Source organism: Thunnus thynnus, chromosome 16 (assembly GCF_963924715.1).
Source record: "Thunnus thynnus chromosome 16, fThuThy2.1, whole genome shotgun sequence".
In the NCBI taxonomy this organism is placed as follows: domain Eukaryota; kingdom Metazoa; phylum Chordata; class Actinopteri; order Scombriformes; family Scombridae; genus Thunnus; species Thunnus thynnus.
Genome location: NC_089532.1, coordinates 10,260,212 through 10,328,285, shown reverse-complemented (window position 1 = coordinate 10,328,285; position 68,074 = coordinate 10,260,212). Strand labels below are relative to the sequence as shown.

The window sequence follows — 68,074 nt, the reverse complement described above, 5'->3', positions numbered from 1 at the left end:
TATTGGATCCAGACTTTGAAGTTAAATATGGAGTGAAAGAGCACTTCATCTCAGCCTCTGACAGGATTTGGATGACTGTTGGAGGACAGAAGGAGGTGTTTTGTCCTCCTTTCATGTGCTTGATCCCACCGAGTGAGGAGCAGTAGGTAAAGATTCTGTATCTGTGTGGTGTTTGTGTGTGCAGACACATGTGAATGTGTATCCCTCAGGTTTTTTTGTGTTTTTTTGGCCGTATCAGTGGTGTGGCTCTATAGTGATGGCAATGTTAGTTGGTTGGTCCACCACTTTGGTCCAGACTGAAATATGTTTTGTATGGATTGCCATGAAATTTATGAAATAACACTCATGGTGCCCAGAGGATAATGCCTACTGAGCCTACTGTGATCCCTTGATTTTTCCTCTAGCACCACCATGAGGTTGAAATTTGTGGTTTTTAGAGAAATATCTGCCCAGTTATTGGACAGATTCTTGTCAAATTTGGTACAGACATTCATGTCCCTCTTAATCTCTTCATTTGTTAACGTGGCTGTAGATTTTTAGTCTTGTATGAAATGATGTCGTAGCAACTATGGGCTACTGGAGACATCATCTCAATTTTCATTTTGGGACTTTATGACTACAGTCTCAACATTCTGGCTCGAGAAGCGGAGATCTTGTGCATGTCTGTCTCTGTTTGAATCTTTGTATGTGCACATTTGTATGAGACTGTGATTAAGACCAGAAGGACAGGGGAGTGTTCTGTCTTTAGAAATAGTTATGCCAACAGATGTGTTCATTTGAGAATGAGGCTCACAGCATGTACTTTCTATTTTAGCTGTCAACCTTCTGTTCACTCACACTGCTTAGAAGACCCGCCTATCTTTGATAAGTAAACTTTCCCTGGAAGAATGTGTGATTAAGCGAGCTGGAATACAATCTAGACTAGACTGGTTTTTGGTATTTTAGAGTTTGACAGAAAAAAAATCTGCTTCTACTTGTCCTCTTGAACAATAAAAAAAAAAAAAAATGTATATTGAACTCTAGAAGAACTGAACCCAGCTGGACAGCTGGTAGATATTGTAAAACTACACCTTTAGGGACACTGGGCTATTTTAGCAACAAATGTACATTATTATATTATCACTATACTATTATGATAACTGTACAGCCTTAAGAAATGTGACAAACACTATTACAATTGTAACGAAAATCAACATGCATCCAATAATTTCATGACATTAACGAGGCTGAATGAGTTATGAAAAACAATGTTACTTACATTCATTACCCTCAATTGCAGTAACGTTTTCTGGCCACTTGGGGGCAGAGGAAACAAGTTGTGAATACAACACTGATATAGTGTCACTTTTTAAATTTGTTTGTTAGCAAACAGTTATTTACACATCCAGCAGTTCAGGGCCGGCCTCGACTATATTGGTGCCCTAGGTGAGATTTTACATTGGAGCCACAATAAATTTAGATGGTAGTCCCCCCAAAAGTGCAACAATAGTACCTCCAGTCCTAGAACATGAAAATAAAGTACCACAATGGTACCTTAAGCCCAGACAAGGTTCTCCCAGTCGTCCTGACAAAAGGTAAATGGGTAAAGGTGCCATTCAATGATTGTTTGGTGGCATTGCCTGAGGTAGCTGACGTCAAGAAGGGAGAACAAGTGTATATTTCCAAAAGCTGTATACAAATATGTCGTTAAAGAAAAAAACCCAGAAAAATGTCCCACTCGCCTGGCGCCCCCTTCTGCATTTGGCGCCCTAAGCGACTGCCTATGTGGCTCATGCCACTGGCCGCCCCTGCAAGCAACATTATCATTCATTTTGAGATATTTTCTGGCCTAATGACTGTAAGTCCAATATTTATTCTCTTTTAGCTCTGTTTTAGTTCTTCAACTACTTCCGAGAGAAATATCTGGTTCTTTAGCTGCTGAATGCTCCACTTTATTCACCAGCTAGTCTCTAACTGTTTCTATTTGCAGTTTGGTGCTGAGCAGGTAGTGTACAGCAGTGGGTTTTTAGAACATATTTTTATGTTTTATTGATTGTTTTTTTTTTACTGTTTTATGGTCTTATTTTTTTTTTTAACAATTTTACTCTTGTGAAGCACTTAATGGCCTTATGGCTCTGTGAAAAGTGCTATACTAAATAAATTTTACTTACTTAGAGCAACAAAGTTGAACTGAAACTCGCTCTAGAACTGCTATAAACGAGCGACGCCTCTCATATTACACATTGTCTCATTTGATACATTGTTATTATGAAAAAATAGATTATTGCTGCTTTAACTGCTTAATAAAGTGGAATAATAAGAATGAAATGTAAATTAAAATAAATATGTATGGGCTTATTGAGCTAAATGCAACAATGTTAAATACACAAGCGACAGTTTACAGTAATAAAGATAAAATGCAAATATACCAGAGTACATTGATACTTTATGGTTATGGATCATCTGTCTATCTGGATGAATGGAGGTTGAGCACTTCAGGCTGTAGCCTCTAACAGACCTCTGGTCAAATACAGTGTGTTGTTTCTGGCCAACCGCTCCCCTCTGGCACAGCTTTGAACTTCCTTGGGTGTGTGTGTGTGTGTGCGTGGGTGCGTGCATGCATGTGTGTGTGACTCACAATGTATGTGTGTATATTTGTAAGAGCAGTTAGTAGACCAGTAGTTGGAATGTTGAAAGGTTGTGTCCAACATCTGGAGGTTGACTCCAGCTGGAGGTGGGGAGATGACCTAAAAGAAGAGCTGATGGGAGGTGGGTTTGGGCAGGTCATTATTCGAACCAGATGAGTGTAACTTCTCATAGTTGTGAAATATAAACACTGCATTCAGTTTACATAACTTTATTTTTACTCCCTTTTTTGTGTTATCAGAAAGCCATTACTCAGTATTCTGGGATCAGAAATGACTTAATCTTTCAATCATCTTCTGACTCAGAATTCTACAGTAACTTGCAGAGAGCCTCATGACTTTATAATCATCCTGTGCTGATTGAAATGACTCCAAAAAGAGAGAGTACAAATCAATCAAAACACAATTTTGGTATCAAAATGAAATTGAGACCAACCTGATCTCTTACTGAAATATTGTATACCTTGGAAGTGGGAAAGACTCGCAGATATGAATTCATGACACTGTCATAACTAAGTACTGTAGATATCATATTTTTTCTCGCAAATTGTGGGATGACCTTAGCTACACTTGGCTATGCCTGCTTGTGCCTGATGACTTTGGCAAGCTGTTGCTTGTTTTAGTCCAGGAATGAAGACACAACTTGAACACAACTATAATGCCACACTGTTCAACTTCACTGAACAACCTTTTTCATAGCAGCTGGATAACATAGTCCAGAAGGATATATATGTCTTACAAAGTGTTACTTTTTGTTCAACTTATCTTGAGAGGCACAACCTAGGGCTTGTTCCTGTTCCATCTTTCAAAAAAATGTGTTATGTTTAGAAATGAGCTTAGCTCATCTGCTTAACTTATGTGAGTCATAGAACAGTTGACACTGACTGAATGGGCCCACCCAGCTCCAATTTGTCAAAAATTGAAAATGTTTCCTTTAAAGACCCTGTTCTTATATTACCAACATCAGCTGGTTATATGGAAGATCCAAGATGGTACAAAACATACCCACCCCACGATTCCATTCCCTCGAGTTCAATTTTGTTTGAGTGAAATTTTTGTATTTTAGTCTCCTCACTCTGTTTTAATGCACTTTATAGTTGCTATTTATGTTGGTGTATATAGTACCATTAATCTTTCTTTGTTGATGCACAAATTTGACCTCATCCTATGTTATCTTAAGATTATCACTGTCAGCAATCATTGTCTGGATTCTTTATCTAAGTTTGTCTTATTACTCATGCTGATGTATTGAGGCAGATGAGGCTGAAAGGAGGTTATGGGAGTGGTGAAGGAATGCTGAGGCAATGCTATCATACTAATAAACAGGTGTCTGTCGGCTCTCCTCCCACTCTTTCCAGGACATAGCTGGACCCACAAGACTGCTGACCGCGGGACAAGTTATGTAAGAGGAAACCACTGGAAACAAATAATAGTTTGATTTGATATATTGTCCTGAGACCTTAGAGTCTCAGATTTGTTCCCCTCCCAAACAGCCAGTGTATGAAAATGTGCACGTGTTGGCGCTTGTTTACTGTATGTGGAATATGTTTGTTTGTGTTCGAGTCTATGCGTCGGAGGAAGATGGAAACCAAGAAGAGTAATGAATACAGAAAAATAATTAATACTGAAATTATATTGGCAGCTATGAGAAGGCAATAGCTCCTGCCCTGCAGAACTGATGTGGAGAAAGCTGTGTCATATTTGTTTGATCCAAAAATAAAATTGTTTCAATGCCCTGAAAATAGCCTCAATTCCAGCCTGTGTATGCATGTGTGAGAGTGTGATTTCTTATATAAATATCAACTGTTCACAGTGCCATGAAAAAAACCTCAAGGACAAAGTGGGAGAGCCACTTTGCCAGTGTGTTGCGTTGTTTTTATGAAGTTCCTGTTTTCTGTGAGCTGTTTGTGAAACAACTCACTCATGTTTTGTCTCATGTCTGAGGAGAATGTCATGAGAAAACAGGCGTACTACTGATGTAGGAAGCGAGAAAGTGACTAACGCTGCGTAGTCATCCACTTAAAATAATTATCTGCCTCAGCTTGTACTGCTGTTGAACTGAATTAAACTATGAGGAGCGATGATGAAGAGATTTAAAAGTAACTTCATGATACTTCATACACACAGACACACACAGACACATACTGATCTATTGCATAACGCACTGTTAGGTATTTTTGAACATTTGTCTGCTCAGACAGCTTTACTGCCTAGACTGAATATTGGTATGTACGGGTATCAGGTGGTTGGTTTGTGTGTGTGTGTGTGTGTGTGTCTATTTGCCTACTTGTATTACTGCAATTACAAGGACCAGTTTCAATTCTGGAGGTAACATGAGGAGCTTTAAAGGATGTGTATCAGATTCATTTTAAATTGAAGTTTTAAGTTACAATTTGGTGAGTTTGTGTGTTTGTGTGCCTTGTACATGGGTGAGTGAATGAGTGTGTAATGTGGTACATATGTTCTGTGGTTCTGTGTGTTTGTGGACTGAGGACTGGGAGCGGTTATGAAAACAGCGTTACCCAGAGCACAATTCTCCTGGATCACAGGTTACAGCCCCTGGGGGTTGTGGGATAGGCTAGGCCACTGTAGGGAGCGGATAAACCTGACAGTGACTCCCAGTGAGACAGTGTGTATGTGTATGTGTGTGTGTGTGTGCGTGCTTGCATGCATGCTATTGACCTCAAAGAGCGGGAAGAGGAGACTGACGTTAGTGACATCATGGTAAAGCAGAACAAGCTGTTTTCAACCTGATGCTTTGACGTTCCTATTGTATGCATGTGTGATTGTGTATGTGTGTACGTGCGTGTCCACAACCAAGACCATATGTGAAAGGAATCACAAATGCACCTCCTAGGCAACACTGTAGTTTAAAATGTTTTAACTGAAATTAGTTGCATTTTTTTTGTGTTAATTTTCAACTATTTTGTTACTGTAACCTTAACCTTAACCCACCACATTCAGGTATTTGAGACCACATTCAAATGAAGTGTGAAAAAAATTGTATCCTAACAAGAGATTGGAGAAGAGAGGCTCATCTTTTCTGAATTTCAGTATGTGAGTCCCAGCATAGAAGCTGACCTAACAGGTTATTTATAGAATAGTGTGCATGTATGCACTCTTTCTGTACAGCAGGTGGTGCCACAATGTCTAGGAAGTGGTCAAAGATCACTTCTTAGTCACCATGTGCAGCACACCAACAAACATGCGCCCATCTGTTATTATTTGAATAAACAGTAGGCAGAACTTCATGGTACTCTCTTTGTTGCAGACACAGTAGTAGCAGTAGTATAATATAGTGGTATAGTTTTCATTTTGGTTATATTTAAAACTTTAAATATAAGAATTTTCTTGATGAATCACAAATGCTCTTAGTTTCCTAATCTCTACTGCAATTAAAAGGTCATATAAGTCATGTAATGGTCATATATAAGAAATGCTGAAGTTTTAATCACTCATGCATATCACAAAACAAAACCAGCCAATGTACATTTTTATAGCAATCTTTGGAATTTACCTGCCCCTCTTCTAACCTATTTTGCCCCTATTCTGCCTCCGCTTTCAGTTTTCTCTTTCATCACTGTACACGATGCTAATAATCTTTTCCTTCTTCATGTCGTTATCTTGCTAAATCCCTCATACTCTGCCTCATTGTCTTTTCTAATGCTCTCAGTTTCTTTCATGTCCCCTTTTTTCCTTTCAAATCTTCCAGTAACACTACTGTACAACTCTTCACATCTGGGAAGCACCTGTCACGGTGAAAAGTTAGTTTTCCCATGAGATGCCAATCCCTGTGAAGTTAAAAACCCCACTACCCCTTTAATAAGTCTAAATATTTACCTGCGTGAGTAATAATGTACAGGTTCTGCAGTTATCCCTTAAGCTATGATTTCAGGTCAGTCTTACCTAAATTGGAAAATTGGGGTTGATAAAGTGTGCACACGTGATATACTATATAGAAGAAAAAAACATAGGGGAGAAAAGGAGAATAAATAGTGAACACATTAAGACAAAAAACAATTTGAAGATTTGAAGAAAATGATCAAGAGTGTGGGGGTATTAGGCAAAGACTCAGCAACATGGAAAGCCAACAAGTCCTCGTAAATTAAATGATAAAATACATAGTTTGTGACTGCTCTCATATATAAACATTTTCTGCTCTGATGCCACTGTTGGCAGAGCGACTCCCTTTGTCAGTGCCTGCCAAAAACATTAAAAATCACTGTTGGAAAAATAAATCAGTTTTATTATTTGACACTGTTATAAGACAACCTTGCCTGTGTATTAATTGGTGGGAAGCCAGTGAGGGAGCATGCTTGTTGCTGCATTAATGACTTTAAGTGGCAAACTGGGGTGAGGCTGGCACCTGCTTTTTTCCTGGAGGCTGGCAGTGACAGGAAATGTGGTACAAAGTGTGAAATGAGCCACAGTGGGCAAGTACTAAAACGGAGACACTGAAAATTTGGAAATTCAGAGTTTTCACTTGACAGAACTGAGATGAGAACTTCAGTCTGTTTGGTCAGCTTTTAGTTGGCTGAACCTGTAACCTAAGAAATGTTTGTCTTCACCCATTTATCATGGACAATGGTTGCTGTAGATTTCAACATAAACATCTGCATTACAATTCCCTGCAGGTGTTGCACTGTCACCGGCCTCCTATCTGATGTGGTACATCCACTTATTGTTTTTTGCAAGTACAGTGTTGTGTATGCGTTTCAGTGCGTGTGTATGGGAGTTGGCTGATGTCCGTGTGATAGGCTGGATCATTCTTAGAGCTGTACTGAATCATTGTTTCCAAAGCCCGTTGCCGTGGCAGCGAGAGGACTAAGGGCTCTGACCAAAATACAACCACATAAATCTACACTTAAAAGGGAACTGCCCCATCCCTCATATTTGTGTGTGTGTGTGTGTGTGTGTGTCTGTGTGTGTGTGTGTGTGTGTGTGTGTGTGTGTGTTTGCACTCCACAAATAAAGCTAAATATATGATGTCTATCCTTTATGACTTTGAATTTGATTACTGATGCATTATTGATGAAGTGGAGGCAGTGTGAGCATTTATGGTCAGCATAATGAGTGTTGTTTGAGGAAATGTTGTCAAAGGAAATGTTTGTTTATTGATCAGTATGGAAAATCAATGCAAACAATATCCATGTCCTCTCCTGTCCTGTCCTCTTATTTTAAATATCTTACTCATGTTTTGCCAGATAACCTTATGAAAACAGAGAGAGAGACAGGAGGGAGGAGGTTGGTACAACTTGTTTCTATTAAACTAGGGACAGGGCATTGTTCTCTGAAAGGAAATATCCAACACAAGAAGCCTTATTGATGACCCAGACCTGCTTCTTTTTTTGCTCTTTGTGTATGTCTTTATGTGTGAGCTTGCACGCAATCACCAGCATGCTAATGTACAAAATGTCATAGCTCTGTGTTCGCAATGGGAAAGGTGGAAGTCACACATTGATTGGAAAGCTGCTCTCTGCCCTCTCTATTGTTGAGCTGCCAATCTGTCTGCATCCAACAATAAACATCGGTAGAGTGTGTGTCTCTTTCTGAACTGTAGGTCACCAAGCAGCTTCTCCTTCTATGTGTTCAATAATAAACATTAAGGAGGGTGTTATCATAATTTAAGACAAACACAGGTCACAGGTCACTCTCCTGATGAGGTTTATGTCACTTTGCCTTTTTCCCACAGAGCTGGAAAACTACAGATGTGGGAACAGGGTTGGAACAAGTGGCAACTACCACGGCTTGAAGCCAATGAAAGTACCTTAAAGTGCAATCTCACCGATGGCCACTAGATGCTGGCTCCAAAAAAATCCCTGGCTCCAATTCAAAAAGTGTCAACTTCACTCTAGAAATACTAAGTCAATGATTCAACCCGTCATTATAGTCTCTAAAGTCTTCACCTTCATCTTTATCTACAGTTAGGTGGAATCACTGCATAAATTTGATGTAACACACACAAACACACAAATATATGTTTGTTGTTGTTGAGTCTGGTAATTGAAATTAAGAATTAAAGATAGCTGCTGAGGAAAAAGTAAGAAAGAGAAAGAATGTGCAACAGATGGAAAGTTCTCTTTTCATGTGTTGAGATGAGCTCGGGTATGACTTAAGCTGCAATTCTCAAGTGAAATACAGAACAATACTTCATGAAGAACAAGGGTTCTTATTTAATCCCCCTATAGCTGCACTTAATTTAGTTATCTTCCACTCTGACAGTGTACTGAGCTTTCACATCGGGCAAACAAAGCACCCAGTGAATTAAATGGTGAGAGTGAGCGTGAGAAAAGATTGTGTAGCAGACAGTAGAAGGGATTTAGCAAGACCAAGACAGTATGAGTATGAGGATAAAAAAGAGAACTGAGATGTGAGAGCGGGATTGAGAAAGATAGGAGAATGTCATGCAGCTTGACTTCTGGTGTGTGAGAGACCTAATTGAGTTAACAGACATCAAACATGTCACAGTTGGGAAGTAAAAGGGAAGTTTGAAAATACATTTCTACAAGCTATTGCTGACTTCTCATCTCTCTGCATTTTAGGAACATACTGTGTAAGTGTTTTCATGGGAAAGTGGTTTGTATGTCAGAAAATCTTTACTAATCATTTCAGGTTGTATTAATGCAATGCTTTATGGTACAAAATGACTGCAAAAGATGCATGTTTGGAGGATGATAACAAACTGTGCTTTATTTGAAAAGGGATGCTCATTGTTTAGCGACGCTCCCATCTGCAGCATTCCAAAGCAACAAGTCATCAAAATTAAAAGAACAAATAGGTTGTTTGAACGATCCATAGGAGCGTTTTCTAATCCAGCATCTCTATCGGCAGTAATCAGCAGGACAACATAATTTGTCTGTGCTTTCCAAAGCATTACAAATCACTGTTAAAAAATAAAATGCTGTGGTTAAGGTGTGGTTAGATTTAGGCACAAAAACCACTTGGTTAAGGTTAGGGAAAGATCATTGTTTGGGTTAAAGTGAGCACCTAAAACTTCCTTAAAGGTAGGCAAGCTTCGTTGTCATGGCAACAGTAAACACCATGACAATTGTTGTTACAGTTTTTACTGTCCTGTCTCATGGTTGGAAATGTGACCCTCCACTGAGTCCACTTTTTTCAAGTTAGGATCTAACTTGCCACCCAACCCACCACCTCCTTATATAGACCTTATCTGAACTGCGCCACTCCTCCGGGTCATAATCACTACAGCCGCTACATGGCGTCTGTTACTCAGTGTAACCGTAGACCATTTTTGGCAACTGACATTATGACCTATAGTGTTGTTACTCAGAGTCTGAGTAGTACTATGAGCCATATAACCCCATCTGGATCCTCCAAAGGAAAACATGTAAGGGATGTGTTATTTGTGTGCAACAATACTACACTCTCATTCAGGCATCTGCCAAAGACTTAAAATCCCATGTTCCTTAGTAGCAGTTGTTTTCAAAGAAGAGGAAAGGGATAAGGTGTCTTTACCATATTCATCACTCTCTGTAAAAAATGCTTTTGTAGCTAGTGTTTGGTTTTTTTTTCCGCAAATAAGCATATACATTAGGTTAAATGGGTCTTGTACCTTTTTACATGTGTCATTCTGAAAAATGTCTAGTGGGACACAGTTCATTCATTCAACACATTTCTTCAGTACATTTCTTCATTCAATACATTTCTTCAGTAGCCACGGAAACAGCCGCCAGGGTGGACCACGTGTCAGTTTGTGAGAATTGAATCGTACTGAGTTTGAGCTTGGATGTTTGAAGTATATGCTGCGTGTGGTAATGCAAATGCAAAGCCAGCAGTGGAGAGTTCAAAGCTTTTACCTGATACTGGATGGTTTCAGTGAGTTGATTCACAATTTTAACATCTTGCATCAAACTGGTCACTGAAAAAAAATGTTTTAAAGTTGATGAAGTTTGGATAAAGTTCTCTTCATGAACATGGCGATAAGTTTAGCTAGAGATAGGATACAGCAGGATATTTATTATATGGTTGTAAAGAAAATTGCCTTTGTGATACTTGTGTAATACATCTTTAAATTGCTCTGAAAGACAGATGGAAAATAAAAAGTAGCAATATTACTGTGCTGTTATTTTTACTGTTTGTATTCTGCTTAAGATAGACAACAATCACTAATAAGGGTGAGTCTGAAGGGGAAGGAAAGATAAAAGTCAGTTAATGTGGCAGACATTATTTATAGGTGTCATTTTTTGGATTCAAACACTGAGTCAGAGAATGAAGAGTGCTTTATGTGAGGGAAATGTATCAACTATTTTTCTCTGTTCTTGCCCCAATCCCATTCTTTCCAATGGTGCCAGCGACTTACAAAATAAGTGATTTTTTTCCCAATTTTGTTTTCCCAAATACTGGCATTGACATTGTCAGCAGGACAGGGTGTTCTAATGATTAGAAAGTCCATCCTGTTACTGAAAAATCAAAAATCACACAGTGTTTGCTTTAACAGAGGCGTTCTTTTAAGATGGTTTGAGCAAACAATGAACCTCTCCTTTCACTTTCTGTTATTGTAAGCCATCATGCCATCCACATCTCGCAGGTTATGTGTGTGTATAATCCGACCAAAACTTGTACGTGGAGAAAACACAAAAGATACTCTTCAGAAAAGGATTGACACGAAAGTACACAACAGAAAGAAATCTGGTTGTAAACCATCACCGATATGAAAAACAGTCCTCGTTTGAAGAACACAATGTTGCACTGAGTCAGGATTTGGAGCCGAGAGATCATTCCAGAGCGACCGTTGAAGGGATTTTATTTGTGGAGCGGTGTGTGTGTGCTTATCTCAACACGCTCACTATGAACATAACACTCAAATCCAAAACATGTTTTTCACTACTGTGTACCCTGCACACACGAAAGAGAAAGAGAGAGAGAGTGGGACAGAGAGCCCCTGCCCCCCCCCCCCACACACACACCCAAACCCACACACACACACAGTGGTCGCCGGTTAGATCATAGAATCCACCAGTGGTCTTGCTTATTTTGGCCCCCGTCTCTCTTTCTTTGTTATCCCTCTCTCCATCCCTCTACTTTGTTATCCATCTCTCTGTCCATCCTCACTCCTTACCCAACGTCTGGCTGTCTTTTATACACGATCAAAGGCCTCCCTGTGAGCACTCATTTTCATATACAACAACAGAAGTGTGTGCAGTCTTTCACGCACACACATACGTAAGTATGCACAAACGATGCCCCTAGAAGTGTTCTTCAGGGTGATTTGTTGTGTTATTTGCTCATTCACACAACAAACTAATCAAATGGACATACAGGTAGATGCACACAAACACAAACACACCATTTGGATGCTGAGTGTGTTCTGAGGTGTGGTGAATGGGTTTGGTTCAGATCTATATCTTGTTTTTAATCAGTAGACAGAGTGATGACTCCCTAGAGACTTTGAAGATTGTCCACCATCATATTGTTTCTTTCTTTTCTTTCTTTCTTTCTTTCTTTCTTTCTTTCTTTCTTTCTTTCTTTCTTTCTTTTTACTTTCACTTTTCTTTCTTTCTCTTTTTATTTTCGCTTTTCTTTCCTTCCTTTCATTCCATTTGTTTCTTTCTTTTCTTTGGTTCTTTGTTTTCTTTTGTTCTTTCTTTCCTTTCGTTTCGCTTTTGTTCCTTTCTTTTTGTGTTTCTTTCTTTCTTTGTCTTTTTTATTCTTTCCTTTTCCTTGTTTTCTTTCTTTTCTTTCGTTCTTTCTTTCCTTTCTTTGTTTTCCTTCCTTTTTTCCTTTCACTCCTTTGTTTTGTTTCATTCTTTTCTTTCTTTCCTTTTGTTTCTTTCTTTCATTTCTGTCTTTCATTCTTTCTTTTCTGTCTTTTCTTTGTTTTCTTTTTTGTTTTTTTCTTTTCTGTCTTTTCTTTGTTTTCTTTTTGTTTTTTTTCTTTTCTGTCTTTTCTTTCATTTTTTCGGTTCTTTTCTTTCTTTCTTTCTTTCTTTCTTTCTTTCTTTCTTTCTTCCTTTCTTCCTCCCTTCTCTCAGTAGTAGTAGCAGCCCTGTGCTTAAACCAAGTTCTGGTTTGCTTTATGAAAACAAAACCTTTTGGCTAATCAAATCCTCACCATCTGTTCCACAGTCCTCCAAAACTTCCAAACTCTCCACCTTTTACAACCCCTGCTGTCCTCTATCAGTCACACTTTAACTATAATAGTACATTGATTTTAAAATGTGTATACTCCCCAAGCCCTTAGCAGCAGGACTCACTGTGCTGCGTGTTGCATAATATCTTGCAGTAGTGTTAATGCTGATGGATTACCTTGCTGCACTGCAGGCTAATATGAGCAAATATAATCTTGGTTTAATGGCTGACATTACCAGTGCAACAGCACAGATTATATTGACAAAAATGCCAGATCATGACTTATAAGAAAATAACAGCTAGCTTGAAAGCATAGAATTTGAGCGATTTTGTTCTCACACCTACATGTATCATGAAAAAATTTGTAAATGTGCAGTTTTCGCTGCATACAATATGTGTTCTTATTTCTATGAGGAACATTTTTTTGTATACTTGTCTTCTTTGCACACATATCTTGTCCTTTGCCGGTAAGGAATTCCCTACATTTAATATTTTGCCAATAAGCTGTAACTAATAATATCCATTATGACCAATTCCAATATTTTTTATTCCACTGTAATACTACCATAAGTCTAGTTTTGTCCAGCAAAAATTTTAAAATTTACTTCGGCGTCACCCACTGGTATATCAAGATTGGCAATGTAGGGCACAGCAATGCTCACTAATCCAACCCAGGGATACTGTGATGACTGGACCCAAAGCAATACAAAGACTGCACTATTTTTCCTGGGACTGAATCATTTTTCTCCAAACAAAAACTTAATTTGTTTATTTTTAAGATGTCATAAAAACTTGACACATACTGTAGTTGCGTTAAATATGAAAATTAGATTTCTGTGTCTTAATCTGAATGATAACTGGTGCCCTACAGTGATAAAATATGCAGTTTTAGCAGTTATTGACCAATACAGATATATACGGTACAGGACAGCACTGTAGATAGTATATATAGTATTAAAGCGATTCAATTTTGTGCACCTCTATTATATGTTTGTATATTTCCATGTGTGTATGGATAACCAGCACCTCTCTATGGTCCAGTATTCATAATGAGGGGTTTTGGGGGCTGTATAGTTGTATTTTCCTCTTGGTAAGATGAATACTACACTTCCTTCCCTAGTTTAAATAAACCAACCACTTTCTAATCAGACAGGACCATCACAGCTTTGAGGCAGGCAGGTATGTGCACACTCAGCACTGAGTCCGAGAACACACACACACACATGCATATTCTCACAGAAAATGTGTGTGTGCACCATTATTGCATACATTCAGATGTATGTATGTAATGTATTCAAATGTAGCACAGGCTGCGATGAACACAAACACACTTAAAAAACACAAACGGAAGTACAAAACAGTGTGATTACGTCAACCTGCAAAACACAAACTGTACACAAGACTACAGCTCCCTACTTCCACTAGCATAAACGCCATTAGTGTGTTTCATTCATGACATTTTCCTTTGAAGTTACTTTGAATTGTAACAGCATCACATACACTGTGCCTGATTCCCGTATGAGGTCTTACAACAGAAGGAATAATTGAGCCAACAAATTTAACTTAATACAGTGAATTATACCATGATCCTGATAAGCAGTCATGAGGCCTTTGCTGCCGTTTAATAATGCTCCTTTGTCTGAGGAGTGTGTGTGTGTGTGAGGAATCTAGCACTCAGCAGTGGTGATAGCATCTGCACTTGGCAGGTTTTGTTTTATGCCTGTGTGTGTTTCAGTGTGTCATCGCCATGCCGGTATGTTTTAATGATTTTTTTGGGGGCATTATATATGAGTGTATGTGTGTATTTTGAAAGAGAGTGTGCAAATATATTCTTTTTGAAGGCTCGTACGTATGGATGTTAGTATGCATTTTTTTTTCAGCGGTGTGTACTCTTACACGTGTATTTCTGTGTTGGTTTATGTGCACATGAAGTATGTGTGGTTATGTTGGCAGGGTGTGTGTTGTGCTAGTCTGGCCCCAGTGCTTTTACGATGTATATCAGGCAGCTATTTGGTCCAGCATGCAAAAGATCAGAAATAGAGCTGTTATTGTAGCAAAATGGTAACTGTGAGATACAGTTTCATGCATGTACAGACACACACACACACCAGTGTACTGTACGTACACAAGTGTGTACAGTCACGGAGGGGCACTCGCGCACGCTCACACACACACACACACACACACACACACACACACACACACCCAGTTGCTTCTGTTTCCAGCTCTCTCTCTCTCTCTCTCTCTCTCTCTCGATGCATTCCTCGGTCTGTGTTGACCTTTCAACTGAGAGGTCAGATAACATCTCAGGGGATGTACTCTACGGGCTTAGTTTTCCTTGAATTGTTGACTTAGCAACAGTAATTGGTTTGAATTGAACTTCATGGAGGCATTTCATGCAAAGGTATTCACCGCAGATTTTTCTGACTTGGAGGCTTGGGGGATTTCATTCCCCAATATTTTGGCTTTATTCCTGGCCTCAGGCTATCTAAAGGTGGAATGCACATGTATACTGTATATGAACACATGCACATGCATATTACTGCAGCCGATAACATGAAAAAAAAAACGTGCAACTGCAATTACTTTCCTAAAACTTGAGTGCTGTGTGAGTTATGACCAAAATCCTTGTTTGTTTTCAAAGATGGATGTCAATCATAAAATAACTTCTTTCTTTCATTCCTGAAAATGAAAAACAAAAACAATGAATTCTGTACTTTTTATCCAAAAACAGCAATATTTGTGTGCGCAGAGCCCAGATAGATACACATATGCATGGAGACATTCACACACTGAACTGCAAATCATGTCTCAATCAATGTAAGATGATCCTTGTCATCTGGTTTTGGTTTAGATAGAGCTCATTTCAAGACTGATTTGATCTAAGTTCACCCTGTGGTGTTTCTCTTCTTCCAAGGCCTATATGACTCACTCAGCCACTGCTTCTCTAGCTGTACATTACACACACACACACACACACACACACACACAATAACACACTCCAATGCTTGCACCGGTAGTGGGAGAAAAGGAGACATTTCCTGCACACTGCTGTCACTTGACCCCATGTCCCAATATGTTAATCATTTCCTGCTGTATAATCCAATGAAACGGTTGAATTCACTGGCTTATTAGATTAGTCAGACTGGTGTCCATGTTGAAGAAACCACGGCACAACTGGATCTGGACTCAATTCAGTGGAAGAGTGCCTCTGTTACAAAGGTTTACCCTTCTTTTTTTTTCACTTTTGCAAAACATATGTGAATCCTTTCCTTAAACTTAAAACCTACTGATGTATAGTACTGCTTTCAAATTCTTACAAAATTAAATGTTGCACTTGTTTCAAGCAAGCAGTAACTGATTTTTTGGCCACTTTGGGGCAGTGGAAACACACTGTGAACACAACACTGACATATTATCACCTTTTAAGTTGATACGACAAACTTGTTAGCAAACAGGTGCTTATTTACACATCCACCACATATGAAACAACATTCCTCTGAACCCAAGTTCCCCGATAGTCACTCTTCTTTTCAACTCTGAAGGAAATATCTGTCTCTTTTTGCTGCTAAATGCTCCACTATGTTCACTAGCTAGTCGCTGTCTTTATGGTTCTGGCAATTTTAATGCTTTTTGGTGGAAAACTGCCATCCTCTGCTGACAAAAACATTGATTGAGTGAAGAAAGTGAGCCAAAATGGTAAAGTCCAGTGCCAGAAAACCAATAAAATTAACTAAAAGACGCTGTAAAGCTAAGAAGAGCTGAGGATAACTGCAGAGTCAGGTGATAATTCTCTGTGGATTCATCGGTGCTCAGTGACCCTTTTAATCATGCCACTTCTAAGAGATACAATTGAATAACGTGCTTCTTTTACAATATGCAGTCCAATATACAAATCTTGATAAAATAGCCTACTGCAAACAAGTAAACATATAATTTAGAATAAGGTCATACAGTAAATCATGGTAACAAAACATATTAGAAAAGCGTGGTAGATGAATTTGCATTTATGGAAATGTATTACAGCAATGGTAGTGTGTAGCAGAACATAAGACAGGAAAAACTCTGGATATCTGTGATGACACGACTAAAATTAGGATAAGATAAGTGAAAAACATGAAAATATCAGTGCATATGCAGTACATTACAACAGGAGATGATATAGCCTAATGTGAAGATATGAGATAAACATGTGCAATATGTGTACTAATATGATTGCATTTAATAAAGGTTAATACTTAACAAAACTCAATAAAAGCTGACCACACTTTATAGTGATATATGGCCACTGTGACTGGACAGTTTATAAACTCCAAAGCTGATTTTTTGAACCATTAGGCATCCATAATCTCATATAAAACCAACCCTTTACAAATGTTTGATTAAACGTTGTCCAACTTTAACATTTTTCTTCTCAGGATGAGCAAAGAATTGTAAGACCTTTTTTTAAATTGCTTCACATTTATACTTTGACCTCCACATTGCATTCCCTTGAACTCAGGGATGGCCCAAATGTCTTCTTCCTGTGTAGCAGAACTAAACACTAATTGCTGCTCAGTTAGGATGACTCCCCCAAGGCTAAAGAAGATAAAACGGATGACACAGCTGTGGTGAGGAGCAGCTGCTGCACTACCCCACAGGAAGCCAAAACTTGGACACCTTGCTCAGTATGAATAGACAGAACATAATAGTAATGTTGACTGAGACAGAGAATGTACACAGCTCCTATTTTCTCTGCAGTAAATTCTCCGGTTTTACTCCCTTTCCCTTTTCTCTTTGAGTCATAGTGATTTGCTCCCCTTAAACGCCTCTTCATCTCCAAGTAAACGACTCCACAACATTATTTATTCATGAACAGTTTGCAGCACTGGAATCCGATTGGCCAGTTGTCCCTTTTTTGGGCCAGGTGGTTAAATAGAACTCAGCTTTGTCAGGTCTCCGAGGGCCTTAGCGCGCACGTGTTTTGTGTACATGTCTGTGCATTTTGAAACACACAGACATAAAATTTATGTGCATGTCTAAAACTGAATAATTCAGAGGTGTATAAAGTGAACATGAAACAGTAGATAACATGAAACCAGAGGAAGGAAATACAGAAAATTGGCAAAGTGATACTCAAGGGTGGGTGAGACAGAAATAAAGAAAATGGGTGTTCATTGTGTGCCTCTGTTCTTTGTAATGAGATCCTTACAGCTCTGTGTTTTGTCCTCCTGCACCTGGCTGGGGGGGGGGGGGGGGGTGTTGGCCTGAGAGGCAGATGTTGAGCCCCTCTCTTTGTGTCATTGTCTCTCTGTGCGCTTGAGCCTTGTTAAACCTATGTAGCATTTCAAAACCTGTGCAACCAAATTGTAATTTACAGGGTTAAAATAAAGCATGAGTGTGTGGCCATACAGATGTGTAAGTGTATTGGCTAACGTCGCAGACCTCTTATTAGCTCCCCATTGTGTGTCTGAATGACCTAATACCAGCAGCACAAACAGAGGAAAGACACATACAGCATGTTGAATCAATACTGCACTGTTGTTAGTCTAAGGAGAACAGATATCTTAAAATCAAACCTTTTTATTGCCTTTTATTATCTATTTTATCGTATTTTCAAGGTAATAAAACCAAATCTTTACTGAAATTGATATATTGGACAAGCACATAGAAGTTTCCACTGTAGCAATTGGAGGTTAAGTTGCCCTGCTCATAGGCAACTAATCACTGAGGGTATCCATTTTCACATTTTACCAAGTACAGAGCTTTTTGTCCCCTTAATAAAGGGACCACAGTGCTGCATCTCCAGAAGTTAATTAAAGCCAAAACTAGTGAGTGTGCACAAAACTAAATTTTAATGAATCTGCAAGATTTAAGAGCTGACAAGCTCAAATTCAAGTGCAGAATTAGTGTTACGTGTGAAATCCTGGTTTTGTGTGTCCCATCTGTTTTGTCAGACTCTGGGTGCTTGAGATCGAGATAAAAGATGCATTCTAACATGCCTCAGAAGGGAGCATCTGAAAGTGATTGTTAGGATTACACTGATTTCATGCTTATGTCTATCCTTAAATAACCGCAACCCTAACCCAACATGACATCACTGAGAGTGCGGTCTCCAACGAGATGACACATCACATCTAGAACAAATCTGTTTGATTTTGCTCCGCTGCTCTTAGTTTCAGTTTGCATATGAAGGATATAACTCACTAAAACTACTAGCTACTGATACAGCCAGTCTTTCAGGTGTTAGGAGTCTTTAAAGTGACAGGTAAATGATTCCTTTCTAACGGCTTTAATTGTTATTTCTTTTAAAAAAAAGAAACATTTACAAAGACCAGGAGCACTTTCACACACATAGTAACAGGGTATAATAAATAGAGTGTGTATGAGTAGTAGGAAAAGAGAAAAAGTTTGTACAGATTGATCTTCGTCATGTCAGTTAATCATTGAGCTGCCGCATCAGTTATGTTGAGATGATAGAAGTAAAGGGCAAAGAGAGAGCCTTGAAAAGACAAAGTGATAGTAAAGTAAGAAAGACAAGGAAAAATAGGGAAAGAAAAACTAAAGAGAAGACGTGAGGGGGAGAGCTATTTCTAAAGGCATATGCAACCATTTTATTCACATTTTACTAAATAGGGTAGTAAATCTCAGATGTGTGATGGAGACTGTGTCATATACTGCATACTGCATGTATGTGTGCCCTGTGCATGTTAACTATCTCAATCTTAATTGTTGTGGAATTACTCTATCTATGGCTATTGACAGACAGTACATGTATTTACATAAACAAGTATACACAGACACATATTATAAAGGCACATATTTTGTCAAACAGACCCTTCTCATGCAAGGCCAAGATGAAGATTAGTATATTTTTCCATACTGTAAGTATAGCTTTAGTGACCCACATGAAATGTAATAAAAGTTTTTTATCCAGAAAATTTGTGTTTCTACCCACATGAGAGTAAACCAAAAATTGGCGAACATGCCTAATATATCTGTCAATGAGCCAAAGTAAAGAAATGAGCAGTGAAAAAAGTTGAAATTGTTTTCTCAGGAGTTGGCGGGCCAAGGCAACAGAATTCCAGTGAATATAGGACCACAATAAGAGAACATTTAACAGATGGCCAAATGGGATATTCATGTTACTGTGTGTCTGCTAAATGTGCAAGCGTTGTAAGAACTTGACCGAGTTCTTGCTCTAACTTTGTTAAAAGATTATTCTTTCCCCTCGTGATCAAAAATCGCTGATTCAGATTTAAGGATGTATTGTTTTAACCCATACCCCTGAGTCAAAATCCATATTCGAACTGAGCACTTGCAGATGCTGTTACCTCAACACACTCTTTTTTAAAAAAAATTCTTTAACTTGACCTCACAAGAAAAGAATTACAAGGAAGTGTACACACATGTACTGTAGGCACATAAACAAATCCAGCAGCGGTAGTGTATCCTGTAGTATATTTCAATCCTGGTCCTGGGGGCAACCCCGCCCTGCATGTTTTAGACGTTTCCCTCTTCCAACACACCTGATTCGAATGATCAGCTCGTCATCAAGCTTTGTAGAAGCCTGATAACGACCCATTCATTTGAATCAGGTGTGTTGGAGCAGGGAAACATCTAAAACATGCAGGGCAGGGGTTGCCCCCAGGACCAGGATTGAAATACACTGCCCTACAGGATATGAGACACAGACACATAACCTGTGTGCGTGGATGCACACTGAAGCACACACAATCTGCAGCACTATTCCATACAGGATATGAAACAGGCTGATATAAAGTGACTAAGCAAATAAGCTGGTGCTGCCCTGCTGGTTGAGGCAAAGGATGAAAGCAGTGTGTATAATAAATATATCATGATTATTGCTTGTTGCACAGTGGAATTTTAATGCCTTATAGGCAAAAAAACCCAACTCCACCAAAAGTTAAAAGATGGACTTTCTTCTCTGGCGAGTTGCCAACATTGACGTTTGGTTCTGGATAGGTGGCATATGGTAAAAATATCTTTAAAAAATGTTTTTTAATAAGATTTCTTGCTGGAAATCGGGTTGTTTAGAGAACAATTTGCTGGCTATACAACCAAAACAGTGATCTAAAGAGACTAAAAAGCTAATAGGAGCTGCAGACTCTCTGTGGGTTTGTCACTACAAGAGATGCCTTTCATATTGCATGTAGTAATTTGATTTTGATTTTTGATTATTGTTAAAAAAATTTTAAAACATTGATTAGTAATCCTCCTGAAATCAATTCTTGGCAGTGGAAAAAGTCTGCAGCATTGTCTCATATGTGTGCAATATAGCACATGGGCATCTCAGACAAACATAAACAGAAGATCCCTTCAGAATTTATTATTTATGTTTGAGTGTAATGATGGAAGGATGACTATATATCTTACAGTTTACATTTGAGGCAGAAGGAATGAAAAAGTTCATTCAAAGTCGTCTCGCCATTCTTCTCTTCTGAGGTGTAAAGATGCCCACTTGGTTGCTGAAAAGAAATACAAACAAGTGCAGGGTTTTAACCTAAATTAGATATGTAAATTGACCCCTGACAAACTCATTACCTCCTCTAATTGCTATTGCAGAGAATTGTGTGTGTATATGGGTGCGTGCATCTGTTTGTGTGTGCACATGAGGGAAGTAGAGGACATTGTGTTATCACCCAGGGTAAACACTGAATGAGTCACGGCTGGCCTTGGGTGGATTTCATTAACGGGTGACCAGCTTCTATCTTTATCTTAACAATCTGAAAATGCAATGAAGAGACAGACACAGCGCAAGAGGGATGAGCGGAAAGAGACTTAACGATGATGTCAAATATGACAACGTGGCAACTGGAAGTTGTGCAGACAGTAATGAAGACACAGTATGAGGAAAAAAGTAGAAGAAAGGGCGCGGTAGAGAGAGAGAGATATGCAGACAAAAAGGTGGGGAGCCACCAGCAGTGCTTTTTTTTCTGAATTTTCATAAAGCAGAACACAGACCCTCCCTTTATCTTCCATCTCCATGGTGATCTGTATGTGTGTGTGAGGTGGAGGAGAGAGAGAGCAAAACTGAGGGAAAACATTAAGGGAAAGAAATAAAGAGTGCATGACAGCAGAATGGTTAATTTTCCTCGAGGTGGGGGGGGGGGTAAATTACAGTTTCCCCTCCCTGACAGAGTACTTAAACTTTAGCTTTTAACAATGTCTGCGGTGGACCCACATAATCACACAACATACACACACACACACACTCACAGGGATACATACTGAAGCACAGATCTATCATCCTCTGCAGTTTTATTTAATTACAGCAAGTTCTACAGAAACACTAAAACACTTCTCTCTCCCTTCTCTATTAAAAATTATTTTCCTCTCATTTCTCATTTCTCCTCTCCCTCTTTCTCCTCCTCTTTCTTTCTCGCATGGCTGCGTGAGCAAAATGTCAGTCTCATATCGATAATAAGTTGGCTTTAAATTAATTACACTGTCATGTAGAAGCTACAGTTGGGTCACAGTGGGATTAAATGCTCTGTCGTACATGGATAAAACATGCACTGTGAACATGGCACATGCATATGTATACAGACAGTGATACCCATGGTCATGCTTTCGTTAACTCTTACAAGTTGGATAGGTATTAATTCAATTATTGAATCTTAAAAATGTATCTTGACCTTGCATGGTGAGCAGCTTATGTTGGCTTATGCAATGAGCAAACCTTAAGTGACGCAGTGAAGCAGTGCAGTTAGCCATGTATTGGCATATTTTGCATTTATTTGAAACATACCATGCATTGACAAAGACAGTGGAGAAATGGATTATTCTTCAAGAGAAACAAGTCCTCGTACCTAAACCATAAAGTAGATGTATTCAATAAATGTTTGGTCAGCCACCTTTATGGTTAAGATATGGTCAGGTTTAGTCGACTAAAACCTAACAGTAGTTTATAGAAAGATCACCTTAATGCTTTAGAGAAAGCTGTAACTCCTGATAGGAGACTAAATGTGTAACCCATTTCAGATTTCTGCATTTTTCGGCAATGCTTTGTGATTCATTTCAGCTGTCAGCATTTGCACGCATTTTCTGCAGAAAATGCATTTTCTGGTTCGTTTTACAGTCCTAATTCCTAATTATTAACAACAGAGATACTGTATATGATTACCCTCATCTCTTTACCTGCATTTGTGTTTATGAGCGTGTTAATCTTTAAAAAAGATAAACTCTATTTAATACGGGTTAATAATTAACAATTATGTGGGAAATTGAAAAAGATGTTATGTGAATATTATGTAATTTGTGAAGGGAACCTTCCATGGACAAACAAGTAGTTGACTTACTGTACACATTTAGTATATACACCTGCACGACTGTCAATACACACACACACACACACAGTTACCATGGTTACCCCCTCAGAGTGCTCTGTAGATGTCTGTGGTATCACAGATCATCTACATTTCAGAATGTTGAAGGCAATTAGAATGAGCCTGACCTCACACAACCTCACGGGCGCAAGATAATACACACACATACACACGCGCACACACACATACACACGCGCACACACACACATACACACACACACACACACACAGATGAAGATATCTCAGATCTATTCTCATACATTGCGCAGTCAGAGGAAGTGTGTGTGTGTGTGTGTGCGTGTGTGGTGTGCGAGAGGTGGAGAATGATGAGGAGCAAAAGGGAAGTGAGAGGAATGTGAAACAGGGAAACTGCAATGAGGAAAATCTGTTAATCCAGAGCAGATACTGCAGTAGATAATGTAAAAAAAGAGAAAGAGAAAAAAGAGAAGTAGTAATGATTCTTATTCAACCATATACATCCATACAATAACAGGAAACAAAGATGATAAGAAATTTCAAGATGCTAACTCTGTTGCCTCTAAATACTACATACTAATAAATACTACACCTCAGTCATTCCTCTGCCTTTCTAACATTTAAAGGAATGAACAGGCTTGGCAGTTTCCTCTTGGCTGAGTTATGGCCATATGGGGAGACATTTGTCAGACTAAAATGCACTGTTGCAGCCAGCTCTCTTGCTCCTTAGGAGGACGTATAGTATACTGTTAATCACCTCTGAAACAAATGCACCCCATATAAACACACTGATACCACACAAAACGCATAGACACCAACCTATACACATTCACAGTTGCACACACACACACACACATGCAGTATTAGGCTGGTTTGGGTCCAGCTGTACAGAGTTGTTTGCCTGTTCCTGCTGTGCTACAGAAGCTATTTATTGGGTTTGTGTGTGTTGGTGTGCAGCTGATGAGCCGAAGCACCAGTGGAGGCCGTCGCTAATGACCCCATCCATGGAACAAACACCTGTGGGAATGGCCGACCTCAAAAGAGCTGCAGAGCATCATGGGACAGGACACGGCGTGCCTCAAAGAGACTCAAGAAATCATGGCATTAACTCACAGCGCTGCCAATTAGCAACATCAGCCTCTCCGGGTTTTGCCTTTCACAGACCAAGACTGTGTCAAATTTTATTCGCAGAGGCTGTGCAAGGTTTGTTTTAGCTTTATTAGCTGTCAGTTCAGTTGTCAGTTGAGAAGAGGTGGCCAGACAGCACAGCATACTGAGAAACACAATGTTTAGAGAACCAAGAAATGTGGTGTAGTTTTCATAAGTAGAAGTAATTCCATTTGATATTCATCCTAATCTAAAGCTCCCATGAGATGACAGATGACAGTTGTTTGTTAAAGGCTCTTTCAATGGCATCATACAGTAAATGTAGTTCTAGAAATTACATTGCACAGTATCAGTATCTGTAAACCAGCACAGGGACAATGCAGCAATATCTGAGGGATCAATGCAGTTTACTAGGAAAGTGTTACAGGAAATGATACATGGGACTGCTGCTTATATGCTAATTTAACAAATGACATCTGAAACACTTAGATTACTTTAATCTCGAATAATGTCTATCTAGCATCAGATCATTAAGATGAACTTTCTTCTGTTTTCCCTGGATGTCTTAGGCTACTGAAACAGCATTTAAATCAAGTCACATTATCTTTCAAGTCAAACAAAACAAGAATACCGAAAAGACTGTTTTGAACTCCTCTTGGCAGTCTTTTATGGGAAAAGCTACTTTATTCCACTATTGGATGAAAGATTGAATATATCTTTGGGCATTATATTTTAAACTGAGTCACACACTCACTTACAAGAAGGGCACATGGACATTAAGACAGGCGGGACTGGAGTGTCCTTGAAACCACTTCACAACCCAAAATCTTGCTCAATCTGTCCCTCTTTGACTCACTCTGTGACTGTCTCCTCACCTTTAAATCCCCTCCTCTATTCTCTCTGATTTTCTTGTCGCTGTTGTCCTCCCTCTGCCTTATCTTTCTTGAAAACCCTCCCCTTCTCAGCTCTCCTCCCTCCATCTTTGTCTGCTACTCCTACCATCAGTGTGTCAGGGGGAGTAGCAGAAAGGGAGGAAAGCTACTTTTGGAGATTGTGTTGAATAATACATGCCTGTTACAGCGGAGCCGAGGAGGCTGACATAGATGGAGGAGAGACTATTGAACTGGGTATAGAGTTTTGATAGCGTGTGAATACGACACATTTATTATAATGAGATATGAGCTGGCAGGTTAGATGCAGAGTGGAAATATGAGATTCAATAAATTTATTAGATTCACACATGGAAAAGGGAAATGTGTAGAAGCACTTCTTTTTTTTTTGATGCTCATGCATTCTTAAATGTGCACCCAGACACATCCATCCACGTTTACAGGCAGTGCATTGTGTTTGTGGTTAAACCACACCTCCATATACATATATGGTAGAGGTATTGATCCTATCCAATCCAAGTGTGTGTGTGTGTCCATTCCCACAGGTTAAGATCTGACAGATATGAAGGGTAACTCCTGCCCCATAGGCTAGTGACCTCATCAAACAGTGTTGAATTATGGGTAGTGACACTCAGGTCTCACAGCTGTCTCACTGCTGAGGGCGCAGTGATAGTGAGTCATCTCTCCCTCACACACACACACGCACTGAAACTCCAACACTCACATGGTAGCTGGACTGCAGGGTAGCTGACATTTAGCAGTGGAGGAAAAAGCAGTGAGTGTTAGCTAGATAAAAGCTAACACTAAAGAGCTGCAGCCATGATGGTATGAAGCACCTCAGTGTACAGCAGAGTGGAAGCGTAGCAATCGCAGATGTACATATGCTTACAAATGAATACATTTCACTTGACTAGTTAGCGGTGTGCCTTCACTTACTGCACCACATAAAAGTATGTTTTATGTGAATTTTCATCTAATTCCTTAATGTTTTTCTACCATAGACTGTATATAAATATGGGCATATTGAGGTGTTTATAAGTCTTCAAATCATATTAACAGAGCAATAATTTCACAGCTCACTTATAAGAGGGCCTGAATTTAGCGATTAAGACCATACTGGCTTACTGGAAAGAAAAAAAAAGACAGTTATTCTAGAGAGAAGTTGACGCTTTTTGAATGGGAGTGTGTGAGTCAGTTAGAGCATCTAGCGGTGGCATTGCACTTTACGGTACTTCTGCATTGTCTTCAGTCTCAAGCCATGGTAGTCGCTGATTGGTTTCTGCTTTCGTGTTTTATTTATGTAGATTACTTCATTTTTTATTCTCTTCATTTCTCATCCGCGACAAAGATGGCTGCCATAACACACAGCTAGGATAAACATATGAAAGCATTAGAGCGGGCTTTGATAAAATAGCTTTGGATGGTCTACCAGAGATTGCGCTTTTAGTTCAAACATTTCCGGAAAATGCTGGATGTAAAGGCACAGTCTGTCAGAGCGAATAAGTAAACACATGTAGCAATGTTGCTTCCAGAAATGTTTGTCGCTCTGATGGATAAGCCTCTGATGGAGCAGCGTTTGGGCATATGTTTCAATACAAAACCCCTCGCTGAAACAACACAGATGAAGCTCCTCTGGGTGTGTTGGATCACAAAGTATTCGCTGGTAATACTGATCACACACACAGTGGCAAATGCATACATACACAGTCTTTGTCTGTCTTTGTCTCTTTCTCACCCACCCACACATGCACACACACAAAGCACATGACATAAATAGGCTATCTATGGCAAATAACATGGCCTTCTGCTGAATATTTGATCAGAGACCAGCACAGGCTTAATAATTTAGCAACAGGCCTTTACGTGACTCTCACTGCCACTGCCTTTGGAAATGAATGGTTTGGACAGTAGTGATGCATTCTCCCCTCGTGATATTAAACACCAGTGCGGTGCTCCAAGAAACCCTCAAGTCATTGCATCTGTGGAAAATGCCACATGCTTATCTAATAGCTGTCTGAAACTGACATCACTCTGTTTGACAGACATGCCTGAAGTGACCTATACCATCCACTTTGCATAGGTGAGGATGATTCATTGCTGCAGCTCTGTGTGTCAGTTTTACAACCTATTGATCTCCTACATGACTGTAAAGCAATTACCAGGCAAATGGCAGGGTTAGGTGGGAGAATAACCTTTCAAGTGAAACATGTGAAAGAGAAAACTGTGGTCCATACATAACACCTTAACCACTATGGTGACTGAGGGCAGACCAAATGGAATTACATGTATGTGGCGTTTGTGTTGAAATGGTATTTTAAATGAATGAGATTTTGAGGTTTGTACCACACTGACTTGCAATCCCCCCCCCCCCCCAAATATCATTTCTTTTTGATATTTTCATGTTTTGCCAGCAAAAGATTAACAACAGTAGTAAATTATCATCCAATTTATATATGTTCATATTTATATATGTATTCAGACCAATAAATAAAATATTCTTGTATTTGCCCAAATCAATTCTTGATGAAAGCTGTGGCGTGTTCTTGGACTGCATTACATAAAAACAAAATATATATCCCCAAACGACCCATGATTCATGGACTACAACAGTCCAAGCAGGAAAATATAGGGCCGAAAAAAAACGTGTATAAAATAATTATAGCCTATCTGATAAGATTTAGAATAAATAAAAAAAAATAAGTAGCCTAAGCTATATAGACCTATATCCAAATAGATGTATACACAGTTACACAGCAGACAGACATAACTGTGATATTGCAGGCATGTTGAGGTGATAATTCCTGTGTCAGGGTTGGAGCAGTGTAAATCACGGCGTAGGTTAGAACAAGAACGTCCGGTCAGTTTGGTCTTTCCTGGTCTGTCGAGGGTGATCAGGAAACAAACCGGATGAAAAATACATCGTGTCGGCGGTCACATGTCGTGCAGCGGGTTCCTGAATGATTTAAAGCTTTTTACATCACCAGCCTCTGCCTCCCTCCCTCCCTGCCTCCCTCCCTCCCGCGCTGTCTCCCGCTGATGCACCGAGCAGCCCGGAGATGCTGCTGCTGATGCTGGTGATCGACTGCAGCATCAGACATGGGCATCCTTTAATCCGGCCGCGCACACAGTGAGTGCTTTTTCTCCACTTTTCTCTTTCTCTAATCCTCGTTATCTCTCAACTAGATCACCCCCTCTACCCATCTCCCTCAGTTACTCCTCAGTCACTCCTCCTCCTCCCCCTTTTGTTGTCTTCCTTTGTGCAGTTCTTTTTTTTTTTCATGAGCGATGGCGCATAACGCGTCGGAAATCGTGCGTCCTCTTAAAGATGGTGTTTGGTGACTCCGCGGAGTGAATGGAAATGTCGGGAAATTGTCCCTTCCTGTATGTACACTTCACCTTAACGGTGTGAGTCTGTGCGTGAGAAAGAGGGAAAGAGAGAGAGAGTTTAGGGCGGGTGTCGATTCTCCCACCGGACTGGGGCTGCAGCAGGAGGGTCGAGAGGAGAGTACAGGAAGAGACAGAGGGGCGGCTGGGACCCGACTGAAGCAGGGTGGGACGTTTAATGAAGTGTTTTTTGCAGGTGAGAGCATACGTGGTTATTGCTTGGACTGTGTTTAGGTGTGTCTAAGGGAGAAACTAATATGCCATGATGAGAATTATTGTCTTTATGCTCAGGACAGGAGAGAGAAAAGAGAGCTTATTCCATGCTAGTGTGAAGGTATAGAGTTTATTTGCAATTGTCAAACCTTATGCTACTCCAAATGAGCATATAGGCCACAATAAGCTTTTTGTTGTACAGGCTGAATCTGATCTGATGTGGTGATTTTTATCACAGCCTGTCCACCTCTTTGCTATGGCACACATTCTGCTCTGTGAAGAGAAAAAAGTGATTTATAATCTATCTATCTATCTATGTATCTATGTATCTATGTATCTATCTATCTATCTATCTATCTATCTCATGCATGCACAAAAACAGCAAGGCAACATGCTGTGCTGCTGGATGCATGTGTATGTGTCTATGTGAGGACAAGAGCACTCAGACACTGAAAGCCTCAAGCTGTGGAACTGGGCTAATCCCTAATGACATGGTCAGATCTCTCTCTCTCTCTCCCTCTATCTGCCATAAGGTCTTTTTCCCCTCCTTAATTCTTTTTTTTTTTTTTTTTTCTCATCCCTCATACTTGGTTGTGATGACGTGCTGTCCGTGGTGCTGAAAACAGTCATCAGCAGATCACTCGCTAATACATTGGAGCTTGATGGCCCTGTCAGCGCTCAACAGGTGCCTATTACTTACCACGAGAGACAGCTGCGCAGAAATAAAGAAAGTCGATTTCAGTTTTAATTCGCTCACTTGTAGATGGAGGTTGTGTTTACGTGATACAGCTGTGGGTGGCTGTCGGAAAAATGGCATATTCACCACACAGCATGTGATCAGTGTGATGAAATTGTCAATACAAGATTATTGATAGCATAAAATGAATAGAAGTGACACTTTTTTTAAAGCATAGTAGGCAATTCAGCTCCTTTTCTTGGCTGATCATATTGAAACACAACCAACCAGGAAAAACGTAGGGAAGGTTTCTGCATGACCCTTTAGAAACACTGTTATAGTATGGAGAAGACTTTCTAAGTTTTGAAAATACACAAGGGAAGCATTCACACAAGATTAAGTTTAGCCTCCTCCAAATAAAAATACCAAATAGCTTATAAGCGAGATATAATAAACAGAATATAGAGTTGAGTCAGAATCAGTTGTAGCTAAAACAAAAGATGCCAATATGTGAAGAGAAAGAAGAGGAACGTGATAATGAAGAGGAGGGTGAAAATAACAACAGTGAGAAGTAGAATCAGAGGATTACATAACTGGCAAATTTAGTAACTGCAGTTTGTCTGTCTGCATATCCCTCACACACACACACAAACACACACATACGCACACAAACACACACATACACACACACAAACACATACGTACACGCAGCCCCTCCAGGTCTCACATCAGAGGACGGAGTCACATGTAGGGCCACACCACTGGAGCAGCTTGAGGTGCACAGACTTGCTTGAGGGCACTTCACTAGTGACAGTGTGTACGACTTTCATGACTGCCTCTTCACCAGAGCGTCAAAGTTACTTTTTTTTTTTCTTACATCAGCTGAATATTTTCACTGCGAGGAGGTGATATTTTCAGTGATAGGCCTTTTTTTCACTGACATTTCGACTTGTCATTGCAGGAAACGCACAGGTGTGGCTAATAACATTAATGATGACTCCCCAATAATCAAGTGTCCCTGAAACTGGAGCAGCTAAATCAAATTCAACCATTATTAATGTTAATATTTACATCTGTGCTTTTCCTACTGTGACATGTCAAAGTGTCTTCCAAGTGTTCTGATAAAACTCCCGAATTAAAAGAAAAAATATATAATTTTAAATATTATGGGTTTTTAAACAGTTCCTAACACATGTACCATCTAAAAAGCTTCCTTTGAAGTTTAATAAACAGGTGAAAGTAACAGAGCTTGCAAAGAAATAACACCTCACAAATTATGATGTACTGTGGCAGCCATTATTAGGTTCTGTTTCATCATGTGATGTGAATAGTCGTGATAAACTCATACAGACCAATGTCGATTGTTCATATATGATGTAGTCTCAAATTTCAGTCAGTACATTACACCCCACCCCCTGCTGTGTAGCTGCAGGGCATATGAAACACTACTGGCTTCTCATTCATCTTTATTAGGAATAATGGATGCCGAGTGTGTATGCGTAATAGATACAAGACAGATGCCCGAGAGAATGGGTATTTCTCTGAGAGATGATGATCTTTATGTGCGTGTTTGGAAGATTTCTTTACGGTCAATAAATGTTTTACATACAGTATAGTGATGTCATTAGTATAGTCTTACTGTAAAATATAGGTGTGACTCATGCAGCAGAAACACACACACACACACACACACACACACACACACACACACACACACACACACACACACAAAAGAAACCCTCTATATTAATGGCTGACTGGCCCCCACCACCCTTTCTCCATCAGATGTTGCTCAGCACTGACGTCAGTGAACCTGCCTGCGCATAAAGGCTAATATAATCAGAACCTCACACACAGACACACGTTGCATCCTTTTCTTTGTCTCTGTTGGCCCCCCCACACACTCACACACACACACACACACACACACACACACACTTCAGGTTTAATACAGGCTGTAAAGAGAGAGAAAAGAGAGGAAGAGAAAGAGACTGGAGGGCCAGTGTGTGGGAGGTGGGTAGCCTTGATCATTATCATTACAATGTAATCTGATCTCTGTTATAAATTTGTGGCTTCGGTAGCTTCCCTTCAGGTATATTTGTAGTTTTGCGTACATGGTCTGTACTGCCTTTCACATTATTCTCTTTTAACTTAAGCACTCTCTAAAGGAGATGCAGCAATTTTCATGTCATCATATTGATAGTAAGAGACTGACAAAGCTGAAAGCTGTCACATTTTAAGCTGATACGCCACAGAGACGTCTCTAAAGAGCAGGAGATTTTTATGAATGGTAGGATAATACCAATTAGGTTGTTCTATTGCCTTCAATGAAAAGTCTGCACTCACTGATGTATTAACTACTGTTAGAACCAACCACTGTCTGCTCTACTGAAGGTTTGCTGTAGTTTTTGAAAGTCACAGGCTCGCATTGTTTTAAAAAAAAATCATTTAAATAGCAGACAGAGACAGACTTCTGTTGCATTGACGAGCACAGCCAAGCATTTTTCAAATGCACAAAAGTAGCTCCAATCTGTAAGACTGATTGTGAAGAAATCATTGCATGTCTCTAAGGCTTTGTCACATAATAGTCCTCCATCTCTTCATTTCAGTGATGCCCTCAGTTTAGAGTGGCCCTCAAAATGACAGCTACAAGAGGTAGTGGAAAACTAACCCAGTATTAGCCTCTTCATCTCCTCCAGAAAAATGTAGCAGTGCACAGTCATGGAAACAATAAGGTCCCATTGAATAGAATAATTATAAAGTAATATTACCACAAACCTACCAGACATGTACTTTTTACCATGACGTATTGCCTCAGTCAAGGCAGCAGTAAACACTGCATCTGCCAGCTGAAATGTGTGGCAACAAACCTCTAGAAAAACAGATATTTGTAACACATAAATGGTCATTAATACAACAAAAAAGATCAAACTATATTGTCATCATCCTTTTTTATCCTTTTTGATATTGTGGAATTGATTTTGAAAGTCGATCTTTAGCTTAAAGCTCATAGAACCTGCTGTTACTTTCACTGAAACAAAATGCTTTTGTCTAGAATTGCTCTGTGCTCCACTCCGGTGTTTTAAAAACCACCTATTTAAGAATTTTATTGGTTTCTTCAAAATTGTGACCATAAGCTTTAGAGAGACAGCTAGCAAAATAATGGCTTTCAATCCTGCAACTTTCAGACTCCCAGGACAGTAGTTGGTATGAGATTCACAAAACACGGCTGCCAGGATGACATTTTTATATCACTAATATAATAATATTAAGACCTGTTACCACACACAAGATGCACATTTTGATCCCTATCATTACAAATATGCTATATATATAATGTTTTCTAGACTTTCTCAAGTAAGTGAATGAAACATGATCTAAACTCAAATAAAACTGTCTTAATACTGTCTTTATAACAAGATATGGCTTCATTTGCATATGCCAGTCCAAATGTTATTGAATATCACAGTGCTATAATATGTCTGCTTCCATAAACTGCGTTTATCACACATGAATTCAAGAGGAGACTTTCGGAAATGATTCACCAAATCCTATCACACTCCAGGAGAAAAGGAAAAGAGCACAGTAAGCTTTTGGCTTTGTGACTTGTTGGACCAATAAACTTGTTGTTGGACACCAGAGTTCAGGGAGATTACCCATTTGGTTGCCATGGTGAAGCACTCCAAGGCCGAAATCCGAGAGGAGATGGAGAAAAAGCAAAACGGAAGCAAAGTCTGTCAGAGAGTGAAGGGGAGAAAACACACTTGAGAATGAAGAAAGGTTAAAAGGGTGGAGAAGTAATCGATGAAATAAAAAGGATCATCAATTTACAGCGGGCTGTCTGAACATGCATCCATTTGTTGGCAAGCAATATAAACTAACAGACAACTAGACTGGGATTAAAGAGAAAGCTGTGAGGTTAGAGGGTGTGGTGGCAAAGAGATAGGTACTGTTGATGATGGTCTGATGGTCTCTGACAAATGCATTTTCTTTGATCTGTCTATCATAAAAGGTCATTGAATATATGTTTTAGTGCAATGATACTATATAGAAAGCTTTCTCAGACACTACAGGAGGACAATGCTGCCCGCAGAAGGATTAGCAAATCGATCAATAGAGACAATACTGTGGGGAGAAAATGTTTTTTGGCAACCACTGGCAATATTTCCCTTTGCCATTATCTCTGAGTGTTACCAATATTTCATGGTGTTTAGTGTTCTTTGAATTAGTCAGCAGCATATGCCTGAAGTCTTGTGCTACCAGAATGAGTCCCAGGGCCACATTTAAGCCTTAAATGTCTTCAATTGAGGTTTACTGTCAGATATCAAGTTGGTCTACAACTGGTGTAAGTCTCCAAGTGTGTGCAATGACCCTGTTGTCTTTTAGCGCTTGAGGCTACACAGACAGAGATTTCATCGATATGGCTGGTTAGCTGGGGAGCCAGAGGGAGTGACACTGTTGTTTTTATTTATCTTGCAGTCTGGAGCCAGATCCAGTGCTCTTTAAGCTTGAGGCTCCCACTGTGCTGCATTAGAGCTAAGATAGATGGGGATGCGGCAGGCCAAATTGTGAATGAACCTGGCTGGCTGACAGGTCAGTCATGCAGAGCAATTTGTTTGTACCCTGGAAGCAGTGCCAACAGTTTCCACCTTGGAAACTTCTGACAGATTGGGATGACACAACTCAAATAGGCAGCATTACTTATTCTGTTTACTCATTTCTTATCCCTTTAATACAAATACTAGAGTACTGATCGACATGTTTAACCTTTACAGTCAAAACCATCAGATCCATCAGCCAAAATATGAGTCAGTGAGTAAATGAGCAAACCAGTCAGTCAGCCAACTAAGTGAAGTAGAGGGAGAATGCTGTCATTGTGGGTCTTTAGAGTTGTCTAGTACTGGTTTCAACAGTGTCTGAACCTGAGACATGACACTAAATAGATAAGAATAACAATAAACTGGATAATATACATTCAGTAAACCCAGGTCATCAACCTGTAATTTATCTGTAATTTATAGTTATACAAAGTAAGAATTTCCTCATTTCTTAGTTTAATGATATCACAGCCATTGCTTTACAGCTTCCTTCGTTTACTCTTTCCAGATGGCTGCATCTTTGTCATCATCATTCAACAAGGTGGAGTGAAATTTCTTGTATGCCTCCACCTATTTGAAGTTAACAGTGGATTAGTGTTCAAAGATAAAGCAGAGAATTAAATTAGCGCATACAGTATATGCTAGGTCATGCACATAGATAGTTTGACATTAGTAAATCAAACAAAGAATCTATCTCCAACTTATTGAACCAGTTGGGCAGCTTGTTCAGTGATACTGAAGGGAACATCACAGTTCTTGTTTAAACTGAACAGTTTAGATGGACAGGGGTAGTTGAAGTGTGACTGATGAGTCAGGCAGCAAAATCAACCTGGCAGGCGGCAATTTCTCTTTTGTGTCAAATGAGAAATCAGATTCATTAGGCTTGTCAGAGAGGGATACTGTGGCCAGTCAGCCAAGGCATCGAGTCAGCCAGACAGTCTACAAAGTCAGCCAAGCAGAGGAAAATGAAAGTAGGACTCCACGTCTCCACTTTACAACCCACCAATTACTGCTGATATCTGTAAGACTCCTCAACTGTATCAGGTCTTTTAATGGGTGCTGTCTGTATCTAATTTGACTTTGGAAAAAAGAGACATTTGAATATTTGTAGTCATAAATTTGATGAGCCATCTTGTTTATTAAAAGTTACACATAGTCATTGTGCTGTCAGGTGTGGACTTAAAAGAACACAATATTAAAAATCTGCTTTGTTTTACATAAGACTACATTTAAATAAGGCCTAAGGAAATGGAAGTAGCTGTGATTAATTGAGCAGGGATATACTATTAAGTCATACTGATTGAAAGGAATGCATAATTGTGTTGAAGATATTAGAGAGTAGACTGCGCTCTAAGCACCGCTCTGTAACTATCCATAGAGGCTGGCCTCATAAATCTTAACACTGAGAGGCACTGGAGTAGAGCCGTGCATACATACATGAATTATGCATATTCCTTTTTCTTCTTTGACACAAGCACACTTTTGCTCTTGTATTTCTATCTATGTATCTATGTATCTATCTATCTATGTATCTATCTATCTATCTATCTATCTATCTATCTATCTATCTATCTATCTATATATATATATATATATATATATGTATATATATATATATATATATACTTGGAAAAAATAATGGACATTTCATGGAAATCCATAAACTGTTGCTGAGATATTTCACTTCAAAACCACAAATGTGAACCTCGCAGTGGTCAGTAGGATTCACCCTCTGGGAACCATGAATGCCTGTACAAAATTTTGTGCCAATCCATCCAATAGTTGTTGAGATATTTCAGTCTGGACCAACAGACAGACTACTAGATGCACAGAAAGATTAGGGCAGAATGAGTGAGAGAGAGACAATGAGATTGATTGAAAGAGGGGAAAACAAAATACACAAAGTGAGAGAGTTTTCTCTGACTCAGGTATTCTGCTTAACGATGAGTTAGCTTCTTCCTGTTCTGTCTGTGGGCCATCAGAATGGGGCCAGGGCCGCTTGCCAGGTTTGGTTTTTGTAGGGGTCAGGGCCATGCAAGGCCGGCTCGTTGCCAGGTTGGTTTTGAGTGAATCAGAAGGGCTCTTAGCTTTATTAAACCAATGCAGCTCTTACTGTAAAGGCAATGAAAACTCAATCAGGTTATTCATCCGGTAATTTAGACGCAGGCAGGGGCGGACACGGAGACAGGCTTAGTCATGGATGATTAGACACGAGGATGGATGTTCTGACAGCTCGCTTATTTGGAGAGGAAACACACTGATGCTAAGATGCTAAAAGGTGGTGGTGATGATTATGATGACAAGGATTCAACTATTGATCTTTAAAAAGCAGCACTCTGGCAGAGCAGATAATGGGTATTTGTTTAGTCCTATATCAAAGAAAGCTCTTGCTTGAAATTCTATTAAACTGCTTGTCTGTGTGAAACAACGCTGCTGTAAACAAATCTTTCTCTTTGCCGCATGGATTATTTTTATGTCCATGCTGTTTTGTTCACATAAACGCTTATATTTCCAATGGCTCTTTCCTTTGTAAAGAAATGGCAAAAGCAATATGAGTAATTCTGTGGCTAGATGTTTAAATAAATATAAAATTTATTGGATACACCCACACTCCATTAAATAATTCAGTAGCTAACGTCGCCACAGGCACTTTAGTGTGTGCTCAGTATAAAGGTGCAGGAAAGCAGCACTGTTTCTGTCTCTGTCTTGTTCTCAGAGTCATTGGAGTGCATCATGCAGATGCCGTTAGAGAAGTGCCACCTGTCACTACATACATAGTGTATAATAAATGAATTATTGCCTGTGAAATAAGCTTGATTGTCTGGTTTTATTTGGAGCAATCTGTCAATCACCTGATTGTACTGATCATTGTGCATCAATTTCGTGCAGTGGAAGTACATTTTTGTCAGCTGCAGCAGGAGCAAATATTTAGTTAAAATAGTTAGACAGTTTGGGAAATATGCCAATTTTCTTTTTGCTGAGTGTTAGATAAGATCTGTGTGTGCGTGTGTGGAGCCAGGAGGTGATTATTGTAGCTTAGCATAAAGACTGGAAGAAGACAGAAACAGCTTGCCTGGCTCTCTCACCTGTAATGTCTAACACTTCTTATCAAATAAAAACACAGCCTTGAAATGTACAACAGAATTGTAAGATCAGCCAGTTATGATTTTAGGGGATTTTGCCAATAGAAAAAGGCCACTTTGCCATCATTTTTCTAGATGACACACACTTTTGAGTGACAAGACTATAGAATAGCTTTTCTTTTGCCAACATTGTTTCAATGAGCTGTCACTTTTATTAATACCTATTGGGTACCTAGCGCTTCCTGTTTTAGCCAGCGCTACATATTAGCCCAGAATGAGTAGCATAGTCTGCATATCCTGTCAAACAAACTGCAGTGACAAAATCCTAAAAATTTGTTTTGCTGTAACTATTTTTTTTTGGCAAACAGCTTAATCACAGCCAGTAACTGAACATTCCTTTTTGCACCAATGCGCCCATGGCCTAACTTTCCCACTAACTTTCATAGAAAAGTCTGCTAACAGCCTTTGGAGAAATCCTGCTAACAACAACAACAACAACAAATAGGAAATTGAGACTTGGCCATCAATGGGCCTTGACTTTGGAATAACCTCACAGTGTTTTATCCTCTTTTAAGCCACACATGCAATTACACTAGCTTGAATGATAAAATGATTGAATACTTAGTTTTCTGTTGAGATAATGGTTAATTATAGATCTTGTAGATTGTTTTAAATGTTTCAAATGTTCTATATAAATATTGTTATTATTATAGGGAAGATGATACCTGTAATATCATTACTAGTATTTTTCTTTCTTTTAACTTTTACTTGTAAATGACGCTTTGTCAATTGTGTCACATAAGCCTCTGTTTCTACAAAGGTTAAATGCTCTGCTTAGACTAATCTTTATCCTAGGTAGGACTTTTATTAAACTGAAGTCAGTTTTCCAGCACAGAGCAGATGGAACACCTGCTGCCACAGTGCTTTGTGCAGCTCTGTTTTGTTGATCTACGTCTGTTCAAATAGCATGCACTCAACTCTAGGCAGGTGGTGGCCACTGTCAATGAAACTAGCCAGAGAATATTAAAATGTAACAGATGTTTTTGAAAAACTAGTTGCCTAGATGATATGATTTGTGATATAGAATGATGAAAGGCTGCGTGTGAGAGAGTGTGTGTATGTACGTGTGTGTGTGTGTGTGTGGGTGTGTAATCACAGCTCATATCTCAAACAGAACCTCTTGGTCCCAAAATGCCACTTGGTAAAGTTTTGTTGAGCGTGACTGGATTCGTGCATAGGTATCAGTGTCTCTAATTAAAGTTGTTAAGCTGTCTGCTAATTACACACACACACACACTCACACACACACACAAACACACACACACACACACAAACACATTGTGAGAAAGCTGCACATAACCTTCTCTGCCATGACAAGCAGGAAGATCAAAGCTTGGTGCTCTAATGAAAAACAGATTAGCTATTTTTCAGTCTGCTCATCCTCCTCATCCATTTCTCCTAATCTGTTCATCTTCTCCTGTCCTCACACACACACACACACACACACACACACACACACACACACGCACACACACACGCACACACACACACACACTAACACACACACACGCTAACACACACACACTTGCTCTGGTCATAGGAGAAAGTGTTGATCAGTAATGCTGACTGTGTGTGTGTGTATTTCTGTCCTTGTGTTTTCAATTGTGCATGCTTGTGTGTATCCTTGTTTGTCACTAATGTGTTTTAACAATAGTGTGAAAAATTATTTATAGATATTCTATTTCTGGTTTAAGGTTGATATTATGGTTACTTATAGGAATGGTCCGAAGAGATGCATCATATTGGCATGCAGGATTTTTTGAATATCTCCTCATTGTACTGTAATCTAACAATCAAAGTAATAGTCAAACATGAAAGAACCTGTTATCATGATCATGAATGTCAAAATGAGATTCAATTCAAAAATCTGTTATTGATTGGTTAGTTGGTGTTGTAGGTCTTGAGTCATGTACTGGAGTCACACCATGGAAACCCATCATAATCCACAACGTTGTATGGGGGCAGGTCACTGAAACAGGCATTGGACCGGGGTATTTTCTTTGTGCGATCAGAGGTGGCTGGAAGCTTTGTGCAGGATGAGTGGTGCAGTGTGTGTCAATTGCTTGTGCTGGATTTCACTGGACATCGCTAACGTTACTCTCTGGGTGATGTCTCTGCGTATGATGTGAGCACTCACGTATGTAGTATTCCCAACGTACTTCATCTTGTAAAGCTTGCATATTTTGCAGGTCATGTCAAGTTCATTCTCCCTTGATCGGGAGATGGTGAAATCCAAAATATGCCTGAATGTTGCCTTCATTGAAGTCAAACTTTAGATGATTCTGTCAACATAGGAAGAAGAAACCCTAAAATTATGTATATACAGTATATACAGTAAAAATTATAGTAAGAATTAATTCAAAATTGTGTAAATTAATTAAAATCGTATTCTTAAATGAATCATTTTTTTCTCCCAGCACTACCTTTGAGTTTAATGAAGCTTAATATTCATACTGTGTGTGATTTTAGCCAATTTTATCAGCTGTGTTACATCCCTGCAGGTGAGTACACAACAAATACTTGCACTTGCCATTAACTTGTACCACTGTTCACATATCACATATCACATCTGTCACAGCTATTCTTCTACAACTATATTTGGTAATTTGATCTTATTACAGCATAATCAGGAAACCTGTGAGTCAGCCTTGTGTCAGAGTAAGGGCCCTTCCCTCACCCGACAGTTAACATCACACACAAATAAAATCATCTTTTGAGCATTTTCTAACACTGCACACGCTCGTACACCCACTAAGTGCAGTAACAATAGCAGCCCCGGCCTTCTCTGGTTAAACAGCTGGGTAATTGCAGTTATCATTTGAGTGGCTCATATTATAGAGGAAATGTGGGTGCGCTGTGTATGAATGTGTGTTTTTTCAGTAGAATGGTTAGTGTTAATTCAATGCTGTTCAGGGAGAGAGAAGGACTGTGCTTCAATTGATGACTATAATAGCTCTATTTTCAATAGCAACTTACTGTTCCTCATATGACGTCAGCAACACCACTGAAAGGCTGTAGAAAAGTATAATAAATCATCTGCAATATGGCAGAATACATAATTGTTTTAATTATTCTGCACAAAAAGATTGTAATTATTTTGGCTGACTGCTTAGATTTGTACAGCAGTTTTTTCTGTTCACCAATATGCTCAGCACGCATTTTTTTTAAAACACAGAGCTTGTACAATATGTTGATTTACTATAATTTCATGTTGATTGCATATTTTCTAAAGAAACATTTCAGTGGCTTTTTGCATTGCTGCTGCAGTATAATTCTACACAGTTGTGGAACAAGAATACAACAATGTAAAAACACTCCAGTAAAAATACAATACAACAATTGCAAAATGTTCTCAAAGTATCAAAAAGTATTAATTTATGCAGAAAAATGCCCCCACCTGTTCAATTTTACACCAATTAATTGTAAATTTGTTTTAGTAGTGGACAAATTACCAGATAATTATATTTTTTTAATTTCTGACTTTTTTCATGCAGATTGGTTGCAATTTTATTTTTGCACTGGACAAATTACTGGGTAATAATTGTGTAATTTCTGGCCTGTAATTTAATTTTTAACCAATCTTAATATTTCCTTCTAAAACATAATGGAGTAAAGGTATAAAGCAGCATAAAATAATATGTATTCAAGTAAACTACAACTATCTCAAATATGTACTCACAGTACTGTAAGTAGAGTGCCACGGTACAACTGATTTTACATGTATGCATCTGTAATTTGAGCAGGATATGTATTGTGACAATTAATCACATTATCAAGCTAACAAACACTGTTGTAGATTTGTCTCATGAACTTTGTAGCAGAGCCAGTCAAAGGTTATTTTTGGGTCATTTCTCCTCATCTTGGAAAATGTTAAATACATGCAGGAAGTGGCAGTGCACACATCAGCACAATGAAATCATGAGAGCCCTGTTCGAATCTCTGTGTGTTCAAAGAAATTTTGCACAAACAGTCTGGTAGAGGTTTAATTATATAAGCATGTACATATGATTACACGTATTGCTCTCTCTCCAACTACAAACAAAAGAAAATGATTGAGCGTCCATTGCCTTCACTAATGAGCTTGGCTACTATAGCAACAGGGCTCCTTGGAGAGGACTGCTAATTAGCTGCTTCCTCATTCAGGTATGCTTCATTTGTGGACGAACATGTAATACATTCACCACTGGGCTCCTGTGTCTTGGCGTTTGTGCTGAAAAATAAGCATTATGTCAAAAGAATAACAGAAGGCAATGTGCAGAGGAATGCTGCAAAAATAAATCATCCTATTGTTTTTCAGGTAACTTTCTCTCTCACCATGTGGGGAAAAACTCAGATGGAATTCCACTGAACCAGGACACGAAAGAGAGGTAGCAGAAAACGGAGGGACAGGCGACAAGACAAAATCAAATCTTCTTTTGAATCTTCCATCATTTGGATAAGGAATAACCTTCCTCCAGAGTGCTCTACACCATTGTTTGCACAAGAAAACAGTGAAAGTGTAGTAGGAACTTGCCACTCTTCCTTGTGAGTTTTCTTCCTTTTGACTCTAACCCTTGACCTTAAGCTGTCAGTATGAGTGGTCTAGTAGGGAAGCTGGACCCTCGCAGGATACAGTGGCGCTCAACATGGAACACCTTTGCGTCCCGTGTCCTGAGGACCAAACCTGTGGAGTCCATGTTGGATTCGGCCATGACGGGCACCGGCGCACATGGCACCAGACTGGCCCGTGTGCTGTCTACAGTAGACCTGGTGTCGCTGGGTGTGGGCAGCTGTGTCGGGACAGGGATGTACGTGGTCTCTGGGCTGGTTGCTAAGGAGATGGCTGGTCCGGGGGTCATTGTGTCCTTCATTATCGCCGCTGTGGCCTCCATACTGTCAGGTGAGAAAGGAGCAAAGGCACATACACGCACTCATGCAGATACTATTTTTCTCCTCTTAAACACCCTCTTACTATCTCTCATTCTTTCACACACACACACACACACACAAGGCTAAGTATAGCATACAATAGGCCATGGTATAATGCTTACTGTCATTCTTATCACTATTAAACTGATATGATTTATTATATGAAGAGCCTTTTAATACCATGCAATTATTACAAGGGCAAAGACATTATTGGGGCAAAGCTATAATATAGAAAGCACTCAGGGGATATATAAGTACTACCTTAATGCTCCTATCAATACCTTCAACTCAGCCTTTTACTTGGATATTAATGCAGTGAAATCACAGATATGTGTGTTGCATGTGTGTGTCCATATTGGTTGTCCCGCAGGAGTGTGTTATGCAGAGTTTGGCGTGCGTGTGCCTAAGACCACAGGTTCGGCCTACACATACAGCTACGTGACTGTGGGCGAGTGCGTGGCATTCTTCATCGGCTGGAATTTGATTCTGGAGTATCTGATTGGCACGGCGGCGGGGGCGTCGGCTCTCAGCAGCATGGCCGACTCGCTGGCTAATCACAGCATCAGCAACTTTATGATTACACATATCGGAACACTCAACGGTTTGGGTGAGTGAGAGAAGGATGTGGGTGTGCTTGTGAGAGCAACAGTAGCTTAACTTCAAGTAATCTGAAGTAATCTGAAGAAAATGAGGATATAACTGCTACTTAGTTTGAAAGACTGTTATTAGTATTGCATGCAGGATTTAGATTAAAATTAAAATTAGAGTTAAATAAAATTTGAGATTTGCATGTATTGCTGGATATCCCTGATACAGTGGGGGTGGTTTGGGGAACCCATGTTGTCAATAGAAACTTAAAGTTACTGGGTTTTTTTTTTTTGCTTTTCCTGCTTTTCATCTATCAGTAACACCATCTGTGTCTCAGCCTATTGTCAAGGATTGCTTTAAAACTGAACAGAAAATCAACAACCTTTCACTTAAATAATCTTATTTCCCTCCCCATCCTCAGCCCAGTTCAACATCAAATTCAGGAAATCTTTGCTGTAGTGACTTGAACCTGAGTTCTCCTAGGTTGAATGAAAGCTATGCTAATCAACCGACCCAAATAAGCACATTTAATAAACTGTTTCCTTGGCATCATTCATTATTATTGTAGTATGGTTATCTTGCATTGTCATCAGTGACATTCTCAACATATAACAGGGGCATAATATCATCTGTATCACAGAACATGTTCTGTCTGACATTCGCAAAATGGGCTATTATATTTGAATGACAGCACATCTGTCCAAAAAACCAAAACAAAACAAATTGAAAAGGAACACCATCTGGGAAATGGTCCAACCTACACCAGATTTTTTTCCAAAAAGCATCTAAATGATGTTTCACTGCTTATCTTGGAAATCATGTCATTATAGAAAGAACTGATTTATGCAACACAGCTTTCCAGGTCACAAACACCAGCATGAGGGAAATGCCTGCTAATCGCGTGTAATACTATAGCTGACGTGTGTGCCAGCTGTGTCTATCTGGGTGACAACGCCCTATCAGGCCCTTCCTGTTGGCCACTGACAAAGCAGTGGTAGTGGTCACATGACAGGCAGCATGGCCAGCTGTCCCACACCATAATAGAAAGTAAATGTTTCCTTTTCCTGCTGAAAAAAAAAAACGTTTCTCCACACTCCCTGGATAGAGTGGAATTTAGCTCAAAATATATCTCATTATGTATTTATTTTCTGTTTATGAGTGTGTGCCAACCTGTGTGTGTTTATAAACACTGGGTGTGTGCATTTCTGAGTTCGGTTAAATTGTAATAATTAATCTGTAAGCTGTTTACTGTGCTGAGGGACCAACAATAATTTGTTTTGTTGGTGTACCAAATATAAATGTGTTTCCAACAATTTTATTGCCAAGAGAGTTAAATTCTTTGAAAGCCCTTTTGGATTTTTCAAGAAAATATTGCTAATGCTATTGCCATAAAAGATTCAAGAGCCCTAATCATCCATGAATCCTTAACAGATTGTTCGCTTTATGGTCTCTTCTAGCTCTTTAGCATACACTCTGCTGAGTGATAGCACAAGCATTGGTGAAGTATTTTTTTCTTACTTCAAATGCCCATAGTAGTGCTGAATCACCTAATCAGTTAATGAATTACTTGATTACTACGATTGTCAGTGAACAACTTCTTTTTGCCTCGCAACTACAAAGATTTGATGGCTTTAGCTTCTGAAATGTGAAGATTTGCTGCTTTTCTCTATTATAGCACCTAGATAATTTGGGCTTTGGAAGAATGTGAAGGGTGTTTTACATAATTTTATAGACTAATCAATTAATCAATTACCCAAAACCCAAAAGTTAGTTTAGTACAAATGTAAAGATAATGAAAATAATCATTAGATATAGCCTTGATCCAAAAATTCAATCAAACTTTATTTGTACAGCACCTTTCGTACAGGTTAGTGCAATTCAAAGTGCTTTACAGATGACTGACAAGCTGATAAGACAGAACAAATGTAAACAGTAAAAACTATTTGAGACTAATGCACACAAAAAAGATAAAAATGTAATAAAAACTGTCAAATAGATTAAAATCAAATAAGAACTAAATAAAAAAAAGACAAAGGAAAATGACAAATAAAATAGATATAGCCTTAGTCCATATTTCTGCTGATGTATGCAAAGTTTTTTCACCCACCACCACTAAGGTGTTTGGAAGACTTTCGTCAATGGTCACCTTACCTCCATGTGTGTGTTAACCCTTTAGGTAAAGGGGAGCAGTCGTACCCAGACCTGCTGGCGCTGCTGATAGCACTGCTGGTGACAGTGATTGTGGCTTTGGGAGTGAAGAACTCTGTGGGCTTCAACAACGTGTTGAACGTCATCAACCTCATAGTGTGGGTGTTCATGATGATCGCCGGGCTGTTCTTCGTCAACGGAGAGAACTGGGACGAGGGGAGGTTCCTGCCCTATGGCTGGTCTGGGGTATGCACACACATGCGTATGCAAACATACACACAAAGTTACAAACCCTTGTGGTTGTTTCTTTTATTTTCATCGTTTCTCTTGTTTTTGTTCTGTTCCAGGTGATGCAGGGTGCAGCTACCTGTTTCTACGCCTTTATTGGATTTGACATTATTGCTACAACAGGAGAAGAGGCCAAGAGTCCCAATACGTCCATCCCCTACGCCATCACTGCCTCACTCATCACCTGTCTCACTGCTTACGTCTCTGTGAGTTACCCTGGAGACCATAACACACACAAGACACATACGCACGTACACATATGTACAAACCTAGCTTAATTTGCTTCCACCAAATTCAATTATATATTTTTTATTAGCATTTTGAGAGGTTACAAGTGGTTTGAGGACATTTAAGAATGCAAAACACATAATCTTATATTTCAAAGTATCACTGCTGCAGTGACTGAACACATTTTTTAAAGCTAATTTGAAGTTTTTGGCATGCACAGTGCAGCACTGAGGTGAGATAACGGCTACACTCACCGACTCCAATGAATTAATATGATCACATTGGCTCTGTGAATTTTTGAACATTTTGAATTAAGGGTTAATTTGTAATGCAATTTAATCACTAAGTAGAGGACAGTGATTTCCAACTGGCCACCATTTTAGACTTATTCTTAATTTCAATTTTAAGATGACAAAAAACTGCATTTGTTTTACTATTTATCGTTCTTCGTCTTCACGCCCTCATATTGAGGCTTATCTTTCAGTTATCATCAACTTACTTGTGAATACACACTGAAATGTAACCCCAAAGTGTGAAAAGTGTCTGACAGAGAGATGGAAAGATCAAACATCAAGATGTCTCCCCCTGCACTCCAACTGTGTGGGTGTATATCTCATCTCTGATCTTTACGTATTCTGCTTGCACAGCCTACCAGACTTCTTACTTTGACACGTTTCGTGCTGGATGGCTGTTGCTATGGGTACTGTGTAACAGCGGCCTATCAGGAATGAGAATTTTTAGGCATCGCCTGGGGCAAAGATTGCATCAACTTCAAAATTCAACTATGTCTTTTCGAATATCTTTCTCTGTGTCTCTCTGTCTTTTTTTTCACCCTCTCTCCATCTGACTCCACCTTTGATCTATCTCGCTCTGTCGGGATCATCTAGTTGCTGAAGTTCAAGATCTAGAATTACTTTAATTATGGTGACATTGGTTTTATATTGCGCTCAGTGAGAGACTGTCACTGTAGCTTTGTTCAAAATTGCCCCCCAATAGTATAGTTTCTCTCTCTGACTGTTTGGATTTCTTCATACCAGTACTCTTAAGTGGGCATCATAGCAGATTCACTAAATGTGGCAGTGTGAGGGTGAATCATTTAATAGAGGTTTTTAGGAAATTCAGTCACACTGGGGAGTCACATGAATGTGCAAACTGAGAACAAGCTAACAGTGAGAAAAGTGGGCGTTGTTGTGAGATGCCCTCTCAAACAAAGATGTTTAACCAGGATTAGTTGTAGGATTCCCTCTAGATTACAGTGGTCCCCTTTTGTCCAGTTCACACGCAGTCAACCAGCCAGTGCCTGGATTGAACGGAGGGTTAAAGGGCACCAGGCGACTGTGGGAAAACTGATTTCTCTGTCTTTCTGTCCATGAGTGTTAGTCTTTTTATCATTCCCCTCTATTTCTGTAATCTGTTCATGCAAATCCGTCTCTTTTGCAGCACAGTATCTGTGACAGATGGCCCTGCATGATTTCACACATCAGTCGCAGATGATCAAAAACACACACGCACACACACACACACAGTGAGAGAGAAACATGACTAATGAACATTTTGGATGTGATGCAATGTGCAGTGTGCTGTATTTTAATTGAATATGTATAGAATATTAATATGCTTATATCTTTTAGATTATTATGAGTTTTTATTTGTAGAAAAATTAGACAATTCCTGTTAATATCGGTAGGTATTTGTTTGCATTGGTGCAAGTGTCTTTTTAGATACTACCACCGGGGAGCGCCAAAATCAGGACTTAAATTCTAAACATAGTGGCTTTAAATAAAGCAACAAAAAAATGTAACAGTTCTACTTCGAAAATGTAACTGTTTCATAGAACATGTTCGTATGCTATTCGTATCATGTCTTTTTTATGCCAGGTTAACATTTTTCTCTTAAAAAATTGCTATCTTAACACAAAACTCACTGTTTGTGTGTAACCCTCTTCCATTCAGGTTTCTGTGATCCTGACCCTGATGGTACCATACAATGAGATTGATGCAGACGCCCCACTGATGGAGATGTTTGCCGTGCATGGTTGTATGTTTGCAAAGTATATCGTGGCGGTTGGCTCCATAGCTGGACTCACCGTCTCTCTCCTGGGGTCCCTGTTCCCCATGCCCAGGGTCATCTATGCCATGGCTGGGGACGGCCTGCTGTTTAAGTCAGTCCACACTATTATTAATTGTTGTTCATTTTTCGTATCAATCTGGATGACATGTGTTACTGTGTCTTAATCTACAAATCTTTGTGCATGTGTAGGTTCCTGGCCAATGTGTCCTCCTACACAGAGACCCCTGCTGTTGCCTGTGTGGTGTCAGGCTTTTTAGCTGCCCTGTTGTCGCTCCTGGTCAGCCTAAGAGATCTCATAGAGATGATGTCCATAGGAACTCTGCTGGCCTATACCCTGGTGAGTGGTGGATAATGATGGTCGACACAAACGTATAGACTGGAATTGACCGATTATTTTTTGCAAATGGTTACACATTCAGATTTGATGGGAAAGGTACTTTTAAAATTCTACTCAGGGACAGGGATTCTGCCAGGAAAACAAATCCCTACAGTACATGAATTATACAGAAATATGAGATAGCTGTAAACACAGATAAACAGTATGTCTTACTGTACAAAAGTCAACAATACCAGAATCTATGAACAGGAAGTTGTGGGGATGGAGGAAGCTGCAGCAGTAAGTGATGTTGGCATGAGGGTATTAGCTAAGTAATAGTCTGTCAGGGTGCATTACTGTAATATAATTGGATAATACTTGGCAGCTGATAGCCCAGCAGCTTATATATATCAATGACCCACTGATACTGATGAATGAACAAAAGGTCATAACTAACGCAGTGCTTCATATGCATAGTGACCTTATTAGAAAAAAAATAAGAAACTGTGTAAAAATCTGCTCCTGAGCAAAAATTTCAGTGATTACTAAATGAAAAGCACATTTAAGAGCTATATGTATTACAACTACACTTTTCTTTTATTCTATGACATAAGCCTTTCTGCTCTGAAGTAAATAAACTAATTCTTAACTAATTCTTCCGCTTTCTGTTGCAGGTGAGTCTGTGTGTGCTCCTGTTACGTTACCAACCTGAGGGCGACATCCATGGCTTTGTAAACTTCCTCTCTGAGGAGCAGAACAACAAGAGGAAAGAAGGTGTTCTGGCTGAATGTGAGAAAGACGCCTGCTCGCCAACCAGTGAAGCCGATGAGTACGGAGGTCCGCCCACAAACACCTGTGGAGCCAAAAACCTGCCGTCGCTGGGTGACAACGAGATGCTGATTGGCAAACCGGATAAAAATGCCTACACTGCCAGCCACCCAAACTATGGCACAGTTGACATGACCACTGGCATTGAAGCAGAAGAGTCAGAGAGTGGGATGTCACGCCGGTTGAAGAAGCTGATCGGGCCACGCTACTACACCTTGAGGATTCGATTGGGTCTCCCGGGAAAGATGGACAGGCCGACTCCAGCCACAGGGAAAACTGTCACTGTGTGTGTGCTGCTCCTTTTCATCTCCATCTTTGCTTTCTGCTCTTTTATCATTTTTGGTGAGAACACTAACAAATTCAGACAAGAGTTTAAAGCATAGTGTAACTATGAATTCATTAATTAATTCTTTCTTTCTTTTTTCTCAATGCCTCTCCTTCCAGGAGCCAGCAGTATTGGAGAGGGTCGCTGGTGGGCTTTGCTGCTATTAATCTTTTTCATCATCTTCATTGCCTTGCTCGTCGTCATCATCCTGCAGCAGCCAGAGAACCCTAAGAGGCTGCCCTACATGGCGCCCTGTGTGCCCTTTGTACCTGCTTCAGCCATGCTGGTCAACATCTACCTCATGCTTAAACTGTCTGCCATCACCTGGATACGATTTTCAGTCTGGTGCCTCGTAGGTAAGCGACCTTCTTACTGAATCAGGGTTTGGTTTTGAATTTAGGGTTTCTGTTTTTTATTGTTTTATTTTTAAGACAGGATTCATATCTATCATTTTATCATCCATCATATTTTAGTCTCAACCAATGTCTTAATTGAGTTGACCTTAAATAATGAGGGGATACATTTCGTGACTCTAGAAATGACTCACTTCCTGCTGGCTCAGTGAGACAGTAAAAGCAACTGTGTTACTCACTTTGTTTTGTTTTGGTTTTTTTTTATGGAAGAACAAGAGAGTCTCATTTCACTTTATTTCCTGCCTCAGTTATATCTATCTGTGCATCTGTATTTGTCTGTGTGTGTGCTTTTATGCAAAGTACTGTGCATGTATTTCATCTTGCCATTAAAATCTTTGTTGTTTTTGCTGCTTATGTTAATGCAGAATTAATGCCGGCTAGTGTCCAGCATAGCTTTTTCTGTTGGTACATAGACACTGGTAGACATCTGTGTGTTTATTTTTACTGTATGAGTAGGATTGCTGTGTTCTTCTGACTCAGTCAGAGTGGGATGAATTGTTTTTAAGATAATAGAAAGTTTATACTCTTTCTCTGTGCTTTTGACTTTGTTTATGATATGTGTCTGTGTGTTCCCGCAGGTGTGCTGATTTACTTCGGCTATGGCATGTGGAATAGTACGCTGGAGATCACAGCCAGGGAGAACGAGGTGCACGCCTCCACCTACCAGCGCTATGATCAAGGCGTGGACGAAGGCTTCTGTGGCTTCGACGATGATTTCTACCCGCCTACCAGTGACCCCTGGGGTGCGCCGGAGGGGGGATCAGGACTCACCCCGCCCCCAGAAGCAAAACCAGAAAGTGACGGGACGCCATCGAAAGGGGGAGGCAGGACCGTTGCTGATCACGGCCTCGCAGAGGAGGATCCGATGGATTTCTGAAGGGACTGACTCTGTGTTACCCTGAATGTACTGCCTTGTCTGCTGCCTGGGGGAAGGGAGGGGAACAGTAGTATGAGTGCATGAATGATTGTGTGTGTGTGTGTGTGTGCATGCCTGCATGTGTGTGGGTAGCTGTTTGTGTGTCTAACCCTTGGGCTAGATTGTTTCTTGGCAGTGGAACGGCTTTTCTTTCACCTTTCTCTGCCCCGCCTGGCTCCCCCACTCACACAGTGGACGTCAAGGTCATGAGTGTCTTGTCATAGTCACTTGTTATTCACTTACTGGAGTCCACATCCCACACGGAGAGAGGTCAGATAGGAGAGTGCAGACGTAGCAAGAGATAAAATATAATGCAGTTCATGGACTTGTGAACCATGCAACACTGTGTAGCAATCGTTTAGCTGTTTATACCTTAGAATTTACGGGATACAGAAGAGGAGAAGGTTATGAGTGAGGGAGGGATGAATCAGCGCCTCTCTTCCTGTTTCAACACAGACAGACAGGAAAGTAAAATGACAGCATGCCAAACCCAAGTTATTTCCTATGTCCAGGTCTGACTTTCTCTGTTCGTTTTATTCCTAACAGACAGGATCACAGCTACACATGCTCGTAAGAAACACAAAAAACTTTCTTAAAACTCAACAAACGCTTTCCGTCTTTTTTAACATACTTGCCCTAACCCCAAACATCTAGCCCAAGGGAAACAAGAGTGGAATGGGAAAAGGGTGTTGATGTTTTCTGTCACAAATAGTACTTGGACTTTGCTTGCAATAGTGCCTTCATCTACTGTATGTGTGTTTGGATTACGTCTGTTTTCTACTTTAATTTTGCCTGTGTACACGTGAGGATGTATGTGCAATCAAACTCCACCTTTTACATTGATTCTCATGTCTGTGTGTGTAGATATAAATTGTGTTCTTCTGGTTGTTTTACTGCATATGTGTAGGTATTTGTTTTGTTTTCTGTTCCTCCCACTCTTTGCCCCAGCATGAAGCTCAAAAACATCCACCCGCAACAAAGCAGCTCACGGTGCAATATAACACAAGCTCGTCAGCTCATCAGTGTACCTAAAAGGAGGAGAGGGTAGAGGTTGTAACGGAGAAAGAGAGAGAGAGAGAGAGAGGTTGAATCCAAATTGACAACCTGCATGGTTTATCGTGATGAATGTCATATTTTCTGTTCAGTCTTTTCTGTGTGCTTGTCTCTTTATTGATGCAGTTCTTGCTGTTAACCAAGGTTGGGAGGGAATTCATTTTTCAGTTCATTCAATTCAAAATATAGATTTTCTTCCTAGTTACTTTATTCTTTAAGAAGAATACAGAGTTATTCAGAGGGAATGTTGTTTGAAAACAAAGTGAACTGAAATCTACTTCCCTCTCTTCCATTTCTCTCCTTTTCCCCCTCCCTTCACTTGCTTTTTTCTCTTCTTCCACTTTCTGCATTTTTTCATCCTCTACTTCCATCACTTGTTTGCTCTTCCAGCCCAACTCTTCCTTTATCTATTTGCCACCTCACTTTCCTCTTGGTATCCATGGGGCCATGTCATCAGGGAGTTACCACTTTAAGTCACAAGTGATAGAGCCAGGATGGGTTTTCAGTCTGGATTTGAAACAGCAATCTGTTCATGGCCTGCACATCCATTAGCTCCTGTTTCACCTTAGGGTGTCTGCTATCACTCTTTTGATTTGTCACCGGAGCATTTACTCCTCTCCCTGTGGTTCTGTTCCATCTCAGGCCCAAACTAGTCTGAGTGAACCTCCCTAGTGGCCCTTACCTCTTCAGTTTCTAATGCATGTAGCAAGTGTTGAAGTCCCACTCTTTACATGCTACTTACAGCGTTACTGCACGCCTGAATAAGGTATTGTGATAACCAATCAAATCAAATCATGGTCCTGTATAGCTCAATGTGTAGGACATGTAAGCTAATGCTGCCAAGGTTAAGGGTTTGATTGCATACTAAGAATGTATGAACTCATGGCACTATAAGGGATTCTGGCATACACCAAATAGCATACTATTGTGTTATTATGTTGAGGGTGGGGGCACTTCTGCAATAGCTGCTGCCGTATGCCCTGATTGTCCTCCTTGTACCTTTTCCTTGTGCCCCCTGTTGCTGCATCAGTCCCTTCCAGGGAAGCCTTATTTGTCTAATGCACTAAATCTAAGGATGCCACGCTAAAACCCCCACCCTACCTCTGCTCCCGTCACACCTGGTCACACTCACAAAAAGAGTTTCCCTCATGTAGGAATAGGCCCTTTGGTGTCATCCAGTAAAATTATTGTGATACAAACCCACCCCCCCCCCCCCAAAAAATGCCCGGTATCTCTAGGAATGATGCTGATATTGGACAATTCTGCTGCATGCCAGTGAGGGAAGGAAATTAAGGGTGTTGAGGTTGGAGTGGCAGACTTTCATGCAGAGACTGGAGTGCTCATCACATACCAACCAGGGCTGTAGCTAAAGATTAGGACAGATTTCTGGGAATTTGGTAGTTTATTAGACCGGGGGTAGTTTAAGCTTACCCATGATGGGTCTTTTACAAGCGGATTCCAGTATTTTTATACTCATTATATCTAAATTTGACTATCTTTAGACCAAAATGCATAACAAAGGATTCAGTATTTCCTGACCAAAATTGTATCTTTGGTTGTGTGGAGATATATGTAGAGAGAGAGAGAAAGAAAAATAAGAAAAAAAGTGTAAAGAAAAAATCTGGATTTTGTTTTGGTGTCTGGTGAAAGGAATTTAGGGGGGGGGGGGTGTTGTAGAAATAGATATTTTAAAAAATAATGGTTGATGGTATTCTGAGGTTGTGCAGATTAGTCTAATATCAATCTTCTGTCTGAAAGAGTTAGAAAAAACAGAGCACATCCTAAACCATTTGCACACTGTATCTCATACACATCTAACATATAATTCACTGTTGTACAATTCAGCCAAAACACATCACGCACCTAAATCACCTCCTGACTCAGCCAAACGAATCCAACCGCTTTGCGTTCATAGATCAACCAAAACACGAAGGCAAATTCAGGCGTTGCCATGCCTCAGACACTGGACTGTACAGTCAACTTACTATATTATCTGCTCTGAGTGTATGCATAAGAGTGCGTGAGTGCATGTACAGTATGTGTGTGTGTGATGTGTGTTTGTGGTCTACGCCTGCGCCTCAATGTGAACGTCTGGTGCATGTGTAGCATGCTCTCATGCACGAGGCCCAGACTGTAAATGTTGTACTTGCATGTGGTGACTGATCGCAACGAGACATAATAGAACACTAAACCAAACCAAACGCAGGCTTAGTTCTTATACCTGGGAACCTCTGAGCTCTGAGTGGATTTAACAGGTGTATTACAAGAAAACTCAGTTTCAACAACACTATTGTTCAGGAACCTTACCAGTGAATTGAACTAAGCGGTATTGTAGTCATTGCACACCGCTAGCATTTCTATTCAGATTCAAAGCTAAACCTTTCTTATATATTTCATTCAGCAATCTCCTCACCCAGGTATGGGAACCAGGACTCCGTTTGAAAAGGGAGTTGAACATGTAGCAACACAGGGTTATAGGAGGGGAGGTGACTCCTCTCGGTTCCTCCCTCAACCACTTATAGTATACCTACTTTCTGTATATCCCTCTTCTCAATCACAACCTCTGCAAGCCAAAGTCCACAATGTTTGTTTACTTTTCACGTACAGGAGACAGTAGTTTCTTCAAAGTGAACACTTAAGATACAACAGAGCTAACGTTTTTTTCTTGGGGGGTCTGCTAATAAGCTACCTGGTTTATCACAAAGAGACTGATTTTGTTTTTGTTTTTCACAGTAACTTTAGTGAACAGTGCAATGATCATTTTTAAAATCCGAGTATTTGATTGAAAGAATCGAAAGTATTGTTAGCCTAGACTCCAACGACTACAGCAGAAGCGTTAATCCAACATGGACACAACGCAGTCAAAAAGTACAACACTGAAGGGAGTAGTGAACGAAAACAAAAGTATTTTTCTACAGCTGTTTCCCATCCACAGGCCCTCCTCGGGAAGGTGTGCACAAAAGAGCCGGGTGGAGTTATCGGCCTTCACTTTCTGTGTTTTTGTTTAATCACAAGGAGGCCTGGGAGAAACTGCTAAAAATATATTTTTAACAACCGTAGACACTCTAGAATGATAAAGTTCATTTATAAACCTTAATCCTTTCCTTTGAAGGATTTTGAAATGGTTGCTCTAGACGTCAATAGGACAGTAGAAGGTTTAGGAGTAAGAGTACTACAGAAAACATGCAGAAACTATTTTAATACAGTTCTATAAAGGGTAAACTACAAGCATAATGAAATATTGCCACTATTGCTTTAAAAGTCAGCTACTATTTGTTTATTTTGTCTCGGAGAAGGTGCGCCATGTTCTTCCTGTGCTCTGTGTTCGCTGTGGCCAAGTGTCCAGTCAGTGTGTGTCGGACTTGTTGAGATTGGCTTCTCTCGCAACCACTAGATATTCCTTTTCTCTTCTGTATATTTTGGCACAAAGCTGTATAATGTTGTTGTTTTTATGTTAATTTTTTAATGGTTTCTTCCATATGTGTAGTTATTTTGCTCCTGGGTGCACTGTTTTTGCTGAGTTGTTGATATTGCTTCCATGCAACAATGAAAGTTATTTATTGCAAATACCAAAAAGAGGCTTGCTCATTTATTGAAAGTTCACTTTCCTGACTGTCTACACATTATGTTCAATGACATTCACAAGTTAATTAATGTTCAGTCACGGAGTGGCATGCACATTATGCTGTGCTATTATTCATGGTTGTAAGTTGTGATGCACTATTTTGGGCAAGAAGAAACATGACCCAGATGTTTTCAGTGTTAAACCAGATAATGACGGGCTTAGTTTCCTCAAAGAAAAACGGTTTCAGGTACATTTTGGGCTGATAAGCTAAAGCTGGTATCCAAAAATCTTTTCTTAAACTCCTTAAAGCCAGGTCAGACCAAACAGCAACATTTTTGAGTGAAATAAATGCATCTCTCTGGAATCAATAGCTCCGCTTGAAGGGACAAAGTGGTTCTTTCATGTGGAGTTTAACTCGGTTGAATTTTGATGTGCCAATTCACACAGTTGACCCACAGCCATCTGTTTTAATTGTGCTGACCTTGGAGGGAGTGGAGATAACCAGAAGTAACCATAAAGAATTAGTTGTCTTGCATCAACCTTGCTTGGTTGGTGACCAGGCTAGCTAGCTTGCAGGGCCTGCTAGCATGGGGAGGTATTGTTATTGACTAGTGCAGCATGTGCCCCATGGATGGATTATAGGAACTGGATACTGGACTCAAAGGTGGCACCTATTAACATTGCTTGTTTGGTGCATAAGCCAAAAAAGTTTTCAAGCTTCTGGGTTTGCTTCTGTGTTGCTGGCCCCACCCATGAGTTCCCGCTCTGCCCATAGACTTAACACTGGGATGATGTCACAAATTTTAAAATCGCTTTTCTAGGCTCTAGGAAAGTTTCACAAATATAAGACCTTCATGGATTAAAAATTCATAATACGAAGATTAATAATTGACCTTATTTTCAGTTACAATACTGCAAGTGGCCACTATGGCAGCAAGACTGATTTGCATTGTTGTAACTAGCTCTCTTAATACATCCATGATGTGTCCGGCCAGCTAACATGTTAGCTGTTAGCGTGCAAGGTCCAGGAATTTCCCAAAAGTCCAGCAAGCACTGCTGCCAAGCTTCTAGCACAACCTATTTTGCAAAAACCCTTTAAACAAAAAAAATCTGCTGATCCATGCATTTCTTTTGTTCATTTTGTGATTAACAGGTCAAAAGGTTGTAGATGATGAAATATCCTGTAGATGACACTGCATGATATCACTTTGAGATATATGCAGCACAGACACAGTACAACTGGAAATTTCAAACCTATTTCAATGAATGAATCAATCAAAATTCAATTGTTAATAGCAGTTTTAGTGTCTCTCACTCAGAATCAGAGAGCACTTTTCATTCTTTGGAAACATCAACAATCAGACTGTGGAAAATCCATCATATAAAAGGTAGAAATACCTATTCTTACACAAGCAATGTAACTTCAAAAAGCCAGAACACAATTCGGACACGGGACATTATGTTTTGGCTCTCTCTGAACTGGAAAAACTCACAGTATGTACTGTAACATTACTGCTCACCACCCACACAGAAATACACAGCGGAAGGGGAACAGTTTATGCTTGTTCTGCTGGGTGTGTCATTAAATGATATTCTGGGAAATTAATCGGAAATTTCAACCGAAGTAGAAATAGACAAGCCAGGTTGATGGACAGTGGATACACAAGAAAAGAAAATTAAATATTGAAATAAAATTATTGGTGGAAAGGATTGAATATCTTGAGTAATCAGTCGTGTTATAAGAATATCCAAGAACAGAAATTCCACGTTTCATCTTCTGTTCACACTTCCACATTTTCAACAACATAGTTTAGATGGCAATATTTTAGCATAGTATAGTATAACACTGCCTCTTTGAGCATTTGAGGACAGCTTGGTTGCCCACTGGCCTCCTGTGACTTGGATGGCCCGATGCCTGGAAAAGCATCACATTTCAGGGAACACGCAAATACATGATCACACACAGACAAACACCTGCACACACAAGCGTGCCAGGAAATACTCATATTGTAAAGTGACAGAATAATGAGAAGGAAAACAGTAGCTGAGCGGAGATCATTATCCATATAGGACAGATGATTGTGAATGTCTGCATGTGCATTTGAAGATAAGTTGTGGACAATGAGATAGCTCATATTGTTTTCCAAAGTATCATGTAATATCTATGATATGACTCAGTCACCTTGATATGGACAGTGGAGCACACAGCCACCCACACATTGAACATAATTATCTTTCTCTGTGGATACTGTGTATCTGTTTATGTGCATGGAGGGAAAGGTTCTTCTGTGCTGATCTAACTCAAGGTCACTGAGTGACATTACGGATATGATACATTAGTAACAATTTATGTTTGCCTATATTATATATGCGCCCCAGACAGCTTGTTCTGGGGTAGTGATTACCGTACTGTACGTCACACACAGACACTTACACTTCATATATAATGTTGACTTTCTGTCTGTTGTGCGTTCGTGTCAAATTTCAATTCAAACCGGTATAGAGTTAAGTGTTGTGTGGGATGAGAACATCCTATCAACTAAATGTGACAGTCAGAAGTCATAACTCAAGACAAAGGGCAGTTTCAATCATTTTGTCTTTATTATAGAAAATCAAACAAAAGCACATCAGTGAAACAATAAATAATCATAGTTAACACTGCTTCCACAAGGATCTGAGCTGAAAATATCAATTTCCCTCTGGTTGGATAATACTGTATCAGATTGTTTGTGTTCAGAGCACTTTTGAGATATAGAGCATTCAAGTCATCACATTCCTTTAAGACAAGCTAATCTACATAACATTGATTTTTTTGTACACACTAGTAAAAACACTTCAAGCTACAGATCTGTTTAAGAGCTATTCTATGTGAAGATGTTAATTGGAAATGTATAATTCCACAGTTACAGGATAAACTGCTTTTTTTTATCACTCACTTGTATTTCAAACTTAAGACAGAAGCAAATTAGTCTCAGAAAAATGCTATTGTACTTTGTAATTCATCAGTTTTGCCAAGTCAGTGCACATACTAAGACTTTAAAGGAGCGCACAAATACCACAAGATATAACTTTCTGCCACGAATGATAGAGTGCACCATTTGGTGTTAATACAGTCTAGAACACTGCTGGCTAGAGCTTTCCTGTGAAATTTATGTTCCCATCCTGCAGTGGCTAGGAAAAACAGTGCTATGTTTTATAATCATATCTATCACTCAAGAGGCAAATGCACTAGAGAGTTATACAATACAGTCGAAGAAAAATCAATGCACACAAACAATGTTAGTGAACCAATTTTCATTTCCAAACATTACACTTTCATACCCTGCTCTTATTAAAATAACAAATCATTATTTCATATGATTTTATAAAAACACATTTTTTAACAAAGGCACTCGTAAGCTCTATGAGCATTTGCATAGAAAAATATAAGTAATATAAAAGATCAATATCTCAGTCCACAAGTCCATGGTGATTAGGACGTCGAGCTGCTGTGCAGGCAGCTCAGGAGCTGTACTGTATGTAACAAAAGGGTGAGTCCATACCACGCCCAACATGAGGAGGCTGGAAGATGAGCTCTGCGATACAAAAACAATCCATTGGCTAAAAAGGAGCTCCAACAAAAACAGTCTTTGTGTGTTTGGATGTGTGAACTATTTGTTTTCTCATTCAAGAATTTGTGTATTTTCCTGCACATAAACCAACATGAATGATTGTGTGCATGTGTTTCATTCTCTTCCAGTAAAGGTTTCATGTAACTGTAATTATATGTGATCATTTGAGTGTGTGTGCTTGTGTGTATCTGTCTCTATATACATACTACAGTCCGCTAAACATCCGCTTGGGATTAAGAATCTCTCCCATATCAGACATGGGCACTTTTTGCGTGATTGGCAGAGGTGGTGGCTGACGGGTTGTCACCTCCCTGTTTGGAGTAGTAGAAGCGGTTGTTGTCGTGGTAGGAGCGGGACGAGGACTCTGAGGAGCAACAGGTGAGGATAGACCCACCCAGTAGGGAGAAGATGGTGCCCACCCAGCCCGTGTAGAGGGAGAAGCCGAACGACATCAGGCCATGCTGCTGGTGGGCCCCGATGGGAAACCACACTGTAGACACCATACCACACATTGCTGTGAGAAGACAAACAGAAATACAGTTAAATTGGGAATATAAAATGGTGCCACTGAAAGCAAAATATATACATACATCTACAAGTAATATTGAAAAAAACAGACAGATTCAAAGTATAACTAAATTAGGGTGCAAAGTGGTGCTGTTGGTTATGATAGACATGTGCATCTTGTATCACCTCATAACTCTAAGTTAGAATGGCAAAGTACATAATAAAACTTGGGAATAAAATGGTACAGATAAAAGCAAACTCTACACACATTCAAGTAATATAAAAACAGGCAGACTCAAAGTGTAATTACAATGGGAATGCAAAATAGTGCTGCTGAACTTAATACATCACATACATCACAAAGGGCTAGCTTTGAATGTCAAATTACGTATTAAAACTGTAGATGCAAAATGGTACAAATGAAAGTAACCTACACATGTTGCAACACAGGTGTGGCTTTGAAGGGCAAATTACATAATAAAAACAGGGTGGCAAAATGGTGCAAAACACCTACCTATGTAAATGTAAATGTAACTAAACCAGGGATGCAACATGGTGCAAAACACCTACCTATGTAAATGTAAATGTAACTAAACCAGGGATGCAACATTGTGCAGCTGCACAAATTCTGAATGAACACACACAGTCAGTTTACAGTACAGACACACACTGTAGACACTTCCTGTAAAGACCCAAAAGGCCTGAAATTATGTGAGTAAATACATTTAGTGCAGTAAAAAAGATTTAGCATTTCAATGAACCAGTGCTTTAATACATCTATCCTAGGTTAATACTTTGAGAATGTATTTTAAAGGAAACATTTCAGATATAATGCTGTTGCAGTTCTGTTATCGTTTTATATTCCACTAACATGCAGGACACGAGGGAAGGACAGACTGGATGAAAGAATGAGTAGAATAATATTAGTGAGCAGTGAGACTTAATATAAGCTTTGCCTTGAACTGCAGAAGAGCAGCTTAGCTTAACCTCCTCTAAGACCTATACAAATATTGAATTCCCTGTACAGCTGACAGGGACACATCTAGTATATGTTGGGTTCCTGCCAATATGCACCAGAAGTTAACATAGAACAGTGTGAAATCATTTTACCACCGATGAACTTTGATAATACAGCATTTGAATGAGTAAAAACTGAAGCCACAAATAATGTGTGGATAGAAAGCTTCCCGGCTGGTGCTTCAGAGGACACAGTGAACAAAAATAATTAAAGTTGGACTCAAACTAATTGTTGTTTGGATGTTTATTATGCCAGTATGGAAGCAATGATAGGCAATATGGCAAGTGGATTTTTATTCAGCTGTCCAACAAGCACGCAAACACTCAAACAAATCCTCCCTGATTGAAAATATTCCCAATGAAAAAAATGGAAAATCTTTTAACAAAGTCAGGGCTTTAACTATTTTGTACGGAAGCAACGGTTATTGGATGATATTTTGTGATTCAGGGATACGAAATAGTTTCTTTATGAAAAACATGCACAATGAAAAAATCAAATTATGGTCACAGGTATTGCAATTTCAATTGAGGGACACAGGCGTTGGAAACACTGCAGCACCACACAAAAATTTATGAGCACAGTAAATTGGGCATTTCAGGGAGTAAGTTTCCATGTGGTTCAGGACAAAGGCAGGGTGTGGATGAGAGTAGGTGGAGGAGAGGAATGTGATGGGATCTGGGGGAAGGGTTCAATGGAACAGAAACATAGAAGTGTGTGTGTGTGTGTGTGTGTGTGTGTGTGTGTGTGTGTGTGTGTGTGTGTGAGAGAGTGCATATGTGTCCACCCTAGGGAGGAAGACAGTTGTGTTTGACATCCTCTGCTCTGAGCAGCTTGTGAGCATTTGAGGTGGGGCTAAAAGAGGTCAGAATCAGTGAGGTTGGTGTGTGCATGTGAGCGCAAAACACTTTGACTTGACCATGACATTCTGTCTTTTTCCACTAAATTGTTGGGGATTACATAAAGTTGAATCTCTTACCAACTATGAGTATGAGGACTCCTCCCAGGATGGTGCGTTTGTTCTTGGAGCTCTGGGGTTCGCTGCCCAGGCTGATGCAGGGCATGGACAAGAGGAGCATTCCCACTGCTGGGAGACCCAGGATCGAACCTGTGATCATCAGGGCACGAGTTGTCTGGATGTAGGCTAGAAACACATATGAAACACACATGATTATACTATCAGTAATATAAAAGCTTGAGGGTGATATAATATTATAAATGTGAATAAATAACAACATAGAGCTAATAACTATCTTGATAAGTCAAAAGATGAATCATTATTGAGGAATAATGTCTTTAAATTTACATTGTAAAGGAAGAGATATGAAAAGAGAAAATGTGTAATAAAATTGGTATAATAGAAAAGAATCCATTGAGACAACAGAATGAATTAAAATGTAAATCTAAACATATAAAACTAAAGTCCTACTGTACAGGGATATACACAGAACAATGTTTACCTGGCAGCTCCAGAATCTGAGTTAGCGAGACGCAGTGGTAGAGTCCTGTGGAAATGACACAGTCCGCCCAGGGTCCCTTGGCTTCCAGCTCATCCATCTTTTTGCAGGTGTTCAAACCGTATTTACACATATTCACCCAGTCATTGGTGGCTGTCGCGATCACGATGCACAGCCAGCCGAGACAGCTGATGAGACAGCCGCACAATTGGAGACACGAGTTCGCCATGGCGCAAACTTTGCGTAAAGACTAGACTTGTCCCGGGTTTAGAGACCGTTATAAAGCTCAAAAGCAAAGTTGTGTAGAATTTTAAAAATGAATTAAATGTGGAAGGATAAAACACCAAATCTGACTTTAGGATTTATATTCCAGCATACAAATTAATCCAGTGTTAAAAGTTGATTTTTCCCTTCCAATTCAGTAATTCCATCAATTGGGCTCTGTTGCGCACTTCAAAAGATTGAAACCTTCACTTCTTCATAGATTTTATAGGGGGAAGTTCAGTGAGAGAAAAAAAAATACCTAAAACTTTCAGCCAATCAGAGAGATGGCCTTAAAGCACACAGCCCCTATTTATTGTCTATTCAAAAAGTCGGCGTGCACAGCCCCCCCTTTTTGCATCAAACGAGAATATACCCCGTCTGGTTAGGTAGCTGGTTGGGCGAGCAGCTGAGAAAAATTATTTTAAATAATCTGCTGCCATCTACTGGCCACATTGCATTTTCGTACACTAAGCGCCATACATGTGCATCAACGCACTGCCTCCTTTAATTCTCTGAAATCGCCTTGCAAGCAATTCTGAATACAGTGATGGAAGACATGAGCCTATTACTTGAGTAAAAGCATAAATGCCACAATGTAAATATACTGTACAACAAGTAAAAGTAGTCCATTCAAAATTGCATTATCAGCAAAATGCACATCACAGTGAGTATCAAAAGAACAGCATTTTAACGTAGTTAGTCAAAGTAGAGCTGCTGCAGATAACTTTAACTACTTTGTGAAGTTAATCTATAAAATCTTAATCTACATAATAATGATAAACTGTAGCCATCAGATAAAAGAAGTGGAGAAAAAAGTACACATTTTGCCCCTGAAATTCAGTAGAGTATTAGTATAATGTAGCATAAATGAAAATTAAGTACAAGTACCTCATTTGAGTACAGTGGTAAATTTACTTTCCACTACCGTCTGAATGTATCTGCGAAAAAAACTTTTCTTTTACCAATTGGTATAAAATACAAAACAAGTGAGAAGAAATATCACTCCTACAGTAAATAAACTTACTACTACTCTCTCTTGCATGCACACATACATGTTAATGAACTTGCTATTTCAAATTGGCAATGCCCAGGAAATTCATTTATCAACCTTTTTCCACTTTGCTCATCATTTATAGATGACCTTGTATACCTGCATACTACTTTTGTTTGGTCATGTGTCACCATATGGCAGTGGCTCCCAGGGGGTCGCAGGATAAATATGATGATTAACAGGAGAGAAAAGCATAAAAAAAAAAACAATTTCTGCTACACAAATGTATGCTATTTTAAATTATATATTTTCCTTTTTCTTGTGACTTACTGGATAATTTGACCTTTTTAGGCCTTGAAAATGTATTGAAATAAAACAAGGGGAAAAACCACTTTTTGGTGAACTGAGCACAAACAGTATATATATATATAGGAACAAGTGGTTGCAACAAGTAGATATGGCTTTTTTTTAAGGCGTCACACACCATAGAAGTAGTGACGCACTGCTACAGGCTATATTTTCACACAGCTCAAAGTCTTGGTGCAGTCATTAGGAAAGTTATGAATAAGAATATGTGTATACTAGCTGAGCACAGAGAGAATCCCATCATAAAAACAATTATCATACAATTTCCTGTTGTGCTTATATTGCTGGAATCTTAGTTTTGGAGCTTTTGCTCTGTTCTCCAAATCACCAACTGGGGGCGATATAGCACAACAATAGCCCAACAGTTGACATTCAGGTATTGTAGGACATAGTGTATCCTTCATTCTGTCCTTCCTGGATGGAGTTAAGTAAGTCCTCCATCACTCTCATCAGTCCAGTGAGGCGGCAGCAGCATATCAATCAGTCTAAGAGGGAGACAGAGACAGACTGAGACACGTCACACAGTTACAAGGTCACTGACTGTAACAGCATGTTTGGCCCACTTCCTTCTGTCATCTTCTGCCCATTGCTGTTGTGTCCAATTGCTCGTCTGATTATAGCAAATCAATTGTTTACACTGTGACCGACACAAATCAGTTTTTTTTCCCCCCTGTGATATAGATCAGGTATACGTTACGAATATCTTAACAGGTAAAAGCATGTAATCTGATATTTCCACGTCTGTTTTCTTTCCTTATTTGGACATAAAAAATCCAGATGGGAAAGGCAATATTCATCTGAATGCACCTATCCATATTTTCAGGTCATTACAATGTGCTTGGAGTGCCTGCAATTTTTCACTTCAGTGGTGTCAGTATTACCTTATCAAAATCAAACATGGACTGCATTTTTTTCCAATCAGCTGCACTAAGTAGTAAAAGAAAAAGGAGAGAAACAAGGATACTAATGCTTCAATGGGACAAAAAGCTGCTGAAAAACAAAAAAAGTTGCAGCCAGCAGTTTTGAGGGAATGGTATCTTGTTAATACAAGCCCAGTATGCATTGCTTCAAAGTGAATGCCTTGCACTGAAGATAATCAATTATGGCTTTTACTGTGGATCCTATGCAGGGGGTATTGAGTTATGGTCATTCAGTGTAGCTTTTTTATATTTTAACAGAGACTACAAGTTGTTCTGAATCAATATTTATACTCTTTTTCACTGTTTTTATTTTGTTTGTTTCTTTTTTTGAAGTTTTACACATAGACGTCATACACGTCAGTTGCTAAGATAAGGTGCTGGAGGCAGTTACTGGAGTTTAGGCAATTACAAAGCTTCAACACACAATCTGCAAGGCCCGGACACTCCTCTGGTCAGCCCTCCAGCCCTTACACCAACTCAAGCTGACACTCCAGCACAGCTGATTATTTTTTTTTCTGGTCATTGCGGATGGCAATCTGGCGGTGCTTTTATTAAAGGTAAGTGTCTTGTGTTTCAAGATTATTCATGCATTTATGCAAGGTGTGTTGAGTGTCAGTAAAAAAGAATAAAAATACATCAGCAAAAAATTGAACATTTTGTACGTGTGTGTATCACATCTAGGGTAAAAGTGGTAAGATATGACCACATTATAGATCATTGGGGTAAGTGGTTTGAGTCAGTCAGCCATGTAAACAGACGGTGTTACACTTCATCTCTCCCACCATTACTCTGTATCTCCTTCATATATTGTATCTCTCTAGACAGAGAGAGAGAGAGAGAGAGAGAGAGAGAATGAATGAGTGTATGCGTGAGAGTGGGACAGCAAAACAAATAGAGAGAGAGAGTCACAGAAGAAGTAGAGTCGGTGTGAGCAGGGCATATCCCACTAGGATTCCCAGAGCAGTTTGTCTGATACAGGAGGAGTGAGGCGGCAAGGGAATGGGAATATTATGCTAATGGGGTGAGGTTTGCAGCAGCGATGCTGACATGGAGGGATGATGGGATTTTAGCCCTCCTGGGGAGGGAAGTGTGTGTGCGGGTGGATGGGCATCTGAACACAGGGGGAAGTTTAAAGTATAGTGAAGCAGAAGGGAGAGGAAGCATGCCAGAGTAACTCCTCTGCTACCCTTCATGCTGTCGGAGCCGTCAGTCAGGAAATTGAAAGAGATGAGGAGCAGGACTAGTGGTCCAGTTCAGAAGTGGGGGTGTCGTCGCAGAGAATGAGTTATGAGCAGGGAGGTGAAGAGGTGCAATGATAGAGTGATTGGAGGAAGAAGGGAACCTTTTTAGGGCCAGCCCACTGTGATGGAGTGGCAGTCACACTGGATGAGTCATCCTGGCCGAGGGGAATGATGGGTACTTTTCAAATAGTTGTTAAATCACATTCTGTGATTAACAGGAGGCAGACGGAGAGGAAAGGAGGATCAGTTTATACTGCTGTGCAGCAGTGATGTTACTCTTACTGATGAGGTTTCTCTCAAAATGCTACATAGTTTATCTGTTAAGAAAAAACATTATCATTTCGCTCTGAAATACACATAACATCATCCTGTCTGCAAATGCAAGCAGGTATAATATCAGATTTCTTTCTTTAAATAGCTGGCATCTCATTTTGGGAGCAAAACTCCTCACATATACCTTCAACTGCTATTTCTCAACATGCCCTCTGGATTAGTGTTTCTCATATTTTGAAACAAGAAAATCAATTCAACTTGCAGGGTCTCATTCTTTTTTCCCCACAAGGCTGTCTCGGTTAGGCTTTTGAGGATTTGGTGGTCATTCAACAACACGTAGTTGTCAAAGTATTACTGAATTCTCAAATTATGTTGAGGTTCTGTCGAATAAAAGTGAAGATTGCATTTTTGGCATGGTTTTTGCTGACATTCCTATATTTGAGAATGTAAGGCATTGTCACATATTAAAGTCTAAGTGAGTACATCTCAGAAAAATCCTTTCCAACAAATGTACTTTAGCTGATAGTTCCTGTTCCCTCCACTCAGTAGTTGCTTCATAGTGGTGAAAAATATTTTATAGCTATAGCTCTATGCTTGGTGTTATCATGGATCTCTTGTTTGGATTTTGCATAGACATGATTAAGATGGATTACACTTACATCTCCTTCTCTCTTGCAATATGCATATCCATCACTCACATCACTTCTTGTCATAATAGTGATGTCGGAGCTGCCTTCCACCTGTTTGGTTTTCTGGACAGTTCTGGATGTGAACGTTTGCACATCTTAATTTCGACAAAGAGGCTGATTTCTTTTTCAAATCTTATAAGGGGAAACTTCTGAAATTTTCTGTTTGTTTTTTTTTTTTTTCAAACTGCTGCTTACTTTAAGACAAACAACAAAGGTAATGCCCAACAGTTATCTTTTCTTGAATGTCAGTGATTCATTGTTTGCAACTAGGTTGTCAAACTGATTGTCACAGTTTAGAACAAACCCCTCCAGTGAAGCCCACATCTAACGAGTGGCCAAAGTGCTGCCTTATGGTCCCACGCAGATCTTATTTGCTCCAGACTGCACTGTAGATGACAGAACAGACAGAGCGTGTTGCTGCAGCGGGAGCCGAGTTGCAACTTGATTTGTGTCTAATCCTCCAGTTTGTCTGCAGTGTAGCAGCCATCACTCACCACTAACTGTGTTAGCCATTAGTATCAATTAATCTCAACAAACGCTGTTAGCCATTACACTTAATACATCACCACAGGCTCTGCTAACTATATGCTGCACAGAATGTAACAGTGCTGCACAGACCCTTCACTCTGTGGGAGAAGATGAGAGATACTTGTGTCATTCCCCGTTTGGCTAAGCAGGACACAAAGAGAGTTACAAGTAGAAACAGTGGCAGGAGGAGAAGAGTGAAAAAGAAGGTGATGTATAACCCACTCTGGCCCTCTGGGACTAAGGAGCACCGCCTCTGTCAACACAATAAATATACTCTTGATATTTGTCATAATAGTTCATTAATGTTGGGAAGAGATTTACATAGGTAGTAGGGGTGAGTAGAGTGGATTAGCAAAGGGGCATTTTGTTTCCCAAAATACATGTTCTGAAACTCTCATCTATAAACATATTTCAAAACTCCCCGACAGTTGGCACCTTAACACATACACTTATTTCCATTAAGCCTTAACTCCCTCCTTTCCACCTTCCTCTCTCTCTCTCCGGCATTTTCAAACTGCTTAAATTAGCTTCCTCATCATTCTACTCTTTATAATCCTCCTCCCCTCCCCCTTTCTCCTCTGTTGTCACCAGGAATAGAATAATCTATTGCTCTTTACATGGTGGGCTGTGCATTATCTAATATAGGAGATGGGAATGTGTTGGGCAATGAAACAGATAGAGAGAGAGAGAGAGAGAGAGAGAGAGATATGGAGAGATATAGAGAGAGGGAGACGTCATGACTCGTATATCATTTTGATGAGAGGCTCTGCAGTCCTGGACTGAGTTGAAGTTGGGCCATATGTGGACCAACACTGTAACAAATTTCCCTGTAAAATTACAGTAAACTGCTGGCAGCTGTATTCACCAGTATTTTACCGTTTTTTTTACAGTGTCACTACCGTAATTTACTTTAACAGTTAATTACTTTAAAAATTATTACAGTATTCTGCTGTAGAATGTGAGGTTTACAGTTTGATACTGTAGCTAGACCTGCAGTAATATACTATATTTTTACAGTGTTGCTATTGTAATCTATATATAATGGAAAAGTAACACACACTAAGGGTTGTAGAGAGGTGCTGATCACTGGAGGTAGACCTGAGAGTATAAAAAAAGTGTTGCACACTCTGGCTCAATATGCATTTCTCTTTTATTCAGATGGCGTTTCAGCCCTTAGGCCTTCTTCAAGACCAACAATCATAGTAGGACACAGGCACTGGTATGTTATATAGGCCACACCCTAGTAACACATCTGATAGTGATTAGATAATCATGTTCCACCATCAAGGTGAGAAAAAAACAATCAAAAAGCCTTCAGTGAATCAAAACTCTTAACACATAATGACAGGAACTACAGTCAATCAAATCAATTCTCTTCAAATACCTGTTTTTGTCACTTTATTTGAAGAGAATTGATTGGCTGTAGTTCCTGGAGCCAGAGTTTGTGACACTTTTTCCTACTCTCAATTGTAATCAATACATTAACAGTCTCTTATTGCAAATGTTACAGTAAACAACTGAAAAGTTTTCTTCTTATT

The 68,074-nt window shown here is 39.6% G+C and overlaps 2 protein-coding genes across 3 annotated transcripts; one reads left to right on the top strand and one right to left on the bottom strand.

Moving 5' to 3' along the window:
• The first annotated feature begins 27,519 nt into the window (after positions 1–27,519).
• On the top strand, positions 27,520–54,685 carry slc7a14a (solute carrier family 7 member 14a). Of its 2 annotated transcripts, none has more exons than XM_067614539.1 (10): positions 27,520–28,141; positions 41,326–41,907; positions 42,307–42,543; positions 44,701–44,918; positions 45,020–45,166; positions 47,141–47,349; positions 47,448–47,595; positions 48,249–48,744; positions 48,847–49,083; positions 49,719–54,685. In XM_067614539.1, the coding sequence occupies exons 2-10, from the start codon at positions 41,601–41,603 to the stop codon at positions 50,015–50,017; spliced, it is 2,298 nt and encodes a 765-aa protein (XP_067470640.1). In that variant the 5' UTR covers positions 27,520–28,141; positions 41,326–41,600; the 3' UTR covers positions 50,018–54,685. The 2 variants fall into 2 exon arrangements, with proteins under 2 accessions (XP_067470640.1, XP_067470641.1); XM_067614540.1 differs by lacking the exon at positions 27,520–28,141 and adding an exon at positions 28,175–28,594.
• A 2,571-nt stretch (positions 54,686–57,256) lies between these two features.
• On the bottom strand, positions 57,257–61,733 carry cldn11a (claudin 11a). Its single transcript, XM_067614398.1, has 3 exons — positions 61,268–61,733; positions 60,787–60,951; positions 57,257–58,799 (listed from the first exon to the last, which is right to left on the bottom strand). The coding sequence occupies exons 1-3, from the start codon at positions 61,491–61,493 to the stop codon at positions 58,537–58,539; spliced, it is 654 nt and encodes a 217-aa protein (XP_067470499.1). The 5' UTR covers positions 61,494–61,733; the 3' UTR covers positions 57,257–58,536.
• Between the last annotated feature and the right edge of the window lie 6,341 nt (positions 61,734–68,074).

What these genes read in the sequence shown, in the direction of transcription:
- slc7a14a (XM_067614539.1), top strand. Translation starts at nt 41,601, where the DNA reads ATGAGTGGTCTAGTAGGGAAGCTGGACCCTCGCAGGATACAGTGGCGC. An exon ending in CGGAACACTCAACGGTTTGG is followed by an intron (nt 42,544 to 44,700) that starts GTGAGTGAGAGA and finishes TTAACCCTTTAG; the next exon opens with GTAAAGGGGAGCAGTCGTAC. An exon ending in GTCTCACTGCTTACGTCTCT is followed by an intron (nt 45,167 to 47,140) that starts GTGAGTTACCCT and finishes TCTTCCATTCAG; the next exon opens with GTTTCTGTGATCCTGACCCT.
- cldn11a (XM_067614398.1), bottom strand. Translation starts at nt 61,493, where the DNA reads ATGGCGAACTCGTGTCTCCAATTGTGCGGCTGTCTCATCAGCTGTCTC. An exon ending in TCAGATTCTGGAGCTGCCAG is followed by an intron (nt 60,952 to 61,267) that starts GTAAACATTGTT and finishes ATGTGTTTCTAG; the next exon opens with CCTACATCCAGACAACTCGT. An exon ending in AGTCCTCATACTCATAGTTG is followed by an intron (nt 58,800 to 60,786) that starts GTAAGAGATTCA and finishes GTCTTCTCACAG; the next exon opens with CAATGTGTGGTATGGTGTCT.